We start from the raw sequence: 72,089 nt of genomic DNA, 5'->3' as shown, positions 1-72,089 counted from the left end.
GGATAGTTCTTCTCAGCCTTGGTTAGACCTCTGCTAGCATAAGCTATAACCCTGAGCTGTCCATCCTGCTTCTGATAAAGTACCGCTCCTAGACCTTTACGACTCGCATCAGTGTGTAGCTCGAATGGTACTGCGTAGTCAGCATAGGCCAGAATGGGTGGACTAGATAACTTCTCCTTCAGCTCTGTGAATGCTCTTTCCTGTTCTTCACCCCATTCCCATGACTCCACAACAGTTGACTTTCCACCTTTCTTCTTAGACTTGGAAGGTTTTGGCATCAGTTCCGACAGAGGTTTTGAAATGGCAGAGAAATCCTTGACAAATTTCCTGTAATATCCAGCGAAACCCAAGAATGAACGTACCTCCTCCGGGTTGGTTGGTGTTGGCCATGTCTCTATCTTCTGGACCTTCTCCGGATCTGCCTCTATACCATCCTTTGACACTATGTATCCTACATATCTCACCTTCTGTTGGAATAAGTGACACTTCTTGGGTGATAACTTTAACCCGCACTCTCGAAGACGATTGAACACTCTGTTCAGACGCTCCACATGTTCCTCATAGGTCTTGGAAAATACTATCAAATCATCCAAGTATATGCAACAGATGTTATAGTGTAAATCTCCCAAACACTCTTCCATTAATCGTTGGTAGGTTGCTGGCGCATTCGACAGTCCAAACGGCATTCTGTTATATTCAAAAAATCCTAAGGGGCTTACGGTAAAAGCTGTTCGCTGTTTATGTTCCTCCCTTATCTCAACTTGGTGATATCCTGACTTCATATCGAGGACACTAAAGTATGTGGATCCATTCAATGTGTCTAAAATCTCCTCTATCCGTGGAAGCGCATATGCATCCTTGATAGTCCGTGCGTTCAGCTGGCGGTAGTCAACACACATTCTCAGCTTACCATCTTTCTTACGGACGAGAACCACATTTGAAGACCAAGGACTGTGGGACGGCCGTATAACATCACAAGCTAAGAGCTGCTGAATATGCTCCTTAACTTCGTCCAGCATGCCAGGTGGGATGCGACGGTGACGTTGCTTAAACGGTCGACTATCCTCTAAGTCAATGTAATGGTTGACAGCATCGGAATGGCCAAGATCGAGATCTCCTCTAGAATATATATACAAGTGTTGGAGAACTAAAGCTGTTGCTCTATCAATCTCATCATCTGCCAGGTAAATCTTGTCAATTGATACTTGATCAAGTACATCTGCACTCTCTCCTTTAACATCCTTAGGAACAGTACAAGGTCCTATCACGGATACGGGTTGCATCTCACATATAACAGCTTTAGGCTGTAGTACAGCAGTCCTTGTTGTAACATTTGAAATATGTACATCAACAGTATGTTCATGTCCTGCTGTATAAGTTACCAAGGTTGGTGAAATCTCGAAGTCATCTGGGACAGCAGAATGTTCAGTTGGCTTTAATACGGCACAGACTCTCGGGTAGGATAGTCCTTTACCAACATATCCACATACCACTATACTACTGTTGGGTGTTAACATAACCGGATCACTTTCCTTGCTCCGAATCAGTCCCAAGGTACCCAAACTCTTCAACTGTCTCTCCTACAGGACCATACTCCTGAATGATAGATACCATGGTGTATGCAAGTTAGCTGTCTGTAGAAACCTTGCACCATGTTCCTGCTTACAGAAATCCAAAAATTTCGACAAAACATTTGTTCCAAGTAGAATGGGTGTACGAGTATTATACACACTATCTGGTACAACCAGTAATGGACATGGTACTTCAGATGATCCGTTACCTGTAATCAAAACATCAATGTAACCCAGATAGGGTAAATACTTACGATCTGCACATTCGATGTTTAAGTAACCATCCAAGGGATACAACTCCAGGTGACTAAGTGATTTCTTGTAAAATGTCTCACCTACAGTCGACACTGTGGAACCTGTGTCTAGTAAAGCCTTGCAAGGATAACCATTCACAAACACCTCAGTCTCGTTCCCTTCTCCAATCAAATCATCTGGAATCTTCCTGACTGTCTTCATAGTACTATCAGGCATTTGAGCATAAACTCCCATGGTCTGCCTGCCATCACAGGAGTTCATCCATTTAAATCTCGCCTGCTATGATCCATGATTACTTTGCAGTCGTAGCGTATATGGCCTTGATGTCCACAACGCCAACATACAGGTCAACGGTTCCCTTGACCATTACTCTTACCATGATCTTGTCTGTAATCCCACTGTCTATCTCTATGATCATCGCCAGTATGTCTGTACCCACGCTGTTGTTGGTTTTTCTTCTCCCATGCCTGTTGTCTCTTCTTTAAATCCTGATCTTGTTTCTCCGCGTCAGCCTTAAAGGATGTGAAATCAGTACTCAGCTGGTTGATAACTGCATGCATCTGCTGTATCTGGTTTGGCTCAGGAGATGCGGCTGCCATCTTGACGTAGCTTGCTTCGGTTTGTCTGGCAATTCTTTGTCCCGGTTGTGATCCTTCTCTATCTGTCTAACAGCTTTGAGTAGTCTGTCATAGTCATCTATTGAATCATACTTATGACCAGTGATGTCTTTCAACTCTTGTCGAAGTCCTGTGTAAAACACATTCCTCAGCATCCTATCAATCTCTGTACCATCAAGTGGGGTGTGCTCACTTACCTTCATCAAAAGATCTTCTATGCGACAAGCCCATGCAGATACATCTTCCTCTTCTTTCTGTCTAGCACCATAGAAGTTCGCCTTCAGTGTTTCAGTCACCTCCACCGGACCATACACACTTCTAAGTTTTGTCAGGAGTTCTGTTACAGATGCCTTGGATCCCAAACGCATGGCGATGCGAGCTGCTGTTCCTTTAAGATAATTCCTTATGGCCTGCTTAATGGTATCCTCTGGGTTTGATTTCTCCTCATGTAAACACTCAACCTCGTACCTCCATAAGTCAAAGCTTGCTTCCCCTTTTCCTCCCTCTCCAGAAAAAGGTGAAATCCTTGGATTGTGAGTAACACGGACAGTTTCCTTAAGTCCCTGAGATGATGTCTCCTTAACCACAGCTGCTTTCGTAAACTGTTCCATCCAATCCTTCAAGTCAGTTGCAGTATCAGCTTTGGGTTTAACACCTAGTTCCTTAAAAGATGATACTAAGCGATTCACCTCATCCTCTGTAAAGTCTTCCATTTTACTTACCAGTGATGTGTTACTCAATATAAATGATACAAACAACACCAAAGGAAACATGTAACATTTAAACATAAAACATGCAACACAAAACACAAATCTATTCAATCTAAACTTCTATACTGGATCCTACTTAACCCTACTAAGTCACTATAATAACCCAGTTACAAAGCGATGAACAAGTTCCCAAAATAATCTAGCAACAAAACATAGTACTCCAGGGGAAAAAATATGCTAAGTGTACGAAGTAGAAAAAAAAAATTAATGCCAACAAAAAATTACAAGTAATTTAAGTACTGAAAAAAAAATTAAGTATGATAACTCGATAACCTAACCACCTTCAAGTTATTCACTAGAAAATAGATGCTTGTCACAATAATTCACAGGATGTATAAATATTACCAGTAAACCTGAGAAAATAAACAAAAGTACAAATGCAAACTAAGCTTGAAATCAACCTAGAATATGAAAACACAAAATAATATCAAGTAGATTTTGTTTTGTTTACAAAATATTTGAAACCGGAATTTTAAAACAGGATACGGAAATCAATTACCGGAAAATGACGTAGCAATGCATCATGGGTAATGTATGGCCTCTCAATCAAAGAAGAGGAAAACCAACATATACTTACTTTTAGAATACCTTGATACACTGTACTCAGTTCCAGCTATATTATTCCACAAATCGATACATATGAAATTATCAATTTAAAGTATATTGCAAGAAATATGCACAATCTATTCAAGTTTTAATCATTTAAAGTTCAAAACTTATGCGATAATTATACTTTCATATAGTTTCTAATGTCTTTTACTTATCTTCTCTCGGGATACGCTGCACGTACTTCACTGCCGTCGTAGTAGTTGTGCACGAAGTAGAGTATGGTATTACGCCATCAATAAATCCAATATAAACAAATGACAACCATACAACGTTTCATCTGAGAAAGTCTAAAGTTACCTCTAATCAGGTGCGACGACTGGAAGGTCGGGGATCTGAACATATAGCACAGGATACGTTGAAAAACACAAACATTTTCACACAATAACACATGTTGTCAATGGACCGGAAGTTGGTTCAGGCTGATAATAATCACATGGAGAAGTCGATCTTCGGTACGGACAATCCGGATATTTTTTCTGTCATATTGAGACCCATGCCGACGTCAAGGTATATGTTGACGTCGATCTGTCTATACCATTCTCCAGATATTCAGCTGCTCGTCACGTTGGGCGCCATTGTAGCAGACTCATTTTTAAGGATGACAAAAACGTGTCTTAGGGTTCTTTTCTTTTATTCAACTTTCCAATCCATAATGACAGTCGTGCTGTCATTCAGAATACACCCTACAAATATACACAAATAACACTTACAACATAATACACTAAAATATTACAAATAAACGTAGCATTATCCTTGTCAAATCTTACAAAGACTTATATTTTTTACCTTTACATCAAAGAATCAGTTTTACGCCAAATATTATCTTTACATAATCTCTCAATTACTCCACAAGTAACATAATTCATTATAATTTAACTTAACAAATTACATGTTATAAATTACTAGTTTAGCAATTACATTTTAAACAAATGCTATAAATGATGATATTCATTCACAGTTACTTCTACAAATAATAGTATACTTTGAACAGAATGATAAAACTATATATTACATGAAATATACACACTATACAAATACACACATACCCCATCTATGGAATGGAGGCACCAGTATTTTAACCGGACGTTGGCTAGAACACTTATAAACTGATCATAATCTCTCCGACGATACACTATGCCAATATATTCTGAAGAAAGAAATACCACTAATTACAATCAATACTTCCAATACAATAAAATACACGATATTACTTCTACTTTTATCAAATAGCATTAATTTGATTACTTATACATATATAAAAGAATACAAAATATCACTGTCTAATAATTATCTTAAAATCTGTACATACCTTGTTTCCTTATTGTGACCGATAGAAATTAGTTCTGTTCCCTTCAAAATCTTTCTTTCCTCTGAATTTAGGCGGCAAACACCCTGAATATACCCATAACTATGACCCCACTAAGACCAATCAAATTACAAAATACGGACACACCAACAAAATTAACTATATAAATAGACAAACAGGTTTCAAACACGTTCACATGACCAAAAACTTGACAGAACCGGCACAGCACAAGACATTCACATTTACACACATGAGCTCATACTCACCTGGTCTGGGTCTTCTCTCAGGGCATATTACAGGTAAAATACTCTATACTGGTCTTCTATACATGCATACATAGACATGTACATATATAACAAAACAACACAGCATCAATGTTTTATATATTTTATTTAAAACTACATTAAATCACTCTACTACATTTATAATGGTATTATTGCACCCGTGACAGTGCCTACTGGAGTCATAAAATGGAATCAGGACTATGATATAGATAAAGAAAAATGGACAAAAATATTTAAATTACCTTTTGTTGTCACAAAAAAATAAAAACTACAATGGTTCCAGGTTAGAATTATACATACTATTCTGGTAACAAATACTTTTCTTTTTAAAGTCAAATTGAGTCAAAGTCATCTTTGTACATTTTGTAATATGGAGCCTGAAACAATAGTGCACTGTTTATTGGAATGGACAGAAGTGCAAGATCTACTTGAAAGATTTGAATCCCTACTCGACACGCTCCTTATTCCTTTTGCATATAATAAAGAATCATTCCTTTTTAGAATTATTTCACAAATTTCAAGTCATGTGGATAATGGAATTTTAATTCTCTTGAAGCATTATATTTATAAGACCAGATGCCTGAGCAACTCTTTGAACCTGAACGCACTTATAAATGTCATCAAAGACAATTTCCTCATTCAAAAATATTTAAATAATAGTAAAAGTGTAATAATTCAAAGAGAATTTGAACTCAACTGGAGAAAATGGGCACCTCTATTAGAGCTTAGTGGTTAAATTTTTAATGCATTAATTAGACCTTTTTGTTTTACCAAGTCCCTGGCATAGCCTCATTAGCTCCCCCCCCCCCCCTCTCTCTGTCTCTCTCTGTCTCTCTCTGTCTCTCTCTCTCTGTCTCTCTCTCTCTGTCTCTCTCTCTCTGTCTCTCTCTCTCTCTCTCTCAAGGAGTGTAAGCTGTGAGAGTGACTAGCCAACTTATATTATATAATCACATGCGTTCATTAAGCGAGAATGTTGATGTTTGTTTTTCAAGAAAAATGATGTGATGATTGAAGATGAAGTTCAATTTAGTGAGGTTATTATCACTGATAAATTAAATGTATAAATCGAATATGATGTACAATGTATGATGATCAAATTAGGATGATGAGGGTGGGATGTAAGAATACGTTTATGTATTCTGAATGACAATAAATATGTAAGTGAAGTATAGAATGATGAAAGGTTGCTAAGGATTGTTGTTCATGATGGTGATGATGATGATGAGGATGATGATGATGGATGATGATGATGATGATAATGTTTGTCATCGAGTGTGGATCGCAATAATGATGGTACATTTGTGGATGATAAAGATGATGAATGATAAAGATAATGATGATGTAGATTTACATGTATCTGGATGATGATGTATTTAGGATGATGAGGATGATGATGAGGATGAGGATGATAGGATTATGATAATGTAGAAGATGCATTTCTGGATGATGATGATGATGATGGTGATGATGATGATGATGATGATGATGATGATGATGCGTATGGAGATTGATGATGACATACTTATAATTATGATGCTGAAGATGATGATTATCATACATGGATGATGATGAAATCAGGTGATATTTTTTTATTTTATACATAATGTTGATGGTATGTATGTGTGTGTGAGAGAGATCGTATGTCTTTTTTGTGTATATGCAAAAAATGGTGAAAAATAAAAAAAATTACAAAAAAAAAAGAAAACTATCATGTGTTGATATATAATTGATGTATATATATTCTACAAATGTACCACCATATACTATATATGCAAAGGATGAATAAAAATATTTCAAAACTAAGAAAATAATAATAATAATACAATAACAATGTTGTATTTGAAATAACATTGAAACACTAAGAGGCTCAATAAAGATTTTGACCATATAGATACTGTTGACAAAACAACATAAGGACAATTTATGTTTAATCATACACTGACCGGAAATTATTTAGTGACAAGTGGATAAGGTAATGTGCGAATCTTAAAAGTATCTGACTAGAGTGTTTGCAATAAAAACACACAATGTACAGGTATTCAAATCACACTTAAACATTCACTTATCCCATATAGATTAGTTCACTAATAACTAATAAGATGTGTATTAGTCAAATGATAAGGGAACAAAGGGGAAAAAGACTCGCATATCAAGCTCATACACTATCATTGGTGGCATGATCTGGTCGGATCTTTATTTGCTTTATTTATTGGCATTAATTAATCTGTTTATAGTAGCTATAATTTCAGCGCGTTGTAATAGGAGAAGCAGCCACACTTGGTCATTTGAATAATACTTATTTAACACTAGTAAGACAGTGTTAATATTCTCAATGTTAAGACAGCTTCACGGGATCAAATTGTATATGCGTTATCTAATATGTTTATAGTAACTTTAAATTCAGCGCGGTGTAATACAGGGAACAACCAACCAACTGGAAAAATATATTTTTGAAACAGCCCCTGTGTATAGAAAGTTGAGCCAAGGATAAAATGTCTGGCAGCCACTGATAGGCCAGTATGTTAAGAAGTGAGAAAATAGATATGTAGCCTGATAGGTAACTATCAATAAGAAATGTTGATATAAATTTCGTAAGTTCGATTGGTTTTTTTCCCAAAAAATCACGTAATAATAGTAAACAGGTAAACATTTAAGATTTTTGAGAATTTTTACTGCGAAATTCACCTATTTTCAAGATGGCTACCCTGGAGAAAATTTGAGCGGAAGGACCCAACTTTTTTTTTTTGATTAGGTGTTAAATCAGACCCTATACTTTTGTTATAAACCATAATCGTCATATTCAATTCAAGAATTTGAATGGAATAATCCAAAACGTTAACACTAAAGTCTATGGGAAAACAATTGGTTGGTTGGTCTCTAATAAGAGAAGCGGCCATACTGGGTCATTTGGATAATACTCACTTAATACTAAATATGAGAGCAATATTAGATGTTATAGACAGTGTTAATATTCTTAATATTAAGACAGCATCACGGGATCATATCAATAATGTTAACTTACTACTTGCTGAGACAACAACGGATCATATAATTTTGTTATGCTAATATTTATTGTAAGATGCACGATTACCTGCCTGACGTTATTACTGTGATAAAGCACTATGTAAGAACTTTAAATCATTAATATTATATACAGATCGGGGATTTGTTAGCCAAACGACATGTGATCAACTCACGTTTAATCATACCCTGACCATGTCTTACCCTCACGGTGTGTGAACAATGTATGTTTAGTCAAAACCCCATCCGTATTAAAAGAGCCACGCGGCTGGTGAACAAATTAGCTTTATGCATAAACTGATCAGAAATTTGTTGGTTTATCAATATTTTATTAAAACAGATTGTTTACAAGTGCGATAATGCAACCAATATCCTAGTTCATTCTTCTTTCGCTTGTGTTGTATCATTTCCCTCGACACTTTTCTCATAGACATTATATTTCTAATATATAAATGTAGCCGATGAATGTTTTCTTAAAACAAGCATAGAAAAAAGATGATGAATTCCTTTTACTATATGGTAAGTGATTTTACTATGAGCAATGTAAAGCAACTCAAACACTATTCTGACTGAATCAGAAATATCAAAAAGATGAGAATTGTTACTGTTTTGTTTCATTCTGAATCATATACTGACCGAGATTCACTCAGACACCTGACAAACATGTGTTTATCATTGCGATGGCGATACTGCAGTACATGTAATTTTTCATTTCTATATTTATTTTTGTATCAGTCCAACGCTTTGAACAAAGCAGCTTGGGGTGGTCACACAGAGATTGTTGCGTTACTCCTGGACAGAGGAGCTGATATCAATAAGGTTGGTATATCAAACATTTTTAGAGACGGTGATATTTTGATGTTTTATGATATCGATCACACTTTCATTACCATATAGAATTGTTTCATGTCTTATCAGTCTACGATACTGATAGGAGCCAAACGACACGTGACAATCTATGTTGAGACATGAACTCATCGATAATGACATAACCACATGAACGGTTAATCATATACTATATGGACCAACTTTGACATTATTCGTTATGATCAAAATTTATTGAAAAATTGTCCGAAATAGCGTTGCTGCATACTTTAATAAGTTTAATTATATACTGATGGCTGATTTTTTTAGCGTGAGAACTCAAATATTATTCCAAAGAAATTTAAAGATCAGTAAATTTTCCCAAGTTCATCCTGATAGTTTTGTTGCAGTGTTATTTTGGCGATGATATAGTTAGGTTTCTGGTATGAGCCAGTGTTCATGGAATGTTTTAAACATTTCACTTTTTAGCAAATAATTCAATTAAAGGTTATCTAAAATGATGCATGGGAACTGATACTGAATGACTGTTAATGAGCTTTGTTTAATCATACTAACAATGCATCGCCACATTTCAAATTCATTGTCAATAAAAGTGAAGTAGAATTATTAAGGGAATATATAGATTGTTTACCGATGCCGTTCAGTCGTTTTAATAAATCACTGTTTCAGTCCTATCCTTTGATTCGAGCAGCATCAGAAGGTCGTAAGGACGTCGTTAGACTACTTTTGGATAGCGGGGCTGATTGGAATCAGGTGAGTTTTTCGATATTTTTCGGATCTGTCCGTATGGTTCATATTTCTATGGGGTCAGACTGATTCAATTGCCTATCCCTTTACTTGTATCTATTGAGGCATTACAGATGATATTTCTGATAATATTATGCGTAGGTCAGTCAAAGTATTAATATAATAAAATGCTAATTGTTACTGTTTATTTGTCAAAATAATCGGGACAAAAAGGAAGCAAGAAGATAGAAGCAGGGTGTTCTCTTTCGATATTAAATGTATTGTATCGATTTAATATACTCAGTCTTGCATAAACATATTGACTATATTCAGTTTAGGATTTCTATATCCTATAGGTCAATAAATTGAATTCTGATCCGTTTGAGTTTTGATTCCTATGGTGTTTTATATATGATTTATTGATGAACAATGTGATGATGTCTTCCTTCACGAGAATCATTCATCTTCTCTATAATCATAGTAATCACAGGCATATGTATCTGGTATTGAACAACACGAGTCAAAAATCCTTTATTCACAAGTCTTGGAGTTTTTATTTAGTAATTTGCCGAACTGTCTACACTTATTGCAAGTCACACTGTCGTCCTAAATATCTCCGGGGGACTTTGTTCGCAACATTACAGGGAACATCATTGTTTAATATGATACATGTACAGTGTACATATGTACATCTTTATATAACGATTGCAATTGAAATTGAGGGACATATTAGATGTTAAAATCAACATAACTTTTCTTCTTGTAATTAAGTATTGTTATGAAGTTTGTTTATTCTGATAATAATTTTAGTCAGATCTGATGAAAGCAAAAGCAAAAAAATAAAAAATAACATGCTGTCTTTTGTGTGCTTCTAACAATTACCGCCGTAACTATTCAATAACTTAGCGATAGTTTCACCGCACTACGTATAAAATATAACATTTGAATAATAGTTTATCGATAGAAGTGAAATGAATAAGAATAGATTGCCCTTGCTATAACGTTTTGTCTATCTTTTATGTGAATATTTCATGCTGACAGTGTTTTCAAAACGCCTTGCAATTCACCACTGACGTTTGCGACATTTCCGTGCATAGTATAGGAAATAATGGTAGATCTATATATAGGTGGGCATTGTAGCATTATCCGTCCTACAAATTGCATTTAACGAAAATATAACTATAAACATATACAGTCAAATATGGGAGACTTAAACGAAACATATGAAAAGATAAGCAGGAAGGTCGGCGACTATATGGTGAACAAAACCCCATCCCGAGTATGAACATCCATGAGCGTATTTGTTTAAAAGCTGAAAGTAGCGATACTGTTAAGTGCACCGAAATTGTCTACCTCTACTATTCCCCTATATACAATGTATTACGTTCTTTGAAGTATAAAATACTCAATTTTTCACCATTTTTGTTAGATTTAACGCTTGAAATATAAAGTTCTCCAGACTGACTTCTTAAGATATTTGCAGATCAACTTGGAAAATGATTTTCTTTCTAAAACTGATACAAATATGTTGGCTCAGTGTGCTTACTTTTTTATCCTGAACTAATATTTGTTATTTTTCATATTTTTGGGAAAATATTTCTAAGTGCTCAAATAACACTAAAATGTAAATGTAAAATGCTAGATCTATGTTATTTGCCACTTTGTTGTGTACTTTTTACATTATATTGAACATTGCAGAGTTTTACAGCAAAATTGAATTAGAATCATTCGAAATTGCCAAACAGTGAAAACAGTTAAGTCCAAAAATGAGAAATTTGAACCTTGCTCAAAATACAAGAAATATGAATTTTCAAAATGATCCCCAAATGGACAAATTCTTTAAATTGTTCTGAAAAGAAATCTTCTTACATTAGAAATCTGAAATTTTGACAATTCTTTCAAATACAATTTTGTTTAAAAATTTCCTTCTTTTTTTTCTTTTTTTTTTCAATACAAAAACGTTTTACGTAAGACCGAAAGGAGACTTCAACGTGAATGAAACCTCAGAAGAGCGGATCCTTAAAATTGTTTATGAATAAGATATTTTCTAAAGCTAAGTGATGCATATTCAGGTCATACTTTAACATAGAAATGTGGAAATAAGTGGAATTATAGAATTTTGTATTTTTAATTGTTCAATGGCTTTCCGATGATCCCGAAAGAAAGGTTATTTATCGTTTTGTGTGTAAACATGCCGTATATATAAGGGTAGTTTTATACGAAATATAAACGTTTTACAGACGTGTTTTAAATATTGTTAGTGTGATCGTGGACTTTACTTGTCGCCTCTGGCTTAACACATTTCTCATATTCTTACTATGGTTTATTTTTACTATAATATTGACCATTGACAGCTGGATGTTTGGAGGGATGCAGTAGAAAGTGGCCAAGCAGATGAGTCTGATACCTTTAAATACGAGCATCTAGATCTGGATCAGGTGAGTTTCTCAGTAATTTTTAAGCTCAGTCTATTTACATGATCAACGGTTTACACTAATTCATATTAACCTCAGATAGTATGTTTATCAATTAATTGTATTTCATTTCATTGTGTTAACACTTTTTTGTTTCCAGCGGTCAATACAAATAATCCTCACAACAAAAGCGTACTGTAAACATGGATATTTTCGCGGGGGTTAATTTCGCGATTTCGATGTGTAAACTATACGCTTTGGGGTGGTTTTCGCTATCGATCCACCTTCGTTTGTAGTTCGAGATTATGCAAGTTGATATCAAAATGATACGCGTGGGGGAATTTTAGCGATCAAAAGGACCCCACGTTAACAGTATTCATGGATCTTTCTTAATTTTGATATTCAACTTTTTTCAAACTTTGTCAAATTTAATATACAAGAGAATAGCAAGTAAGTCAAACGAGGGAAGAACGGCATTTAAAGTTATATGATAATAGTATGAATTGCCAACTGTAATAACTGCGTTCAGCTCAGAAATAGCTTTACATAATTGTGTCGGTGTTTGCGTTCTGCATTATCAGAAAAAATCTACACAAGCTACTAGCTAGTAGAGAAAAAAGTGGGATACTTTAGTTTGATGCGTGGGTAGGTATAGACAAATATTAATCAATAAAACCTCCTTGATAAGAGAAGAAGTAAATGTTGTGTGAAGCTCTTTCGAGTTTGCAATATCATTTTACGGCACTTACTGTATCAGTAAGGAGTTATAGAAAGTATGTTTAATAGCTACGTTAAACAACTACCACAGAAAACAATAGACATTTTGTGAGTCTTTTGGGTCAAATTGAATTATGAAAAAAATGAGGAGGGTTCATACTGTTAGTTCAGAAAAAGTCATGTTTGTTATCGTTTACTGGTGTGTAAACTGCATTTTTCTACAAATATTTTTAAATTATGCATGTTAGTGCGTTATGTTGAAACACCTGTAACTGATGCAGGTTACACACCAGTAAACGATATAAGACAAGAATATTCCTTTAATTTATATTTTAATCGGTGTTTTTCTTCCAATCTGGCGGGAAAGGTTTCAACTACAGGAATAAGCAAAATATGGTTCCACAGTAACTCCAGGTTTTTTATTATTATTATTTATTTATTTTTTTTTTTTTGCTTGTTTTTTTTTTCGATTTTAAGATGTTTAAAATATTTGTTTTCATATCGTTTTATTTTAATCAATTCGACTATATTCCATTCATATTTTCTTGGAAAAAAGTAAAAACAGAAACGAAATTATTCATTGCGCATTCACACTAATTGCGCATGTTTACACACTTGTTTATAAGGTAATATATAGAACACACACCGGGAATGTAAATATAGGTTTGTATTAAGATTATGAAATATCTTGATTCAGAAACATGGTTATCTGGATTGTATTCTATTACGATAGAGAATTTCTGCAACATGCCCATCATGATCATCGCAATATCATTTTATCATTTCCTAATTCCAGGTACATCTTCTGTATCTTAAAATGAAACAATCTAAAAGTAGAGCTTACAATCAAGCTTATTACTTATCAACAAATACGAAATACCTATTTTTGTAAATGGTACCATTGATGGAGTATTATTAAAATATCAAAATTGCATTAACGAAAACAGTATTACAGATTGTAAACGAATATGCATTAAAAAGATGTTTCGTAAACCGGTTATTCTATGACATTACACGACTAATGTTGTAATTGATAAATACCTCCAGAATGGAAAATTTTGCTATTTACCAAATCGGTTATGTTATAGATTGCCAAGATCAAAATGGAACTACCAATATCATCGAAGTCAAACGTGCAAGACCAATTGCCTAAACAGACACAAAAATTTAGAGAAGGTAACATTTATTCTTAATCTTAATAATCTATCTTTGCCACAGATCGGTAAAACTAGCAACAATATATATATATGAAGGCATTACTTTTTTTTAATCTTCAATATTGTATGTTCAAATGGCCTATTTAACTGGCTGAAAACATTATTTTCTAAGAAAACCATGTTATAAGACAATGAGTTTGATGTCTTGAAATGACGTATTGAAGGTTTCGTCTTAAGAGTTCCACAGACATCAAACGACAGGTCAGAGGTTCATGGTATATCTTAGCATAAGAAATTTTTAATAACCTGTATAAGTCTGTGAATTGAAAATACACATATGCTTGTGAGAGGTTTGTGCTCTAAGTGTAGACATTGCTGTTGTGTTGACGAAGAAGTTTTTTCCACGGATGGTGTTGAGGCATTATATATGCTTATAACTATAACTCATTCCTATATCTAGAGAAAGAGGACTGAGGTATGGCAGTTTTATCTATATAACAAGTTTGTTACACAAATTAACTTTTGAAATATTGGTATTTTGTTAGAACAACTGGAGCATCAGCATCAGCAGCAGTTTACGGCGGGAATAGCTGAGAATGATGAAACCCCCTGCAACATTACGATCACTGTAGTTGGTCACAAGGGAGTTGGAAAATCCTGTTTTGTCAGACAAATTAAAAAAGAATATATTCCGGAAGGTGGGCCGAACCCGACGGACACCGCTGATTTGTATGTAAACTATCTTGCTTACAATCCGGACACGGGCTTCCGAAAGAAACTTAATGAAAATGGGGAAGAGAAGACTGGCCGGCAACGGCTTAAAAGGATCATAGATCGCTACCAAAAACGAGGAAAGACCGATAAGAAATCATCTGCAAGTACGACTGGCCTAGAGGATGAGGGTGTTAAAGATAAACCAGAAACAAGAGAGAGCAATGAAGTCACTTGCACGGCAAAACCAGGTTGTTATCTCTTCTATGTCATTCTATTATGACCTGCATTGACATTTTGGAATGTATTTTACATGCTATCTGGTGTAGCAAGCATTATGCTTCGATCTCCTCTTCAATAAGGTTAAAAAGGAAATTGAGCTTGACGTGGTAATGTGATAAATGTATGAAAATAACTCTTATTAATCATCATTACTGTAATTGAATTTTATCAAAAGCAATTTTATATACCAATGTGAACAATGCTTTTTTGTTTTGTATTTGGTCTTTAGTCAACCGTCTTTTGATTTCAAAATACATATATATCTATCTGTACATTAAGAATATAATTCATGTTAGCTATTACGAATTCCCATGAAATAATATTGCCTTTTAAAAATACATGCTCTATAATCCAGGGGCCGCGGTGGCCGAGTGGTTAAGGTGTCCCGACACTTTAACACTAGCCCTCCACCTCTGGGTTGCGAGTTCGAAACTTACGTGGGGCAGTTGCCAGGTACTGACCGTAGGCCAGTGGTTTTTCTCCGGGTACTCCGGCTTTCCTCCACCTCCAAAACCCGGCACGTCCTTAAATGACCCTGGCTGTTAATAGGACGTTAAACAAAAACAAACAAAGTTCTATAATCCAAAAGAAATTATTTCATATCATTTTTCAGCGGATTACAAGAAAGGAAAATCTCATGCGACTCCTTCCCGTTCGAAGGACCTGAAACGCAAGCAATTATCTTCTGAGCAAAGAAACGTTATAGAAGAGATAATGCAAACTGAAACAGAAGAAAAAGATAAGCAGACGGAAGGCTTCATCACAATATATGACTTCGGAGGAGAAAAAGTGTTCTATAACACCAACCACTGTTTCATGTCAAGTAACATGGTCTTTGTCCTAGTGTTCGACGTGGCGATGTGTCTCGATCCTACCAGTTCCAAGGATGGCTACGGTAACTTACAATATATACGAGGGATGATTGATATGTTGTGAGCCTTGAAGAGGTACTCCATGATGTTCTTTTTAAGTCTTACTATTCTCTGACTATATAGGGCCATGTACCCAAGGACTGGTCTTATTTGGTTAGCTTATATCGACGAATAAGCACTCTAAAGGAAACAAGACAAGCTGCTTTTGGACAATATCGGTGAAAGAGCAGTGATACAATATTTGCATAAAAAAAGTTTATTACCCAAGGATATTCATAATGATATGGTAGCAAGCAACAATAGAGGGAAATGCCCTTTCAGGTGCTAAAGTAAAAAGGTGGGTGGCGGAATTTAACCGACAGAGTCTTGGGGATGTTCATGATATTGTTTTGACAGACAGCCGATTCATAGAGAGATATAAAGCCAGTTGAGTTGGCATTTCACAGAAAAGAGTACATTCCATTCTGACCGATGAACTTGCAATTAGAAACCTATCGACAGGAGCATATTATTTCGTGCTAATCTTAACCTTTTTGAGGAAGATCCTGCTAACTTCCTTCAGAAATATGTCAATATGGATGAAACATAGGTCCACCATTTTACCCCAGAGGCCAAACCGCGATCGAAACAGTAGAAACACCCTTACTCTCCTCCGCCAAAGAAGGCAAAGACTTTTCCTTCAGCTGGGAAGGCTATGGCCTCAGTTTTCTGGAATGCAGATGGTATTCTGCAGGTAGATTATCTCCAAAAGGGACTAACCATCAATGGCACATACTATGCCTTACTTCTGAGGCAGTTACGGTAAAATATTTAACTTAAAAATGTGTTATTCCATCAGGACAATGCTCCTGTTCACATGTCTGTCATTGCCATGGCTGTCATTCACGATTGTGGCTTATTCACCTGATCTCGCCCCGTCAGACTTTCATCTATTTCAAAAACTGAAAAAAGCTATTTCTGGCGCCCTTTTTTCAGTCCGACGAAATTGGCATTGATGTCCTTAAACACCACTAAGAAAAATGTATAGATACTGAAGGGGATTATGATGCAAAATGATACAGTATGTCCGGCAAAATCCTTCAATATGAGGCTCACAACATATCAATCAGTCCTAGTATATATTAAACGCGGCGTTTCAGTATTCTCTTTTGTGTCTTTGAGAACAAACTGACACAGTGCCTTTGGGCCCAGTTTTATTCATTCATTTATATGTATTTCTTTATTTGCACAGAAAGGATCGAAACCTGGCTGAGATATATTGCTACATATGCTATCGACCAAGCAGCCCGTGGTAAAGGGACGCCTCCCATAATCCTGGTGGGATCCCACTTAGATATTGTTTCCCAAGATGTAAGTATTTTGAAGTTTAGATAACATATGAATGGTTAGATTGCGTTAAGTATTTATACTTCCCGCTACGATGTTTAAAGAACATCTTAATTAACTATTGTAAGACAATACAGTTTGCTTTTAATTTATTTAGTTTTCAGCAAGGAATTAAAGGGATTGGACGGGAATATTAGTGTCTTTTCGTTTGTCCATTTGGACTTACATTTTTTCTGTTGTTTATTGAACATTAACTGATGTAGTGCTCTTTTGCTACTTGTGATTATGGCATTATGACTGATAAACCTTTGCCTCTTAGTTGAGAGAGACGTACATTTTCATTTCACCTAAATTGTACCATTGTACAAGTGGAATCATTCCAGCTATCTGTATGTCCGGAATAATAGTGCATTTTTTAGAGTGAAATAAAAAGAATTATTAAACTGATTTTCACTGCAGCCATGAGCATAGTAAATATAGGACGGTTTTGCAGTGAAAATATAAGTTTTTCGTTTTTAACCAATCAGAGCGAACCTTTGTATTCACCTTATTATAGCCGATTTTTCCAGTCGAAGAGAAAATAGATAAATGGGTTATTTTGCTATATTTCTGAAATATTCAGATTAATTTTCGATAAAATACTCACTTGACGTTAACTTTTCATGCACAGATTATCCGATTCCAGCAGGCAACGCTTAAATTGTGCTGATCAGTTCTTTCAAAATGGCCCCGTCAAGTTGACGTGGAAGCAAGGTCACAGAGGCGACGTCATGCATGTTACTGAATCGCGCACTTTTTGACATTATTAATTTTTCGATTTCTTTAATTTTGTTTTTAAGCATAAAATGCAATAGAAAGAAAAATTCAATGATTTCCCGTTGAATATAACATATGTTTCACGAGTATGACAAAATATTGATATTTTCACGAGTGCGAAGCATATGTGTTATATTCAACGGGAAACTATTCAATACCCTCTTATAATTATCCGTAAACAGGCAATCGTGGGCGTCATCTGTTTATTATGTAACAATAGTATGACTAGTATGACATGTTTGTTATATACCGATGGCGTAATACATGATGTTTTACTTACCACTTCAGCGTATTTCTTGTGAAAAATAATTTAAAGAATTACTTATTCCTATTTTGTGCGGTCATATTTTCACAACAAAGAGACTAATCATATACTTAGGTAAATCCAACATATTCTTCTTCAGAGAGAAGAAAATCAGTAGCATATAACCGACATAGATTCGATTATAGATATCGTACACCTGTGATTTTTTTATATGATTGAGTTGTTTGTTCTTTAACTGTTGCAATTGCATTTTCTTCAGAAACAAAAACAGGAAGAAGCATTTGGTGCAGTGCTGAACAAACTGTACGGGAACCCTCAACTGGGAGAAATAATGGAAAAGCACGTGCAGGAAATGTATCCAATAGCCCACCTGAACGATTCTGGAAAGAATCAAGACCTATACGAAGTGGTGTGGAAAAAAGTTATTGAAATTGCTCCGCTTCAATCCCAGTGGAAGAAATCTGTACCTGCAAGATGGCTCGCCTTGGAACACCAATTGGTGAAACGAAAGAATGCAGGAAGTGTCATTCTTACGTATGAAGAATTGTTAGAAATCAACAACAAGTCAGCAATTCCATTGGCCGAACAAGATCTCATGGATTTTCTTAAGTAAGTCTTACAAGAACATGTCTTGTATATTTATAAAATATTAACAAACATGCCGAAGGAAGACAATTTTATGACTCGTGCCCTGACTGGGCCTCGAAATCACGATCTACCTGATCGCTAAATCAGAAATACCTGCAACCTATACCACTGCGTCATATCCACGTACTGGAAAAGAAAAGAACGCTTCAATGGCCCAGTGATGGTCAGCCTGATTCTCTGTCACGATCATAGTGACAAATCGTCTATTAGATGATATTAATATCTGGATCGCCATTTGTATACATACATGAATGCGAATTCGCAGTACAACTACGACATAAAAATTCAAATACCTACCTTTGGGCTGACCCCAGGGGCTTAAGGGGCGGGGCAAAAAGGGATTCACTTGGTAATATTGATTTTAAGGAATTTTTCTCTGAAACTTAACAATGTATGACCCTGATATGTCCCCCCCCCCCCCTCCCAGGCACCTTAGGGGCGGGGCAAAAGGGAGCAATTTTACTATATTGCTATGAACAATTTCTGGTATTTTTGAAACTGTTGAGATCCCCACCCCCTAACCATATATAGTGTTGTTGGCCATCAAAAGCTAAACACATTCATGATGTAAAAAAAAAAAGACCATAGGGTCATTCTCAACCTCTGAAGATTTAGTTCCTTTGTTATATCTTTGAAACTGTTTAGATCCCTACCCTATAACCGTATATAGCATTGCTTGGCATCAAGAGATAAACACATATTAAAAATAGGCCTGAGAGACTTATTTCATGTTCCTTTATTTTATCGTTTGTTCAAATCAACCAGATGAGCGATACAAGCTCTCTGGACCTTTTGTGAACATTCGCGAGTCTGAATTTCCTAAGGTTAATTGAAATCAATATAAGACGGGCTAGTGACATTGTGCTATTTCTCTTACATTGCAGGAATTTGAGATTTGCTGGGTCTTTTCTCTGCTTTGATTTTCAAAGCACGAGACCTTTTGTCGTCTTAAGACCACAATGGATAATAGATGCTTTCAAAGCGATTATCACAGCTCCACAGTTCACAGACGGCCTACCGACGAAGCTTAAACCTCAGTGGACAAAATATGAGAGTACTGGTATTCTAACACTGGACTTTATCCGGCAACTTTGGGAACGAAACGACGACAAAAGTTTTCTTGCAAACATGAAAAGGCTCTACAACATCATGGAAACACTTGGCTTGCTAGCAAATCCATTGTCAGATAGTTTAAAAGACATGGTTGATTACTTCATAGTGCCAAGTATGCTCAGAAGGGAGAATCCCGAGATCATTCGACCAATAATAAATGACCCTGAAACTGTCACCACTGTCACTCTTTGCATCAAGTTCGACAATCCATTCATCCAACAAGCCGTGTGGGACAAGATGATTGCTGTCTGTATCCATAGGTTCGAGCGACTTATTGAGCGCGGGTATGACGGTTCAAGGTTTATCCAACGCGGATTTGTCTGTCTATCTGTAGACTTTCTGTGGAACTTTATCATCAACTGCAGCGAAAATGTCATGAAGATTACAATGTTCAAGAAGGATACGGATAAATCAGTACCAACAAGAGCCGGTATTAACCTACTCAGAATTCTAGAATTTCATCTCAATAGGATTCTGAAATTGAATCACCAGAGTCATCTCAAGTACCAGTTCTACCTCCACAACGACTACCGCTTCACACCCGATGACAAGATGGTGAAGGTAGACGATCTTCGAAAGACCCATCGCCTACAATGCCACAGCTTTAATAAGAGCCAGTGGCTAGAAAGAGAGGTCATACGGGTCTGGTTTGAACAACCAGGCCAGAAGGTTTGTAACATAGACATCGTTTACATAATAAATATACTATATGTTATACTTAATTCACAGTTTATCGAAAATAGAGATATTGTTCAGAGATGTTATAAGATATGTACATCAAAAGCACTATGATTATTAGAACGCCTTTTAATTTCAACCTTGCTACAATAATTGTCAGTGAATTGTATGGTGAGGATAATATGCATTATGTGTTGTGTTTCAGAGGAAGCGGACCCAGAGAAGTCATGTCGGTAAGTCTATGTCTATGACCGTAAATACTGTTAGTCGACATTAAATGTTAATTTTGCATGTCGTTGTCACAAATTTAATGTTTTCAAAGAATTAAACTTCCATCATCTTCAACATCATGATATGAAAACAACATGACAATGCAGAGGGAAGATTAAAATATATTTAGAATTTGTTGATCGCATCTACAACGATTAGTTACAATAAAACTCATATAGTGCTATGTTTTACTTTTGTTGTTCTTTTTTTATATATACACATTAAAGGTTGATGACATTTTTACAGACTTGATGAAGGATCTACCGGAGAGAAAATTGTCCGTTAAAGAGATGGGGCGAGTCTCCAGGTACATCGGCATTTCATATCAGGCCTTTTTTATCGAGCTGGGCTGTCCTGTTGTAGTACTGGAACAGAAGATGGTAGAGAACCGTGGATTCTCTTTTAGATCTCTCATTACGAAGATCTTTATTCACCTCCAGAAAACAGATGTGACATTCACAAGAGTCGCAGCTGCGATGTCAGAACTTGGATTAGATCCAGAAGCACTGAATAGCATCCTTGACGACAACAGGGATACGTTGTTTAATGGTACGATACACGCCATGCAATTTTTCTTTTATTTTATCGGTAACTTTCGTGCATTTGTTTCTCATAAGAACACAATTTTGTCAAATATGATTTGTGAGACCTCTACTATTTTCAGACGACACCTTGTCAGAAGCATTGTTACAGAAATGCCTAACTGTATATGACGCCCCAGTCATAGCTGAACATGTGAACGCCAAAGACTACTTCAACCTGTTCCTTGAGCTTGGATTTCCGCCAGAAAGAGTTGACGAGTTTGACGTCACCTTCAGACAAGATACAATTCTCAACAAGATCACTGCCATGGTTGAGGAGCTCATTCATAAAACCAACCGACGTCCAACTCTGAACACGGTTCTTTTGGCGATGGGGGAATGCGACATGGACACCCTTTCCCTTGTCAAAGCCCTTACTGAAACAAAGGTAATGTCATACTTAATATTGCCATGAGAAAATGAACGCTACATATGTGTTAATGCTGTTGTTGTCTTATATGTGTTGCCTTTCCAGACCAGACTTTCCAAAATTATAAGACAAGAAACTTTTATAAATCTTCAAAGGTGAGTTCAGCTTCTCTCCGCAGTTCAGTAAACGTTTATCACACCCTTGTGATAACAACTATATCATTGCCAATGATGTGCATACGAAGTACGCCATTGAATGTTAACTGAAAATACCCAGATTATTGGCTCATTGACGTGTTATTTACATCAAATTTGCCGATTACGTAACTCAATGTTTTAGTCACATATGTAGACTACGCAAATAGGGTAAAGAATGTATTATAATAGGGGAGTATATACAGACTACACGCAACCTGGGTATAAATTGTGTTATTGATTTATATACAGATTACTTACTGTATTGTAACAGGAATGCTATATTAGTGATTTAAATGCAAATTACATTGTAATTAGGTTATATAATTCCACAAGGCAATTTAGCGAAAAATAAGTGTAGGAGGTCACACCAATTATTTTTTAATGTAGGTCAAAATGTAGGTCAGCTTCGGTGCATAACAAACCGTCTCACCAAAGTTAACCCTTGCCGAATTATGAAGTTTCAGTGACCAATATGACACTAATTAACAGCTTTTCAAGGATAAACGCATGAAATGCTTGGTTTTATCTAAATCTTTATTCCATTTATGATCCCCTCGGGACAAAGTCTGGGATCAGATATTGCGCTCTGTACATACGCATGTTTCCTTTTGTCACCGATCTAGCGACTTCATTATCAAGTTAGTTACCATCAAGCTTCATATCTTTGTCAAAATATCAGAATTCCCTTAATGAGTTCGGGATTAAACATGCCCAGATCTAGGTCATTATTACCATTTATAAACAAAAAGGTCTTCATCATTACTTTTGCGACATTCATTTTTGACTTTAATTTATAATACGGCATATATTCAGTGGGTATGAGAAAACCTCGATAATGCAAAGGTTACAGTTATGGTGAATACATAAACAACCGTTGTTTTTAATTATTACCTTCGTTAAGTTTACAAAAAATATGCGAAAGGTGGCATTGGTTTGAGATCTGACCTTTATTTGTATGACGAGTGTCCTCAATGAAGCAGATGATGCTTACTCTTTCTGGAACATGTGGACTCATTCTCCTTTTATTTTATTATGAGTCTAGTACAAAAGCTATATTTTAACTCACTGTTATCTCCTTACGCCCTAGTTGTGCCAATTTGTTTTTGAGTCTGAGGCAGGACATAAAAGTGCCGCCAGGAGGCCGTCTTTAAACTTTATCAGTTGATGATTGTTACCACTAGAAGAATTGTTCCCACACTTTACAGGTATGCTCTTCTTGGTCCCTAGTTGTTCTCATTTGATGTTTAGTCTGATCAAGAAAACAAAATGGGCCACCAGGCTACCATTTTTCTATTGTGCCAGGTGAAGTTTGTTGTCGCTATTTCTTGACAATTACTGGAACGATTTTTCTCAAATGTCATCTGTACTTTCCTTAGTAGTGCTCATTTGCTTTTCAGTCCGATCCAGAAATCAAAACAGTTGAAATTTAGTTATTTAATTCACTGAAGGTTTTAAGATCTCTTTAGCTTCATATGTAGGTTCTCCATATCATCGAATCTACATAGATTCAATAAAGGTCATTCGATGGTGGACACCATGATCCCTTAGAAATATCTTTCGTATAGCATTATATTTTGCCATGGTTTAATCGAAATTCATATTGAGGTATGGTTTCGTTTTATATCGATTTTGGTTGTTTTGTGCATAACGTCATAGCTAAGTACTCTGAAATTTTGTGATATAAAAGCATGGTTAGATAGATTTTTGTCTTTGGAATGTTAAGGTACTTGGTAGCTGGTTCTTAGTGTCTGTTGTCTGTATGCAGTCAAATGATGCAACTGAGTTTGCGGAACTTGATCAGATTTATCCATATTCATATTGATTTCATAAAAACAATGCACGACAGAATGGCTATTTTGAGGTAAAAAAAAGTTTAACGTGTGAAATTTTATATATCCCGGTGTTTTACCACGTGGCAAATAAATACTGACTTATATTGAAACTGAACTGCTTCTTGGATATATATTTCAGATCGACGACATCCCAAAGGAAGTATCGATCTCATTGACGTCAGAAACCAAATCCTCATTGCCTGAACCGGCACGTGATATCAGAGGTAATATTAATACAACGCCTAGTTTGGTGTAACATTTGCTGATGGTTGATGGACCATCAATAACATTCGTGACGGCATGACCGTTTTTGATACATGCGGGGCATTACAACGCAAAGAGAGGAAATATATTTTACCGATATTATAATTCCAATATAATTTATAACAAACTATTAAAATATCAACTATGATATTTTTTCTTTTCTGTGATAACTGCAGCCCACACAATACAATCGTATATATATATATATTATTGATATATCATGTACATCGTACAAACAGCATGCAGACATTGTACAAACAATCATACAACTAAAGTAGGTTGATACGTAAATATGTATCTAGTGTCGATAAAGCATCGATTAAATGCGTACAGCTTGCAGATTGATACCTCACTCATTAACATGATGTACACAGGGGAGTGTGAATCAGTTTACTTTGTTATCATGAGAACTTCAATAGCGACTCATACTGGACGTCCCTGTTGTACTTCGAACTGTTTTGATAGGTTATAAACAACATAAGTCTATCCATAACGAAATTTTATAAACAACAGAAGTCTATTCATAAGGAAACTTTATAAACAACAAACATCTATAGACAACGAAATGGTATATACAACATAGGTCTATACACAACGAAATTTTATCAACAGCAGAAGTCTATACACAACGAAATTTTATGAACAACAAAAGTCTATAAACAACGAAACTTTATGAACAACAAAAGTATATACACAACGAAACGTTATGAACAACAAAAGTCTATACATAACGAAAATTGTAAAAACAACACAAGCCTATACACAACGAAATTTTGTAAACAACATTAGTCTATACACAACGAAATTTTATAAACAACAGAAGTTTATACACAACGAAACTTTAGAAACAATTAAAGTCTATAAACAATGAAATTTTATGAACAACAAAAGTCTATACACAACGAAACTTTATAAACAACAAAAGTCTATACACAACGAAACTTTATGAACAACAAAAGTCTATACACAACGAAACTTTATGAACAACAAAAGTCTATACACAACGAAACTTTATGAACAGCAAAAGTCTATACACAACGAAACTTTATGAACAACAAAAGTCTATACACAACAAGATTGTATAAACAACAAAAGCCTATACACAACGAAACTTTATAAACAACAATGTCTATAAACAACAAGATGTTATAGATAACGAAAGTCTTATGTTATAGAATACTTGACTGTTTTGTCTTTTTTTATTTTAAAAAACTGCAATCATATGAAGATAAAGATAGTTATTGAGTGCTTAAATTTTATTCTATTTTTTTTTTATATTTTCGTTATGCATACATCTTATTTCTTTCTATATAAATTAACTGGAATACTAATATTCTGGAGCGAGATATAACTCTGTATACAGGTTTACAATTTATCAGTTCAAGATCGTCAAGAACTTAAATGACATTCTGTTTCAAGTATCTTATTTACATTGCTTTGGTATCTTGCTATGTTGTTGAAAAAAATCAATGAACTATTTGGAACACAACAAGATATGCACCAAGATATATTCTCTCTGTTTAAGATACATCTGTTCCCAAAATGGAACATAGGCAATCAGGTGATGTGACCAATCTGCGGTTTAAAGCACTGGATGATGAATATGTTTTGACAAGCGGAGGGGTAAGCTGTCATCGATAGGCATGCATTATGACAGGTCATTTACTTTTTTAACTTAGATAAATGTGATATTTATACGGACCTGCTTCGTTGATATTTGATTTCAAATCTGTATCAGAATCCCTATGAAGTGATTGTTCAGGTAGTTGTTCATGCTTTGATCAACGTCCCAGCTGTCGTTCTTTATCCCATGTACTTTTTATTTACGTATCTGTTTTAGAACATATATGATCCTCACTCTATTTGATCAATTTTCAAATTAAATTAAGTGCTAATTACTTAGTTACTGTGGTAGAGAAATCTATCGTTACTTCATGGGACAATGTATTGCCCTTTATTCGCTCAGTTTTGTTTTCTTTTACTTTCATAATTATGAAGATGGTCAAAGTTCATTACAATTCTTTGATTACACGTATCTTTATATAGCCAGAACAGCAATAATCTAATTAACACATCAATACCGTGTATGCAATCAAATTGAAATAGAAGAATTATATTATGGTTTCTTAATTAGGATTACAGAGGAACTCACAACAATGTTTCGAAATATTCCGGATAATGAAAAGCTATTGGTGATTATGAGGGGAAATATTTCATTTCCTATGCAAAATGAAGTCAATTCTGTTCGTCGACGTGTCATTTGGATTCGCAGTCACGAAGTCAATATCCTGCGACATAGCATTAGGGATATGTATACAAATCTTATCTGTTCGTAATTCGAAATTTCGATTAGCCAACGCAAATGTTCTATTGATCAATAAATTTGATAATTCTAATCGTGTTTGACACATGACCCGTTGAAAACATTGTATTGGGTTCACATGTATTTAGGCTCACCTCATGTAGGATGCAAAATAAGATGCCAGTATTTTAATAAGCTTTTTAATATAGATGAAATTTCCACTTTCTCAAATTGCGAAATGGCATTTTCAAAAAATTATTAGCCATTAATATTCAAATGATTGTTTTTTTTTGTCTGTGGCTGCTTCGCCCTGTCATTAGTCTTAAAGAGTTTTTTGTTTTATGTTTTATTTAAACCCAAATTAAGCCAATTTGATACATGAACGATGTTTTTACCATAAAATAATGATAAAAGATTTATGATATTGGCAGGCTTCATATCAAATAGTTCCTGCTTAATTTCTGAAAAAAAAACAAATACTAATTCTAACGGACCATAATTGACGTTTGGAAGAAATTGAAACTTAATGTATCAGTGGCACGGTTATCTAGTTTCTAAAGCATTTGGATGACGTTTGGTAAAATGTGTCCCTCACCATAGGTTATTAGAAAATCTCGTTTTGTTCCTTTAATAATGCTTCAATCAGCAATTTCTTACATTTATTTTGTGCATTACGATGTGAAATAACACTTTCCGACAACTAACATTTCAATTAGCTATTGATTGAATAATGTTATTTTAATATTTTTTAGGTCGAAGTGGCACACAAACTACGGACTGACCCCAATGCACTAGATTTGGTTGTTGTTGAGTCGCCTTCCGAAGACGAAAAGTCTATTCAGAAAGTGCTTGCATTTGCTGCGCAATATCTCCTTAATGCAGCCCCTGGATTCCCTTGGGGAGACGTTCTTACGCTCAGGCATGTTCATACTAGCGACAGTCCTGTGGATCCATCACTACCGAGCAGAACTCGACCGGATCAGCAGCATTCAACTTTGGATTCTGGAGACACTGTTCAAATTACAAACGCAGTCTCCCAAGAACAGAATAATCAACTTCAAATTTTCAGGAAGGAGTCTCCTTATGGTATTTATGATACATCCATAGATATTTAGATAGTATTTACCTCATTGGTTAAGCTAATGTTGTCGCCAAGGCGTCAGTGTCGACATCCTACTCCATAGCTTCAAAGTTTTGGAGATAAGTATTTGAAAGGTACACATCCCATGCCGTTCTTATTTGATGTATATAATCATTAACGGTCTAGATATGATGACATGGCAATTGAGTGCTGGAAATTTGTTGATGCTTTTCTGAATTTTCACATATTCTGGATTTGCTTGTTCATCAAATTTAAATATGTTAAGATTATTTATAAAAAATATCTTATGTTTATGTATCAGACGTAGAGAATTTATATCCTAATAAGCAACTGAAATTGAAATATAAGCATTTTGCGGAGGGTGGGACTTGCTTGGGGCCGAAAGGGTGGGGCCAAATAGGGGAAATTTAGTTTAATCCTTTCTAGTCCTGAAGAACTGGTTGGGAGCATTATTTGGTAAAGAAAATCTAATATTGTATAAATGGAATTTGAACCATTAAAATATCAAGGTGAGCGATGCAGGTCTTCTGCGCCTCTTGTTTGTTCATATGTCCTTGTTAAAACAGTTCCTGTAGTGGTTTCTACAGTCGTGACTTAGTGGTTAGATACGTCGTCGTCACGGTCAACTACGTCAGAACAAATTCACAAGAGGTACACCTGTCATTGAGTATAAAAGGGTTTATAGTGTGTCGGTTGTCAGTTAGGCAGGTGAAATGAATGGATAAACTACGTATGTTTCTACAGTTGACAGATAATGATTTATATACCAAACGTTACAATATTTACTCTCTTGTGGAGTTTAATGTAGAAAGCCACAAGTGAGTCCAAAAATAGTGTTCGGTATTTCGGAGGTCTATATAAATTTTACAAACGATATTTGGAAACTAAATATCCTTCCAAATAACTCTAAATAAGTCATTCTAAGTTAGCTCTAGAACGGATTCAAAAGAAATTGAATATATGATAATGTAGTACTATGACCGTATAAAACAATTTTATATTATCATAGGCTGGAATTTAGATTCTCGTATTGCTTACTGTTAGTAATAGAAGATTTTTTATATTCACAGATTGTGACTTACATGTACTGCATTATCATGTTCTTCAAAATGATATCGATGAACTGAAAAATATACTGCTGAACAAGGAAACAGTTGACGTAAACGCGACAGATGAAGCTGGCTGGACAGCATTAAATCTCGCCATTCTCTTAGGAAAGTGCCAACTGGTAAAGATGTTGCTCGACAATGGAGCTAATACAACATCTGATAAAGCACAACGTCTTCCTGAGTTTGTCTGTGGAGACAGGGATAGCAATTTCCTTATGGAATTGTCTCCCCTTATTCTTTCTGTGCGCCTCAACTTGAAAGACATCGTAGAATTGCTAACTCAAGAGAACCCAAGTGATCCAGACATGACCATCTGCATCAAAATGGCATATGGAATGAAAGTGGAATCAGCGTTACTTGCAGCAGTTTGTAAAGAGGCAGAACGAAAATATGCAGGTATCGGTGCTCGTTTTAAGCCAACATACACAGCACACTTAAATGAATCTATTCAACGGGTTTGCCTTGGATTTTCGGATAAAGTTTGTAATGTTGAAAAGAAAGAGGATATACATGGCGTACAAATTGTCATTATGAACATGGATATATCACAGGAAAGTAGTTGGGTGAAAAATGAAGGAATACTGACAAAGGATGAAGAAGTCATCTGCACATCACTTATTGACAAATGGGCCGACGATCTTTGGGAACAGCATCCAAATTTGAACGCCATCACAGCCGGAAGCATAGTCAGTGTGAAATACCCAGAGCGTAAACCTGAAGGACATATCATTCTTCATTGCTCACACAAAGGATACATTCCGCTTGGAAGCAAACCATTTCCAGTTAAACTTGAATGTGACGATCGGTCAATGCCTGTTGCAGTACTTGAAGGGAAATTCAGATTCGGTCCTGAATCACAAACGGGAGCATCAAATACATTATCAGACAGTACTAAAATCACTGCAGAAAGATATCCAATGTCCACAGCAACCAGGCATCTTCTTGCATTGAAAATAGGAATGCACTTATGCAAACGTTGTGCTCTTAATGAAGATACTTATAAAGGAACACTGGGGACTTTCGTGGATATGGGAAATAGAAAGACGGGGTTTATCACCTGTGCTCATTTGTTCTATGCAAAGGAGATATCCAGCAACGATCAGTCAATACATTTCACTTCGTCACCGAACAAGTGCGGCGATGACGTCATCGCTCCATTCGATCACTTTCAAGAACGTGTCATGAGGGGCGTATCAGATATGGAAACCGACAATCAGCCTGTCATTGCAGCTGGAGACAGTATCAAGATTGGGTATGTTATTCACTGTTCACAGATTATGATTGAGTTTTGCATATAACACAACTAATCCTAGAAATCCAGCCATTGAATGGCATGAAGTCTTTTTTTTTTAATTCAGTGTAATTTATGAGATTCTCAATAATATTGCCCACTACATTATTATCAAGTATTTCTTCATTTACAAAAGGAATGCCTACTGGGTGTGTGGAAAAGTTGTTCGAGCTGAGTTTGACTTCGAACTAGAAACTGGTATAGATGCAGCACTAATAGAGATTGACCCAATCAGAGAGCCACATGACGGATCCTTCGATTCCGTGCAAAATGCTGATCCCACAAAAGCAGGTAAGAAATAGGTTTCTGTATGTAATGGGGAGTCAAGTAATCAGCAGCAGTATTATACAGTGATTTGATCAGTACCAGAGACGTAAAAAATGTCTGACAAAATAAATGATTTATCGCTGAACCATATTAAGAAATATAAAATCCATCTGTCTGTACACGATAAGATCCGGATCTGATCATGATGACGATCATACAACATTCGCATGGTCTTCATTAATTGGTATATTGCAACAGCAAAAACAACCTTGCGTATCGAATTGACACTGACATGTAATTGTAGTTGATATTCTTAAAATAACGTAAATCAAATTGATAGAAACCTAAGCGTTTTCGAGGAAATAATCGAGTCTATTCGGTGCAACTGTTCAACGCCGCATCACTGTATATCAATGCCGAAAAAAAATCATTTCTAACAACTAAAACTGATGTAATTGTTAACAATCATGCGATATCTACACACGTGTGTGAAATATTTAATAAAGTTGTGTTAAAACCATATTATGAGGGTGTCGTTTAAGATGATACGAAGAGCTATAAAATTTCCTTTTTAAAATTCGTCTGTTCTTGGATCTTAACCTTTGCCCCTTATTTGTATAATCAGCGGGAAATTCAAACTCATTTTTGCTTTAGTCATAAATATATATATATATACGTAATTGTCAAGTAGTAATAACGACAGTACAGACAAATAAATTGTCGAGTTTTCGAGTTTTTCAAGACACAGGTAAGTTACAAAAGTCCACATATAGACATAAAACATGGAATATGAATAACAATAAATATCGTTATGTTGTGAAAACGATCTCCTCGGCTGATAATTAATTCGCCGAAGGCCTCTAATGATCAATTAGAAAACATCCTGTGTGGTGTACAGATGGTAAAAGTAAGTAAATAAATAAATAAATAAATAAATAATATAACTAAAAGGTTTAACAAAATAACATCGCGAGTTGAGTCGATGTGATATATATATATATATATATATATATATATATAAGTAAAATAAAAAAAAAAAAACCTCTCCGTTAGCGCTTTCGTCGCGTCATGGCGACTCTTCAGAAGAGTCGCCATGACGCGACGAAAGCGCTAACGGAGAGTTGGTTTTTTATTTTACTTTTATAATTCGTCCGTAAGGATAAAAACAATTTATTATCTGTTATATATATATATGGTGAAGATACATATATATATATATATATATATGAATGTAAATAAAGGCATTGAACTATTACCGGGTGCTAGTATAAAGTCGATATGAATACATTTTGGGTGACAGATGAATATTCAAGTCGACATTCTATTTAGCTGTCACATAAATTGTATTCATATCGATTGTATGCTTGTATTTGACAACAATTTAATGCTTAAATATACATATATAAAAATAGAAGATCTACAGGAGGAAAAGTAAACAACATTTAAGTTTAACCAGTCGATTTCGGTTGTCAGATAAGGTCATAAGATCATATTAACCGTATAATGGATTTATTTTCTTTTTCATCTTTTCATTTGAGTTAGGAAGAGATACAAGTAAATGATTTATGATTTGATGATGTGGATCCTACCAATAGCAGTTAGTTTCCTTTTATCCAATGTTTTGATTAAACTTTTTGATTTTACTGTTTTCTTATCAAAATTCAGTTTAGGGATGTTTTCAAGGTTCATATCAAATCCAATACCAAGTAGTGTAAATGTAGGTTTTCCCTCAATTTAGATTGAATTCCAGAATCTGTTGTCATTGCTATATTTCATACTTCCAATCCAAATTATTTCAGTTTTACCTACATTAATTTTTAAGCCAGAATTTTTTTTTCTTAAACAATTTAATTCTTTTAGAGTCCCACAAAGTGATTTTTCTTAACCGTCTAATGCAAGAAATGTGTCATTTGCGTATTGGGATGTGAGCATTTCATATTGTCTGCTTTAAGTCCTTTTATATTACTAATTTTCCCTTAAACGATTGCTAGGACTTCAGCACATATAATGAAGATATAGGGGCTATAGGGTCACCTTGACGACAAGACCTTTTTATTTCAAAAGATGAAGATATACACTTGTATCCCCTCTTATTAACTGTTTAGGTAACATTGTTGTGTAATATATCAACCATCTTAAAATGTTATTGTCAAAGTCAAAAACCCCAACTTTTTCTGATATAATTTCAAGACACAGAGTCAAAAGCTTTTTCAAAACCTTCCATCAAAATTATACCGGGGATATCATTTTCCTCAGTGAATTTCATAATGTCATAGAGTAAACGTGAATTCTCCCCAATGTACCTCCCCGATAAAACCCTGTCTGATCATGACTTATAAGTTTATCTAATACACCTTATATTCTGTATGAGATTTAAGCGATTTTATATGTTATATTCAATAGGGAAATTGGGCGCCAGTTTTTCAAAAAATGTCTTGGTTTATCACCTTTTTGTATACATGTAATTACACCGTGTCGCTTAGTTACTGATTATTCTTCTTTCAAAAAGCCAAAATTTTAAGAACGAACTATAAATTTACCGACTTTATTCCAGAAAAAACTTGAAAACTTCTACAATGAAACCATCAGGTCCTAGACTTTTATTGTTCTTCATATTTTTTAAAAAGGTAACTTGCCTCTTTGAGAGTTATCTCACCTTCTAGAGACTTTGACTCTGACTCTAGTTATATAGTAACAAGTTCCAAGATCAATTTCATTTTTTTTCTCTCAGGTTTAAAGATTTTTTTCCTTCTTCCCATAAGTAGATCTTATTATACTCCCTCGTAATTTTTGCAGACAAATGGCTTATAAGTCTTTCTTTCCTCCTCTTTTTTTGTGATATTGATAGTTTCACTTTTTTTTCTAAATCATGTAAAAGCATTACCAAATTTTTTTCTGTCAAATTGTGTTGAAGCATTTATGTTCATTAAAAGGGTTTCAAGAAATATTTGGTCATCAATGTTAAACTGTAAGAACACCTCATCAACATTATCAGTTTGATTCTTATTATATACAGGTAAACTATATTCCTTTTTGTATAGGTAATAACATCATTACATCATTAATTAATCTAACATAGTCTTTATAATAAAGAAGTAAATGAATGAATTTCCAGAAACCATCTTCCTCTTCATATGAATCTTATTTTCTTATTCATTGTTTAAAAATGCTGACGAAGGAACAGGAAGGGTGGATGACATTTTATAAACATATCTTAATCACGACGCTAGATACCCAATCTTCAATCTTCGTTGACTTCTTTTCATGCACTGGCATTTTCAATAATTACAGAAATGAGCCAGCCGCCATCATTCACTTCCGGGAAACAGGCAGACGAGAAATACCTCACTTCATGTAAGTATTATTGAATTAATTCATTTTTCAAATTGTTTGTATAATAAAATTGAATAAAAAGGGTTATTAATGGTATTTGTAGTGTGTCCAGGGCAGCCAATTAGATGTATGAAACTTGGAGCAAACACTGGACTGACTGTTGGTGATCTGACGTGGAGAGGCGGCCAGATTAGAATAGATAGTGCGGCTCTCGGGATACCAGCTTCTACAAGAAAACACATAATGAAAGGTCAACTCGTTATAAGTGCATTCAAAGACGTTGAATTCTTTGAATGTGGTGATTCTGGATCGGCAGTGTTTGTCATGAAAGAAAGTAATGGCCCTAATCCTACATCCTATCCGGACGCCTGTCTTGGGATAGCGATCGGGGTTCTCGACAAGAAAACAATAGTTACACCTATTGGTAGCATTCTCGAGAAACTGAAATCCGACAATGCACAGGCACTCGTGCTTAAAACGTTTACATAAACATGCAGATGCTTCTGCATTCACAGTGTATTACATGTATGAAAATGCTGCTCGGATCAGCGAAACGAGCTATTTTTCAACATTGTCACTAAAGATACAATTTAATTACATGATATGAAAAAATGTAAATCAAAAGTAAAATATCACTGAATACCTTCCAATGGAAGACCGTTCTCATCTTGACAGCTCTAATTAGACAAGTAGAAGGCTTGTGAGGCATGCTAATGTTGAACATATATGTACAATAGTGAATCACAAACCGATTCCAAACTGCTGTTAATGTAGACTTTCCAACCAATCTTCGTATGGCTTTATTTTAGCTTTTGAAATTAAAGGTTGATACAGTTTTGAGGATTTTGAGGAAAAGGCCGCTCCCTTGAAAGTGTGGGTATAAGGGTGTGTGTGAGTGAGGGGATGTGTGTATCGGGGTGAGTGAGGGTGAATGTGTGTTTGGGTGAGGGTGAGAGTGTGTGTCTTTTTTAGGTTAGTTTTTTAATGACTGCATCTTACTGGGGATATCAAACCATTCAGTCGATGATTACATTTTGGGCTTACATTCATATTTACATTATTACATTATTACATTCATCTTAATTTGATAAATGGCTTAAATGTTAAATCCTTTTGGAAAGATGATAATGAAACACCATTATTATGTTGTATATAAATATAAATGCATTTTGTTTCTTTGTCAGTTGGATTGTTTTATCCAATTATAAACACAGTCATATACAATATTGCAGTTTAAGGGTGGCCAACTGTGGTTTATACATATACACGTATTACAAGATGACCGCCTGAAAACGTTCGTTAAATTTAATTTGCGTACGGTGTCGTAATCATTTAATGGGTTTTTTTTGTATATTGTGACCATCATTTGTTTTTGTCTGTGTACATTTAGGATTTTATTTACTAAATATTATCATTTTTGTCTGTGTACTTAAACGATTTTTTTTACTGAATATTATCATTTTTGTCTGTGTACTTAAAGGATTTATTTTACTGAATATTATCATTTTTGTCTGTGTACATATAGGATTTTATTTACTGAATATCATCAATTTCGTTGTGTACATAATAAGGGTTTTGTTTACTGAATATCATCAATTTCGTTGTGTACATAATAAGGGTTTTGTTTACTGAATATTATCAATTTCGTTGTTTACATAAATGATTTTATATACTGCGTGTGGTTATGTGCGTTGTAAAAATACTGCTGTATTTTTTACGATATAGATATCTTCAGTAAGAAATTAGTGTTAGAATATATCAGACTGAAGAATACAAACAAACAAACAAAAACGATGTCGACTGGATGGAAGGAACATTTCTTCAGTAATCGAACTGTCAACCTCTGGACCAGTCTTCCACGGCACGTCATCAATGCAGAAACTGTTTTCCAGTTTGAAATCATGCCGAATATTTGGGAAATATTCAATTTACATACATATATAGGTACAATAACAAAGCTTATGTACATTGCACCGAAGTGATATATATTTGATATTTTGTAATTGTATTGATATGGAAATTATTTTGTTTTATATATTGTATATACATCTAAAATATTTTATTAAAAGTGTGGTGTAGTCGTACATATATTTCAATAATCTGACCAATATTTTCAACCAATGTTTTTTTTTTTCTATACTCAGACGACACTATATACGATGAACGTAATGTAACGTCGATAGGTTCCATGGTGAATATGGTCGTTGAATTGATATTTTAAACATTTGTCCATCCTGGCAAAAAAAGGCATCTGGCTGTTTGGAGCTCTTAGTAAGATTATGAAATACGACAATTTCCAGATATAAATTTATTTTTTATATTTTTATTTTTTTTAAACTTTGTATTTAAATATGTGCATATGTGTACATTTCTTTTACCTTTGTTTTGATATACCACGAAGGAGATTATTGTATGTTGATTCATTTCTTATTTTATGATGAACGGCATATTTCCCACCCAAACACGGACTTAGATTAATCTGATATTTGTTTGCTGGATTTATAACCCCGTGAACAGCCCCTGTCATTTTGCGGCAGAGTCTCCTTGTAGTAGTTGGTGACCTCCTCGCTAATCAAATTACGGGAGGCCCGTCGCATGCCATCAAGGCCAATGAGGGTAAAGACATGGTGTCGGGGCCAGAGGAAACTCGGGCTACCTGATATGTTATGTTACAAATTGTGCATTAGATGATATTATATAAATATCTGATATACAATGTACATATAAAATGAATGCATTGTAAGGATATATTTCGTTCTTATCACTACAAAAATCAGGTACACAGTTTGCTTTAGATGAAGAGGTCAAATCAAAATGGCATCATAAAATTGCATAATTCATCGATCACATTTCCTATGATTGACGGGGGTCGCGCCCCGGTATGCTAACTTTTTTTCAATTTCAAAGGCAAAGTACCACATATAAATAGTGTAGTGCTAGTGCACTTCATTTCACAATGATGATCTGAGATGTTAAATATGAAGGAAGATTTTTATTGTTACAAATAAATAATACCAGGGGCGTAGCTTCCTATATGCGGGTACGCAAGTGCGTTACACATTATTTTCAAAAAAAGAATCTAAAAAAAATCCTGAAGCTTTGATTGCCATTGTTTTGTTGTTGTTTTTTGTTGTTGTTTTTTGTTGTTGTTTTTTTAAATACCGAATATTGAGAAAGTAAACACGTAGACATAATTTGAAAATGAAGAAAGTGGCAGGTCCAAGCCAAAAGCTAGTCAAAGATATTTTCTTTGTATTTCTGACACCGCGGTCAAGGTACTCTTTGTTTCGATCCTGTTGTGGACATAGCCCCCGCGCCAGCGGTAAGTATACGTAGCTTCAAGCCTAATCCGAAAATACCAGAATGCCCAGACCAGAGACTTGTACATCAGGTATATACGTCTCTGCCCAGACATAGTGCGATAGGGCAAAGATTAACTGCAAATATATAATAATAATGACACCATTAAGTTGTCCCTGATGACAAACACATGGATAATAAGTTAACAATGCAGCTGCGCGAAAATGTTCTTCAGATATTGTCAAATTTTGCTGCAATTTGGTATTTAGATACATCATAGGACACCGGTCACTCTCGTAACCTCACTTTCACATTTAACAAAATGTTCGTCATTTACTAGGCTCGGATTTGTCGAAATTTAAATATTTTTTCGATTTTGTTGAAAACTGGTGTTAAGTGGTTTTGGGGGATGGCGAAAAGAAAACAGCGGTACGACCCCTAGCGGTAAGGGGGCATATCCCCCTCCCAGCGATGAGCAGTGAAAATATAAGATTTTGCAGTAAAATGGCGGATGACAGCTGTCAACTGTCATTATGGCCGACTTTGTGCCGCTCACCTTTGCTATTTACATTATATTTTCTTAAGTTCATCTGAAGAAATATTCATAATTAATTCATAATAAAATATCATAGGCCACTTAAAAAGATAAGTGTGCCATTTTCCGCCATATTCTGTATTTTGTGTTGTTATTTTATACGCAAACAGAGCTTCGCAGCATTAAGACAATTATAGACTGGTTACACTGTACTTCAATGTTTATTCAGTTTATTTACATTGCAAGGCAGAGCAAAAATAAAATTTTGTGAACAAACATGTTTTTGCCAAACTTGTAATATTGTTTAGTTTTTAGTATTTGCCAAACTTGTAATATTGTTTAGTTTTAGTAGCACTTAATATAGTAGTATTAATTGATTGTAATGACGTCACATGTTATATATGTATGTAAGTAAGTAGGCTCCGCCCATTCCCTTGTTAGGGAAACAGTACATCCGGGTCATGCGTGATAGGTCAAATGTCATTGGTCAATAGGACCGAGTTTAGCCCCTGTTCAGCATCCCTGAACCCCATATCATTCCTGGAAAAAAAATTCACAACGCCATTTTGATTCAGAAACTAAATTTAAAGTCTTCTATAAAATTCAGAAGCAAATACATATTCATCTTCATAAATCGAAAGCGAAAGTGCCAACTGCACGTGCAGCCAAGGTTGCAAAGATTTTGGAATAGCTTTGATTTCAAAACCCATCCCCTTCCCGCCCTTGACACTCTTGTTTTGTTGACTATGACTTTTGATTACCAGCGGCCGACTTTGTGCCGCTCACCTTTGCTATTTACATTATATTTTCTTAAGTTCATCTGAAGAAATATTCATAATTAATTCATAATAAAATATCATAGGCCACTTAAAAAGATAAGTGTGCCATTTTCCGCCATATTCTGTATTTTGTGTTGTTATTTTATACGCAAACAGAGCTTCGCAGCATTAAGACAATTATAGACTGGTTACATGTACTTCAATGTTTATTCAGTTTACATTGCAAGGAAGAGCAAAAATATAAGTTTTCTGTTTTTGACCAATCAGAGCGGACCTTTATATTCACCTGTTTGAAACTTACCGATTTTTCCAATCGAAGCGGAGATAGAAAAATTGGTTATTTTGCTGTACTTCTGAAATGTTCATACTAGTTTTTGACTAAATACTCACTTGACGTTAGCTATTCATGCACAGATTCTCCTATAACAGCAGAAAACGCTTAAATTGCGTTGATCAGTCCTTTCAAAATGGTGCCGTCAAGTTGACGTGGAGTAACGTCACAAAGAGATGACGTCATTACTGATTCCCGCACTTTTTGACACTATTTAAGGATTAACATCAATATTTTTTCTGTTATACAGTCATAACAGAAAAAACTGGAGTGTACTCTAAATAAACCGCGAAGCGGTTTATGAAGAGAGTACACTCCAGTTTTTTATGTTATGACTGTATAACAGAAAAAATAATTAATGTTAATTCTTATAATTTAATTTCGTCTTATACACACCAAGATATTTCACTTTCTTTGGCGAACTCTTTTCTGTGATAAATTATTACGCAACGTCATCAGCCAATCAAAAATGACGTTACATTTCGCAACGTCAAAAATTTTGTTATGAAGGTATAACAAAATTATTTCAGCCAATGAAAATGCGTGTTTCATACAAAATTAAATTATTAATTTTTCGATGTCTTTGATTTTGTTTTTAAGTTCATGAAATGCAATAAAAAGAAAATTGAATGGTTTCCTGTTAAATATAACATACATTTCACTCGTATGACAGAATATTTCGATATTTTTCACTCGTGCTTCGCACTCGTGAAAATACCAATATTCTGTCATACTCGTGAAATATACTCGGTATATATGGTATATTAAACGGGAAACCATTCAATATCCTCTATATATATTACAATGTAGGTATATCACGTATCCATCTTCCATTAAAACACAGTATTTTCAATAAATTCGATACATATAAACTCAGGAAATAACGACTTTTAATAATTATTTTCGACGTACATGTACCTTTGGACGCGGAGGTTATTCACACGAGTTACCTCCCTTATCCCACTCATTGATATTGGGTTGTAGGCATAGGGTGAGTTCACCATGCATCGGACACATACCATGGTTCGGACAGTTTTGCTTGATCATTAAACATACACTGAAACGCTTTACCGTGTTGATTTTTCAATATACGAGTACTATACTTATCAAACGCTGCGCTGATACCGACAAAGCAGGTCACGTGACTTTGTAGCCCGCCAATCTACGAACCACTGAATGCCGGTAATCCAAGGTCAGGTTAGTGCGTTTTGGATTTAATTGTGTTTTACAGTGTAGGGATTATCTCCCTTCCACTTAGTAATGTGAATAAGCCGTTTTGTAACCCATTTTTTCTACATGCTGATATACTTTAAAACATTATTGTATTCAAAAAACCATTTGAAATCTTAGTTGTATCAGACTTTTTTGACGTTTTTCTGCCAAACCCAATTCACCATGCATCGGACACAAATTCACCATGCATCGGACAGTGTCCGAAGCATGGTATGATAGTTAAATTTTACACTTGTAGCATGGGGGCTTATGGGGAAAAAGCTTGTGTCTATGATAAATTATGTATTGTAAAATAAAATATCTTATTTTCAGGAAAAATGAAGAATGTGATAATTAGAGGGGTTTATGCTGTTGGAATGCATCATTGGGGACCAAGACATCTGGAAATCGACCAGGTCTTATATCTTAAACATGAACCTGAAAACCCTTACGATGAGAATGCGGTTGCTATATGTTATGACAAAGAGAGGCGCAAGAATGCAGCTTATCTGCAAAGGAATGATGCCAAATTCATATCAGATATTTTGAAACAAGAAATACCCTGTGGATTAGTGTATTTAAAAGCAAAAGACAAGCCTTCCAAATTCAAGAAGTATAGTGGTCCAATGCAGAGGTGTAACATTGGGTTTAAGGCAGAGGACAAAGACGTTGAACATGTTAAATCAATTTGTAAATGTCAGCCGATTGAAATCTTGATTAATTAAATTTGTATTAAATAGTATAATTTAATTTAAGTATAAATACTGTGTTTTGTTTTAATTTGATAGAATGGGACCCAAAAAGAACCATTGGACGGCGGAAGCCATGAGTGCCGCCGTTCACGAGGTGAAGTTTGGCGGGAGTAGTGTAAGGCGGGCTGCGGCCAAATATAATGTCCCCAAATCTAGTCTTGGGGACAGGGTAAGTGGGCGCATTGATGAAGGTGCCGTAAATGGCAAAGCGCCTATGCTTCCAAAGGAAGATGAACACTTTTTAATTAATACAGCAACAAAGCGATCCCAAATGGGGATTGGCTTTAGCAAGCTAAATTTCAAGAGAGCGGCAGCGGCTCTTGCCCAGAAAAGGGGCTTGTCATTTAAGGCTACAGTGCCATCGGAAAAATGGTGGACACTGTTCAAACGTCGCCACGGGGAGGTGTCCCTTCGACAGCCTGAGGGTACGGCAGGTGTCCGACACCGGATGATGCGGCCAGAACGGGTTAAGTCATATTTTACCGTTCTACAGAACGAACTTTCTAGTAACAACTTGTCTGGCAGTCCCCAGTTTATCTGGAATATGGATGAGACTGCAATCAACTTATCTTCGGACCCGGTTAAAGTTGTTTCAAGGTACAATGGCGTTATTTGAATCACTGTTATTTCAATTTTACAATAATTAATAATTGATTCTGTTCCATCAAAATAAAAGACTGCTAAAAACCACGTAGCATACAAATAAATGAAACGTAGGAAAAGAACACTACGAGACATAAAACAATTTACTTTCTCACACACTGATGGACATATGATTATAAAACCAACATGAACATGGAGGCCTATATATTTCCGTAACGGTTGCAATTAATATTTACCAACAACTACATTTAATGTCATACAGGTCTTACTGTACAAGGTGGCAACTACGCAATGTATGGTTCTTAAAATGTTCATTGTATAGTCCAAAATGTCATTGCTAAAATAGCATGTCTGTAATGTTTGCCGTCCAGTGTAAGAGTGACCAGTGAAATACACAGGTACACGTAAGAACATGCAATCACGTGGCAATACAATAATTATACATAACAAATCAAGAAAACTAATATACACGACACGTGAACCGGTTAGACTAGTACAGAGAAAAATATAACCAGAGGGATCTTGGCGCCCACCATTGAATGTTCTTCATAGGTTCCATGTCAGATTGATCTTTTCTCTACTTTTCTCTTCTTCTAAGTCTTACTAATCTGTGTAAACTCAGAAGAAACCTCTAGTACTTTTCAAACAAGGGAAACCTATATATAAAATTTAAGATTTAGGCACCAAGGGGAACCTATATATATGGAATTTGAGAAAGATTCCTTCAGTGCTTTCTGAGAAATAGTGATAACAAACTTCAATTGTCAAAATCCAAGATGGCTGCTTGTCGGCCATGTTGTTTTCCGATTGGTCTCAAAATGCAATATGCATAACTAGGCACCTGGGGGAACCTACATATGAAATTTCAGGAAGATCCCTTCATTAGTTTCTTAGTAATAGTGATAACCAGTTTCAATTTTCGAAATCCAAGATGGCTGCCTGTCGGCCATGTTGTTTTCTGATTGGTCTCAAAATGCAATATGCATAACTAGGCACCAAGGGGAACCTACATATGAAATTGGAGAAAGATCCCATCAGAACTTTCTCAGAAATAGCGATAACAAACTTCTATGGTCAAAATCCAAGATGGCTGCCTGTCGGCCATGTTATTTTCCGATCAGTCCCAAAATGCGATATGCATTACTAAGCACCAAGGGGAACCTACATATGAAATTTGAGAAAGATCCCTTCAGTACTTTCTCAGAAATGGCAATAACAAACTTTAATGGTCAAAATCCAAGATGGCTGCCTGTCAGCCATGTTGTTTTCCGATTGGTCTCAAAATGCTATATGCATAACTAAGCACCAAGGGGAACATACATAACAAATATGAAAAAGATCCCTTTAGTACTTTCACAGAGCGATAACAAACTTCAATTGTCAAAATCTAAGATGGCTGCCTGTCGGCCATGTTGTTTTCCGATTGGTTTCAAAATGCAATATGCATAACTAGGCACCAAGGGGAACCTACATATGAAATTTGAGAAAGATCCCTTCAGTACTTTCTGAGGATTAGCGATAACAAGAATTGTTTACGGACGGACGGACGGACGGACCACGGACCACGGACGCAGGGCGATTTGAATAGCCCACCATCTGATGATGGTGGGCTAAAAATAGGGCATGTACAGAGTCAGAGAGTGTAAATGTAATGAAGTATGAATAAAAGTAAACAACACCAACACACATATATAAACGGCAGACGAAAACAATTCAGTAAAATTTCATATTTATTTTATGTGCATGTGTGTTTACAATCTGAACATTACTTTTACTCACTTCAGGAAAGGTTCGAAAAACATACAAACAAAGTGTGGGAACCGCGAAAATATTACCATGATTGCCTGCGGGAATGCCGCAGGGAGGATGCTGGCTCCCCACTTCATTGTGAAGGGGAAAACGAAACAGGCATTAAAGTCCTGGGACACGGATATGGCCCCGAAGGGATCGTTCATCAGCGTGTCCGATTCTGGTTGGATAAAACAGGTACAAATTAAAGGAAATGTTCTAATTTTCGGTATAACTTTGCACGAGAAAATGTTGCCTCCCTGCAAAAGGTATTGCACTATAGTCTCAATTCAAATGATGCAAACATAGCATTGATAATCGTTTATAAAAGGTAACTAACTAAAAGTATCTCTGAATTTCCCTTAACGCAATTTCTTCAGCTACGTATTTGAAGTACCGTATTCGACCTAATAATCCCCCTCCCCCTCCGATGTTCATTTCACTTGTTACGTAATGTTTTGTTTTAGTATACGTCGATGAGGAAAAGTTCACCATAAAAAACGTAAAATAAGTATAATTTCAATTCACAAAGACAGACAAATATGTTGCATGGAGTCTTGGAAGTTAACGTGATTTATGAATATGGTCAATTTTTCTGACATAGTCTAAATTTTGTCCTGATACGCGCCCCTCCATTTTCTTAAGATTTTTTAAGCGCTCGGGCGGTTATTGGGTCAAATACGGTACTCTAACTATTCAATTTATTCGCATTTATAGGGACTCTCATCGTTGTGGTTTTTGGAGGTCTTCTTGAAGAACATCGGACCACATCGTCCTCAGATTTTAATTTTTGATGGCCACGATTCGCACCACCACATCGAGCTTATTGAATCGGCTCGTGAAAACAATATAGTTTTGATGGAGATGCCGTCACACTGTTCTCACTGGCTCCAACCCTTAGACAGGTAGAATCAATATCAAATAAGTGGTTCAATTTTTATCCAACCAATTGTTTGTGAACTATACATTTATCGTTTGTTAATTAATTATCTAATATCTAAATTATAAATCACGGCGGTGAAAGGTGACTGTCCAGTTAAGCAGCATGACGTCACAGTCAAATAATTCAATTGTTTTTTTAGTGTCTATACATGCATATCCAATATTGTTACATATTCAGATTTTTTAACGTTACTTACAAAATGAATCTCTTTTTTGGTATTTCTTTTTGTATTTTCAAACTATTCAGAACTGTATTTGGGCCTTTCAAAAAATCTTGGAAAGAGACCACCACCTCATTCCTGGCTCAGACAGCATGCCCTGTCACCCATGCCAACTTTTTTCGGCTTGTAACGAAAGCCTGGAATCAGCTTAAACCAGAATACTTGGTGAACGGTTTTCGGGCAACCGGGATTTACCCCTGTGATGGAACCGTTATCCCTAAAGAGGCATTTCTTCCATCATCAGTGTATGCAGGTGTGTCATTTTATGTTTTCTTTGGCTATTTTACCATCAGCTATCCTTTGTGCACAATACTGCACATATATGACCCGATGCGACCTTAGAACAAGTCCCTGTGTTACTTTTCCGTACGTTTCTTCAAAACGGTATCTAAGTCCCTTTGTTAATTCTTGTCTGTTACATGCGGGGTTTTTAGGTCATCTGACCCGAAGGGTCAGGATGACCTATAGTCATCATGTTTCGTCCGTCGTCGTGCGCCGTCCGCCGTGCGCGCCGTCCGCCGTGCGCCGTGCGTAAACTTTTCACATTTCAAACTTCTTCTCCAGTTCCACCAGTGCTATTAAACTGAAACTTGCCTGAAATGATCCTGAGATGGCCCTGACTAAGTGTTGTTATTTTTCGGGTCGGTCCGAAATCCAAGATGGCCGCCATAGCCGCTATTTTGAAAACACATTTTAAACTTCTTCTCATCTTCCACCAGTGCTATTGGGCTGAAATTTGCCTGAAATAAAATCATTGACTTGGCAGCCATGGCGGCCATTTGTAACATGATTGTGCAATCATGGTTATCCTGAACAATGCCTATTTTAAACTTCTTCTCAAATTCCCCCAATGGGATTCAGCTCTAACTTACCAGAAATGATCCTGAGATGGCCCTAACCAAGTGTTGTTATTTATTGGGTCTGTCAGAAATCCAAGATGGCCACCATGGCAAACGGTGCCACTATATACTTGCTACAGAGAATACATACTACAATTATATAAGGTTTTTAATTTAGAGTCAGATGACCGTTAAGGCCCCTGGGCCTCTTGTTTTCTTTTCCTTCTTCCTTTCTTATTCTCTTTATTGTGTTTACCCGATAGATGAAATGGAGAACCAGACACCCAAGCCATGCACACCCGAGCCATGCACTCCCAAGCCATGTACACCTGAGCCATGCACTCATACAGAGCCATTCAGTGACGTACGCGTGTCCGACAACACCGTGTCGTTAACGTTACAGGAACTGCCACAGCTGCATTATGATGAAAGGACAGAGGGTACCCTTGTCGATTTGGGGATCTCCATAACAGACAGTGGGGTAGTGGTGTCATCAGTGCCATTAGACGGCAGTCTCGACAGGGACATGGCAGATATTGCGGACAATATCGGGGCGTCACCACCGGATCCCTTGCTAAACGCGTCCTCATCCGACACGTGTCCCCCGGAGCTGGCATTAGCTGCCATTGAATGCAGTATAAGTCAGGCAAAAAAAGCCCAGTATGAAAAAGCTCTCTCTGCTGGTATTGATGTGGCTGGTGACCGTACGTTCCAGGCTTGGAAGACGTATAAAGTTAAAATGTGTCCACAGGTATTCGTCACGGTTACAGTTAAATAAAGATATAATATAATGTAATGACATTTATATTATGAGATACGTGTGATGGAATTGATAAGTACCTGTATTAGTATGTGTATGTAATCAATGTATTGTGTAATAATTGACTAATTCAACTATATCTTTCCTTTTCGTTTAGATCACACAGTCTTCAGATTCGTGGCTCCTGGAGGTGCCATCTGTACCGCTACATAAGAAACCAACAACCACAACAAAAGGCGGTTACTTTGTAATATCATGCGACAAGGCATTTGAAGAGAAAAAAATCGCGGAAAACAACAAGTTGATAAAACTAGAGGAAAAAAAAGCGCGCGCTGCCAAACGGCTTGCGGCAAAGAAATCGACAACAGCAAAATAAATTATGAAATTGGAACCGGATTAAATATGTCTAATCTATTTTTTATGAAACCTAAATATTGATGACACCCTGTCTTTTTACATTATAATACAAACGGTAAAATTAATTTGAAACTTCCAATTTTTTTTTTTTAAATCGGATATGCATCCAAAATTTAATCATGTGATTATGACAACTTAACTTTAAGGTAAGATAACTTCATTCAAGTATTCTTTGTGTTTGTAGAATGAGCAATGGTTGCCGATTTTCGTTCTGCTGTGTTTCAGTATATACAAATTTACGTCCCTAGTTTGAGCTTACAGAAGTTCATAAATGTTTTAGTGTGTTATAATACCATTGTTGAGGTGTTAAATTGAATGTATTCAAAGAAATAATCGTGTGTCCGGTGTATGGTATCGGACTGTCCGATGTATGGTATGAGACCGTCCGATCCATGGTATACCTAGCGTATATTAGAAATAAGACGTCTTTCGTACACACTCTTGTCTCATTCGGCTTCTATGTAGTAGAAAAGTCATTCGGAACACATTCACCTTTATTGTGTTGTATTGGAATGGGGTATAACGTACCAGCGAAGGAACGAACGTGCAACTTCCGAGAGAGGTGTCCGATGCATGGTGAACTCACCCTACAGGTAGGTCAAGATAGAGCAAAGTGATTATCCAATGGCATTCTACGTTACACTGTGTAAGTCTAAAGGAAGTTACGACACGATTTTAAAGGAAGTGTGACCCGGATAATCTACCCGAACTGTGAAAGGAAGAAAATTCTCGATACGCCGAGGTAAGTAACACACTCTACACGTGTGGAAAAAGAAACACACTAGGCCTAGGCCTATATAACCACACACACAGGTCCCGGGTTACTCCTATCTAGTCCCGGGTAAACGTCGGGTGACAAGTAGGATTTAGACGTTTGTCGGTTGTTGGAGCGCTCGTGGAAAGCGTCTTGCCGTCTGTAGCACAGGGCCCGGTAGCCTAAACTAACGGTGTTAGATATATAGAGGTTGGCACGACGAGAATTTTTTGATCAGTCGGCACAATCATACAATAGCGTCTGATAATAGATCGGCAGACCACAGGGGCATATCTAGTCTTATATATATTTAAAAGATAGGTATTTCTGGCTATTTTTTTTAAATGTAAGACTACAGTAGACATAACAGCATACATTAGGTGAAATCAGAGACCTATATACTAAATTATATAGCACAAGCAATGTATATATACAATGTACGTATTCAGCTTTTAATTGATTCAATAATGAAAAAAAGCAGATGAGAACTTTTGGAGAAAACTTGCTAAAATATAAACTAACGTTATATTTGATCAGAGACCTATAATTTAGTATATAGGTCTCTGATTTGATGCAAAATTTTAATAACTTAATTTATATCAAAAAAGATATGTTTCAAAAACTTGATCAGTATATATAACGTACCTGAAGAATTTATTCAGCTTTTTACTAATCCAAAATTGAAAAAGATTGGACTAGTGTTTTTTGGGAAAAGTTGTTGACAATGAGGTAGTATATTTCGATAATATTTGTTATTTACTACATGTATGAACAGCAAGCGGCCATTACATAAAGTCAGTGATTATTTATGTAAAATTTGAGCAATTTGCTCAAAATCACTTGGTAGGAAAACTTAATCTAAATAATCTGTGCACATGGAATTCATTCAGCTTTTTACAGATTCAAAAATTGAAATGATTGGAAGAGAATTTTTTTGAGAAAAGTAGTTCACAATAAGGTAGTGTAGTTAACATCTCACCACATCATTACAAATGATTACTAACAGATAGAGACAGTTTCTAATCCCTGTATGGTCATTCGTGTGAAACATAATATACATATATGTAAACGCAAAAATAAAAAAATAAAAATTTTGAATGTTGGAAAGTACCAAAAGATTCTTAAATTGCAAAGCAATATATGTACTTATTCATTATTATGTTACTGGACAAAGAATGCATAGTTTGTGGATTTTCAATTGTTATAAATGAAATTGTCCTACAAGAGATAATTCAAGTAACAGACAAATCAGAGGCTAATTAATAGTGTTGTATAATCAGCTAAAAATCAAAATTGATGATTGGTTCGAATTGACAGGGCAAACTGATTCGATAATCAGTTTTCATAATCGGTTTTACAGTACTTACAGGTAATTGTTTATTGTGTTATTAGTAAAAGATTGTTCACAACCCAATACAATATGTATATATGTATTTTTGATGTGAAAAATATATAGACTTTGCAAAACTAGACTAGTTATAGTTTTAAATTGCATTTATTAAATTAAATGTCTCATTGTTATGAGGACAAGCTGCACTTAAATGTGGTCGTTTTATCACATCACCCTTCAGTCAGCACACAGTCAGCTTCGGTTTCATTTTAGACTGAGATCAGCTTAAAAGCTTGTTCATAATAGTTTGTCTAAACACCATGTAATATTGTCTGTGATATGTATGACCACTAACAGTGAGTAAAAGAAAACAATCTCCTGCCGATTAATCAATTATAAATCTTACCATTGATGATTGGAATTGGAAGGCATTACCGATTACCAGTAGTTAATCGATTCCTACCGATCATCACTATACACCACTTCTAATTAATGTTTTTGATACTGTTAACTTGTTTATAGTGTATGTAATGTGATATACTTGCATTCCTGACTTTTTAGGTCATCTGATAATGAACCAAAGGTCGGGATGACCTATTTAGGTCATCTGATAATGAACCAAAGGTCTGGATGACCTATTTAGGTCATCTGATATTGAACCAAAGGTCGGGATGACCTAAGACCTATTTAGGTCATCTGATAATGAACCAATGCAAGGTCGGGATGACCTATTTAGGTCATCTGATATTGAACCAAAGCTTCAGGTCAGGATGACCTATACCCATAGTGTTTTATCTATTGTCGTCAGGCTTCTGTAAACATCTACACATTTTGGACTTCTTATCAAAAACCTCTGAACCAATTTCAATGAAATTTTATAGAAATCACACATGGCCAAAAGGCAACCAGATTAACGAATTATATGGTCCCCCACCTCCCAGTGGCCTGAGGGGTGGGGCCACAAAGGTCAAATTTAATGAATTAATCAAAAGTCTTCTCAAGATCCAGATATAAATGTTCTTTGTAAATAAATTAAACATTTAAGGTGCTTTCCTGAAATTGTAAAATTCATTACACTGGGGTCTCACGTTTCCCCCTGGGGAGTTGGTAGAGTTTATTTATAGAAATAGAATTAATAGTACTAGAAATAATATTAGAAAGTATCTCTTTGTGTCATCCATCATACATAATTTTACTAAAATTTATGTTTAAAGCAAAATTACAAACTTCAATGAAAATTGGAAGACTGTTAAGAAATGAAAGTTAGATGACTGTTCAGACCCTTTGGTCTCCTGTTAGGGTAAGATTGTGGTGTAAACAAAATAAGACTATAAAGTCTAACAAAATGTGTAATTGCTCTTCGCCATTTAAGTCTCCCAACATTATTTTTCAGTCTCCAAACATGTGTCTGCATTTGTTGCTGCTGTATATATATACCACTGCGTTACTGCACTTCTAATTTGTAAATGGCTGGAATGCTGTACATAGAATCCTTATACTTAACCACGTACAATATGTACAGTGTGTATGATCTAGTGTTGTCTTGATTATAAATTATAACTGATATCTAATCAGATATGCAACCAATTCTCAATGATCGATTGTGAGATGTCAACATCGATGATTGTTTTTAAAACCGAAAGTGCAAGTTCTACTTTCAATTTCACTGAAGAGAAAATGAAAGTTCTTTGTAATTTAACTCTTAATTACAACTTCTTACCAATCATGCTATTTTACTATAATTAAATGCAAAAACAAATATAAATATGATAACTGTTTATGACTAAAGATTTTAACTTTGAAACGGTGTGATAGAAAATTAAAGATAAGAAATTACTAGGAGTGAAGCTTGTATAAAATCAAAATGGCCACAAACTCTGCTTCGGAGATAATTCAGATTATTCAATCCCGGAGTAACGAAAAAGTAATACCTTTTAAAGGATTGTGTAACGGTAGGCTAACCGATAAATAATATCGAAAATGGATTGGTTGGCATTAACCAATTTTATCAAATCATCGATGTTGAAATTTTCACAGATTCCCCTTTCCCTTAACTAGTATCATCCAAGTGTCTCATATACCTGTGATATATGATTTATATTTTCAGGCTATGCGGTGATCATCGATTGAGCTCTAAAAAGGTTTTATTAACGTGTACTATACCTATGGCTGAGGATACAGGCTACGTGAGTAGCTTAGATAGCTTTAAGATATTAATGCAGCTATTAAATTTATATGTAGATTATATTATTTATTAATTAGTCACATGATGACATGTAAACAATTGCACATTAATTTTAATTTTGAAAGATTGTAGAGATTGGCAATCGGATAAAGGATTAATTTCTGTTTGGGTTAATGCTTTAAGCTCACCTGGACCGAAGGTCTGGTGAGCTTATGCCATGGTGTGGCGTCCGTCCGTCATTCCGTGGCAGTGATGAGTAAATGTTTTTATACTGTGATGTGTGGCAGTGCTGGATAAATGTTTTATACTGTCTTTTCTTACATTTCTTGACTCTCTAGATCTACTATTATATAACAATTAAGGACTTGCATATATATTTCAAAGCCTCGTATTTAGTAGCATGGTTGTTATATAAGTGAAAGTTAGGACTCAGTATTGAGTCATCCAAATACCTTTTAGTATTGGGACTCATCAACGTTTTGGACAATAGCTGACAATTGATAGAATGTTAAACTTTATCAAACCAAACCAAAATTTTGGAATGATATTCTGGTCTTGATTAAGAAGTTCTACTAAAATTACTTTCATCTGGCATACAGAATGGTTTACGCTGCTTTTGGATACTGGGGTGGATTCCAATCAGGTTAGTTCACAAATGTGTTTTATCTTTTATTGATCTGTATAAGATAAGTTATCACATATGATAATGTTTTATCTTGCATGACTATTAATTGTTAGCTCACATGGTCAGAAGGCCGCGAAGGCCGAGTGGTTAAGGTGTCCCGACACTTTATCACTAGCCCTCCACCTCTGGGTTGCAAGTTTGAAACCTGGCACGTCCTTAAATGACCCTGGCTGTTAATAGGACATTAAACAAAAACAGACCAGAAGGACTAAGGTGAAGTTATGACTTCTTCTTTAGAGTTAAGCAATGGATGTCGCTCATATTTGTAGTTTATTGGTTATGTTTTTGAAACCAATAATTTGAGATCCCCTAAACATAGCCATGTACAGCATTGCTGGGCATCAAGAGATTTAAACACATTCCTGTTATAAAAATAGGACCTACAGTCTTTCCCCACAAATAGGAACTTATATTAGTTTCTGTGTTATATCCTTGAAACCGTTTAGATCCACACCTTATAATCACAGCATTGCTGCTCAGGAAGAAATCAACACAATCCTGACATAAAGATAGGCCCAGTGCTCTTTCCCCACCCCAAGAGACTTAGTTTCTTGGTTATATATTTGACTTTGTTGAGATCCCCTACCCTAGAGACTTACCAGTAGTTTCTTGGTTATAATTTTGAACCTTTTGAGAACCCCACCCCATAACCATATATAGCATTGCTGGGCGTGAATTAAGAGACAAACCCAATCCTGATGTGAAATACGCCCTGGGGTCTTTCCCCAACCCTAGGGACGCAGATTCTTTAAAACACAATCATGCTATAAAAACAATACCTGGGCTCCATGATGCACACCTCCAGAGACTGTACGTCGTTGCTGGGTTATATCTTTGAAGCAATTTAGAACCCCACCCGATAACCATATATGGCATTGTTTGGCGTCAATAAATGAAGCTATTAACAAATTAAACATGAACATTATTTTGATGTTTAGACAAATCCAACCTGGAAGGCAATACAGGCCCACTGGGCCTCTTGTTGATACTACTGTTTAAATATTTGCTGTTCACCAAATGTAACCAATCCATTACTAAGGTACATGTATCACTATTACATCACTGTATGAGGATTTTTGGCCCTGATAACACCTGATGAGCTTCAATGCTATAATCACGATTGTGTTATGATCGGTACATGTGGTCACGTCATGATTGTGGTATGATCAGTATAAGATACCACGTCATGATTGTGTTATGATCAGTACAGTGGTATAACATACCACGTCATGATTGTGTTATGATCAGTACAGTGGTATAACATACCACGTCATGATTGTGTTATGATCAGTACAGTTGTATAACATACTACGTCATGATTGTGTTATGATCAGTACAGTTGTATAACATACTACGTCATGATTGTGTTATGATCTGTACAGTGGTATAACATACCACGTCATGATTGTGTTATGATCGGTATAACATACCACGTCATGATTGTGTTATGATCGGTATAGTGGTATAACATACCACGTCATGATTGTGTTATGATCGGTACAGTGGTATAACATACTACGTCATGATTGTGTTATGATCAGTACAGTGGTATAACATACTACGTCATGATTGTGTTATGATCAGTATAGTGGTATAACATACCATGTCATGATTGTGTTATGATCGGTACAGTGGTATAACATACCACGTCATGATTGTGTTATGATCAGTACAGTGGTATAACATACTACGTCATGATTGTGTTATGATCAGTACAGTGGTATAACATACCATGTCATGATTGTGTTATGATCGGTACAGTGGTATAACAGACTACGTCATGATTGTGTTATGATCGGTACATGTGGTATAACATACCACGTCATGATTGTGTTATGATCAGTACAGTTGTATAACAAACGATGTCATGATTGTGTTATGATCGGTACAGTTGTATAACATACGATGTCATGATTGTGTTATGATCAGTATAGTGGTATAACATACCACGTCATGATTGTGTTATGATCGGTACAGTTGTATAACATACGATGTCATGATTGTGTTATGATCAGTATAGTGGTATAACATACCACGTCATGATTGTGTTATGATCGGTATAAGATACCACGTCATGATTGTGTTATGATCGGTATAACAGACTACGTCATGATTGTGTTATGAGCAGTATAGTGGTATAACATACCACGTCATGATTGTGTTATGATTGGTATAAGATACCACGTCATGATTGTGTTATGATCGGTACAGTGGTATAACATACCACGTCATGATTGTGTTATGATCGGTATAAGATACCACGTCATGATTGTGTTATGATCGGTATAGTGGTATAACATACCACGTCATGATTGTGTCATGATCGGTACAGTGGTATAACATACCACGTCATGATTGTGTTATGATCAGTACAGTTGTATAACAGACTACGTCATGATTGTGTTATGATCGGTATAGTGGTATAACATACCACGTCATGATTGTGTTATGATCAGTATAACAGACTACGTCATGATTGTGTTATGATCGGTACAGTTGTATAACATACCATGTCATGATTGTGTTATGATCAGTACAGTTGTATAACATACCACGTCATGATTGTGTTATGATCGGTATAACATACCACGTCATGATTGTGTTATGATCTGTACAGTGGTATAACATACTACGTCATGATTGTGTTATGATCAGTACAGTTGTATAACAGACTACGTCATGATTGTGTTATGATCAGTATAGTGGTATAACATACCACGTCATGATTGTGTTATGATCAGTACAGTTGTATAACATACTACGTCATGATTGTGTTATGATCGGTACAGTGGTATAACATACTACGTCATGATTGTGTTATGATCTGTACAGTGGTATAACATACCACGTCATGATTGTGTTATGATCGGTACAGTGGTATAACATACTACGTCATGATTGTGTTATGATCAGTATAGTGGTATAACATACCACGTCATGATTGTGTTATGATCGGTACAGTGGTATAACATACTACGTCATGATTGTGTTATGATCGGTATAACAGACTACGTCATGATTGTGTTATGATCAGTATAGTGGTATAACATACCACGTCATGATTGTGTTATGATCGGTATAACATACCACGTCATGATTGTGTTATGATCAGTAGAGTGGTATAACATACTACGTCATGATTGTGTTATGATCAGTATAGTGGTATAACATACTACGTCATGATTGTGTTATGATCGGTATAAGATACCACGTCATGATTGTGTTATGATCGGTATAGTGGTATAACATACTACGTCATGATTGTGTTATGATCGGTACAGTGGTATAACATACTACGTCATGATTGTGGTATGATCGATACAGTGGTATAACATACCACGTCATGATTGTGTTATGATCGGTACAGTGGTATAACATACTACGTCATGATTGTGTTATGATCTGTACAGTGGTATAACATACCACGTCATGATTGTGTTATGATCGGTACAGTGGTATAACATACTACGTCATGATTGTGTTATGATCAGTATAGTGGTATAACATACCACGTCATGATTGTGTTATGATCGGTACAGTGGTATAACATACTACGTCATGATTGTGTTATGATCGGTATAACAGACTACGTCATGATTGTGTTATGATCAGTATAGTGGTATAACATACCACGTCATGATTGTGTTATGATCGGTATAACATACCACGTCATGATTGTGTTATGATCAGTATAGTGGTATAACATACTACGTCATGATTGTGTTATGATCGGTACAGTGGTATAACATACTACGTCATGATTGTGTTATGATCTGTACAGTGGTATAACATACCACGTCATGATTGTGTTATGATCGGTACAGTGGTATAACATACCACGTCATGATTGTGTTATGATCAGTATAGTGGTATAACATACTACGTCATGATTGTGTTATGATCGGTATAAGATACCACGTCATGATTGTGTTATGATCGGTACAGTGGTATAACATACTACGTCATGATTGTGTTATGATCAGTACAGTTGTATAACATACCACGTCATGATTGTGTTATGATCAGTACAGTTGTATAACATACCACGTCATGATTGTGTTATGATCGGTACAGTGGTATAACATACCACGTCATGATTGTGTTATGATCGGTACAGTGGTATAACATACCACGTCATGATTGTGTTATGATCAGTATAGTGGTATAACATACTACGTCATGATTGTGTTATGATCGGTATAAGATACCACGTCATGATTGTGTTATGATCGGTATAGTGGTATAACATACTACGTCATGATTGTGTTATGATCGGTACAGTGGTATAACATACCACGTCATGATTGTGTTATGATCGGTATAACAGACTACGTCATGATTGTGTTATGATCAGTACAGTGGTATAACATGCCACGTCATGATTGTGTTATGATCGGTACAGTGGTATAACATACTACGTCATGATTGTGGTATGATCGATACAGTGGTATAACATACCACGTCATGATTGTGTTATGATCGGTATAACAGACTACGTCATGATTGTGTTATGATCAGTACAGTGGTATAACATACTACGTCATGATTGTGTTATGATCGGTACAGTGGTATAACATACTACGTCATGATTGTGGTATGATCGATACAGTGGTATAACATACCACGCCATGATTGTGTTATGATCAGTGTAGTGGTATTATAGACCACATCATGATTAATTGTGTCATGTTCAATGTGATGATATGATATCAGAAACTGCTTAGCTTAATATGCTAAAATCAAGATTGTGTTAGCTCAGTGCAGTGGTATCACAGACCATGAGCTAGCCTTGATCATGTTATGATTGATATGGTGGTATATTAGAAATATGTAATAATACTGTTCATGTTTGAACTAGACACACAGCATTAACACATGTCCATTATTTAAATGAAGTTAATGTACTCATTCGCCAACACTCTCTATATTTTGATATTGAACCCTGTTTTAGGTTGATGTTTTTGACTACAGATGTCGTAAAGCTCCTGTTAGATAGAGGAACAGATCCGAATCAGGTGAGTGTTTAAATATGTTCATTTTTTTTGTCCTTTGCTCTTTAGTATATAGCTACCAGTATATTCAATATCTCAAAAAGCTTCCACAACTTAAACAAATGTTTGTTGTTTCCTAAATTTTGGCTGAAAACAGAATGTTTTAGAAGTGGTTAGTGCTCATGCATGTCATCCTTGATATAATATAAGTTATAGGTACAGTGAAAGTAAAAAAGCTACCCTCCTGGTTACATCAAATCTTTTGTAATTTACCTCATATACCCCTAATGCTAAGTCTATATTAAATTAATTACTTGGTTCTTGGGTGTAAAACAATGATTTAATTATCATTGTTATTTTTCTTTCACCTTAATGAATATGTGCTCTAATCATATGGTCAATGGATCATAATACTGGAGAAGGGAAGGGGTTTTTCCACATATTCTTCTCCTGAAGAATAAGTATTAATAGATACAGTATATTCTTTATATTCAACCAGGAAAGGGCCTGAGAACTAAGTAATTTGTTTAAGCACACATTGATCCTTAATGATTTTGTTTCATATCATCCGATGTGTATTATATAAATTCTTCTGGAATGTTTTAAGTCATATACTGGTAATTCGGCTTTGGGGATATCTTTGTTAGCTAATGCTGACTGTGGTTAATTACCATTGTTTCAGTCTGATGATTTTAAAACGAACGTCATCAGGTGGCCGTGAAGATATTATCAAACATTAAAGGGAAAAGGATCCATTGCAGGTGAGTACTACAATATACAAGTGATATCAATGATCTGGTTTTTGTTTAAGATTAATTTAAATCCTACAACTGTGAGTTCATCAGTTTTTGTTTGTTAACAGTTCAACTATAAAACACATTCAAGTGAACCAGTCAAACTCCTTTCCTCTCCTGACTTTGAATTTCTCAAAACAAAAAAAAACAAACAAAAAGTTATCAATAGTACAAAAAATTGGAACAAACAGAACGATAACAGATAACAACATTGTTAATGGCATTACTCTGTAATTTTTTATCTTAATTTTCTACTGAATTTCCTATAAAATGATTCTAAAATACTCATTTTCAAAATACCTTTTTTCAGGAAGCTGAAATTTGCCACATTGTTCTTTTGCTTGGTCATAATAGCTAAAGACCATTCGTCAATCTAACCACTTTGGATAATAGACACATTCAAAGTCATCATCTCTGACACAAAATTTACAGCAAGCATATCGACCAAGCTTGAACTAAGATTAGCAATCCAGCAAGTTTGTGGACGGAACGAAGACAAACGTCTCCTTGACAACAGGAAAACACTTCACTGCAGTTTGTATCACTCTGCTAGTAAACCTAAAATCTCAGATAATTCAAATGATGAAATTGATTGTTTCATTTATGTTTTAAAGAAGTGATATTGTATTACATGTATAACAAATTCTGGTGAATTACTAATTACAGTCTGGATTTCTCATTTTATCCTGTATAAAGTTGAGTTCAGAATAAAAACGTTATGATGTACAATGTATTACTGAAGTTTTAGTTCATTTTTGCTTGTATTCCAGATTAATGAATTTATCCTACTTTCACACAACATATGACAGCTTTGGTGACCAAATATGTAGTTCATTTCATCTAATTAGTTATCACATATTTTTACACAGTGAAATGTATATGTGTAATAGGGGTTGAAAAAGTTCCTAGAGTCAAGGTCAATATTAAATTTGAGTGGACAGCCTTAAAAGCTAAAGAAGAGTCAAAATTCATTCTGGACCACTTCTGAATTTAAAAAAAAAAGTTTCCTTATGAACACTTAAATTGATTTAATTAAATATCAATTTAACACTTTGGTTAAGTTCAGGTTTAGAGACAGACCCATGTCAAGACCATCATGGACTAGTCAGTTGTCAAGTTATTAGTTCACCTGGTCCAAAGGATCAAGGTGAGCTTATGCCATACCGTGGTGTCAGGCGTCCGTCCATCAACCACTCGTCAGAATTTAAATTTAACCAAATTTGGTAGGAAGCATCCCTATGTGGCAGGCATTCAAATTAATACAAATGATGGGGGCTGAGGGGTGGGCCAAAAGAGGTCCATTTGGCAATATTGATAGTAATGACTTCTCTGGAACTTCGTGTGTCCGTAAACAATTTACATTTTCGACTTTTCAAAAACCGCTGAACCAAATTCAATGAAATTTGGCAGGGAGCTTCTATGGCTAAAGGTCAACCAAAATACGGAATCATATGGTCCCCACCTCCCAGGGGCCTGAGGGGCGGGGCTAAAAAGAGTCAAATTGACTAAGACTTCAAAAATCTTCTTCTCTATTCTCAGATATGGTGGAATCAAACTCTTCATAGATGGAAGGGTCTTAAGGTGCTTTACCAAAATTGTGGATTTCATGACCCTGGAGTCTCATGTTTGCCCCTGAGTAGGGGTTGACTTTACTATAGTTTATATAGAGAAATCACATTTTTGACTTATGATTTGTTGGATTTCTGATGGAATTCATTCTAACTTTGCTAACATTATAAGCATGGGATGACAGTTTGATGGTATGAACATATTGGCCCCGACTGACCCCCAGGGGCTGATGGGTTGGGCTAAAAAGGGTCTAATTGACTGAAATTTCAAAAAGCTTCTTAAGACCCAAATAAGGTAGAATCAAATACTCTTCATAGATGGAAAGGTCTTAAGGTGCCTTACCAAATTGTGAATTTCATGACCCTGGGGTCTCACGTTTGCCCCTGGGCAGGGGGTTAAACTTTACTATAGTTTATATAGGGAAATCACATGTTTGACTATTATTTGTTTGATTTCTATGGAATTGATACTAGCTTTGTTAACATTATCAGCATGGGATGACAGATTAATGGTATGCACATGTTGGCCCTGACTGACCCCTTGGACTGATGGGTGGAGCCAAAAAGGGTCATTCAAATTAACTGAAATATTTCAAATCTCAGTTGACCATTAAGGCCCATGGGCCTCTTGGGTGAGTGTGGGTTTGTATATGTAGGGGTGTACATTTTGAAGTAAACTAGTATGCACTCTATACATTATTATGATAAATTATAAATGTATTCTACTGAAGCTCTCCTTTATCATTGATTACATTTTGGAATTATTTAAAAAAAAAAAAAAAAAAAAAAAAATTGCATTATGATAATATTGGTTATAGTTTATGAAATTAATAGAGTAAAACTTATCACTAATATCGAAAAAATATATATATTCAAATAAGTAAAACATGCCAGATTAATGAAAAATAAAATGAATCGTACATATATGATAGAGATTGAAGAAATTATAATGTATCGTTTATTACGGACTGATGGCATTATAATTTATTACAAGTATTTTTTGGTTAATTAATGTTATGTATTCAGGCAAAATAAAACGACAATATGTTACATATACCTGCCGGGTTCATTAAATTGTAATGTATTGCAAATGACATTCTAGATAAATTCCATGTTGATCATGTCGAACAGTTTCACACTCCATTGTACTAAAAATCTCTTTCAAAAGAAGATTTCTATGTTTCGAATAATGAAAAGCATTAATTTGTGATAATACATTAGATTAAGTATAAAAATAGGTTAAATGGAGGAAATGTAATGAACTTATAATATAGACACTAACTTTTAATGACATTAAAAGAACATATTAGGGAAAATATATAAATAGGGTTCTAGATTATATGGGAGGAATTCACAGCACATTATGTACTGCGGACTTCTTCTTTGAAATTTCATGACACGATCAAAATAAAAAGCTTTCATTATTTTTCATTATATGTCGGCTCACAAAAATATTAAAAAAGATCAAAGCAAATACCTACCGAAAAAAAAAGCAAAAAAACCCTTGACTCGTTGTGGATTCATGAACCCTAGGCCTATTTAAATTCATAAAAACATCACAATTCCAAAATACAAATTTCTGTATCATAAGAAGGGAAAAGTTTCTACATATCAAAATCAAGAACTAAACCTGTCTTTAAAATACGTATACAAAGGATGTCGTTTTCAAGAGTTGTCTCCCTTAGAACACTATATACTACTTATAGGACTGGATGTTGCTTTTGTCGATTTCATGATGCATTGTGTTGCTCTTGAGACAAATTCATATTGAATTTAACGCGTATTTTCCAATTCTAGAACTCATGCATATCCAATGGTTTGTTATCCGATGCATTCCTCATCTATTTAATTTTGCTATTTCGTTTGATTTTATTCGTTCAAACACACATATATGCAAAATATCAAATGCATTTAAGACATACGATTATTCTCCTGCGTCCCGAAATACTGAATTTAGGACTTTTAGTTGTAAATTATGTTGCAGAAATCACAAGGCGTCCTAACTGTGACAGTTTATAGTATGAGTAATTACAGACAGCATAATGATGTACCGATTTCACTCGATGTAGAATTTCAAAATAAAACCAATCAGTAATATCAACTTGTAGGTGGATGAACATTAAAAAAACCCAGCTTAATACTTATACCTGTACGTTAGACACACATGATATTAATCACTCTCAAGCATATCGGATTGGAAACAGAATAAACAATAATAAACTGTGTCATACGGCTGGTTCGTCCTTAATGAACTCGTTAGTGATGTTAAGAACATAAAGTTTTGATAGCGAAGAGACGATTGAAGAAATTCAAAATAGACCAGAGAAATTTCAAATTTCCAAATCTAGGTGAGGACATGCATGAGTCCAACAGTTCATTAAATTAATTAAGAAACATTGCAAACCAATTTTGAATGGGCTGTTTTAAATCGGCGAGGACAGGAATACACTATCAAGCAATAGATTGTGATACAAAGCAGGTAGGCACAATATGGTAATCGATACCATGACAGTCTCTGAGGTAGCTATTATTGTAAAACTCGAAAACAATCTGATCTAAAAACAAAATACGCCTATCCCGAAAATAAACCTGTAAAAACTTATGAGTAAAAGTGACAGGAAAATACACCTAGTTTGGGAAGAAGTCTTTCTTATAGATATAATAAAATATATAATGTTTGATAGTGGGAATGCCTTTTTCGAAAAGGTTTCTATTGCACGGTAATTGTGTGGAAGGTTCCTTTATCATCGGTCTGTAAATTGGTAATTGATACAGATCATAGGAATTCTTCATTTATCATATAATCTTGCACAAAATAACCTATGGGAGATCATATACTATATCAATTGCATCAAATGTTAGTCACATTCGCAATGACGACTTTCCTAAAAGCATAAGTCTACATTTGCCTTCTATTCAAGAAAACAACCGCGTCTTATTTGAGATTTTCGGGTATCCTTCTAGGACTCGTCAGTGACGATAGGGTCAAAACCAAAATGGCATCCAGGAAAATTAAAATGGAAATATACACTATCTAACTATAGAGACCGAGAATTAGAAAATATAAACCGCGAATTATTTCGAGTTTTTCGGGTATTTCTTCAAACATTTATTTAACATTGCCCAAACAAAGCTACCTGCTGACAGCCATGGTGAATTGGATAAATGACAACAGTGACGTCGCCATGACTGACGATAAAAGAGTGTTTCAGGGATACTTATAGTTGAAATGATAATAATAAGGCAAATGTTGTTAACATTACTGGCTTAGCGTTTATACATTCTACAGTAAATATGTATTAACACCTTATAAAGTAAACATGTAGTTACATACGGTAGAAAAAATATGTTTTTACAGATTGTACAATAAATAGGTAAATACACATTTTATTGTGAAATTTATGATATACAATCTACAAGACCTCAGTTATAATTTACAGAGGATAAGTAATATGATTTGAACTATTCTTGTGATGGTCGGGGATTTTCATGACTAGAATCGGTGTGACAGACGTTTACTATAGAACCGCTATGCGATATATTTACGATAGAACCGAATTGATAAACAGTTACTTTAAAAGACAGACATTTACTTACTGAAGTATCGCTATGGCAGACAATTACTACATAACCGCTATTATATACTATACAACTTCTATTGCAGAACCGATATTACAGACGTTTGTAGAACCGACTTAGCTTACACTTTCACGATGGAATCGTTACGGCAGATATTAACTATAGAACCACTATGACATACATTTTCCTGTAGAACCGCTAATTAATCGATTACAACCATTTTCTGATAATTACCTGTTCAATTTCAATGTACTTTTCTGATATTGATACATTGTAAGATTAACGTGGATGGAGGGTTGTGGAGGGATCGAGAACGGACGAAGTGTGTGATGTATCGCTTTGCGCATATGTTGAAAGAGTTTGACAACTATAGGGGTCGGATCCAGGTGGAACTAAGACCACAATTAGCTTCGCTATATGTTTCATTGTAACATTAAAATTCATAATAAATTCCCAAAATCTCATATGCAACTTTCCATCTCACCTGGCCAAGACCAACATCTGAGAAGCAAAATATAAAAGTTTCAACCCAGCATGTTGGGCATTTTTTTTGGAGATAGCTGTCAAAATGTGTCACCAACGTGGATTATATACATCCGGGTCAGGGGTAGAGGTCAAATCAGGACTCCTCACACAGGATCCTAGAGCACAAAATACATGATCAATATTATTATTTTACATCACAAAACCTAGATTGACATCTCTACTATAAATCCACATTAAATTCATCAACAAAAATCAAGTTCAAAGAGGCATTTGATTTATTTTCCTGAAATACATACATTTTTGAGGGGACTTCATTCGTGGGGCCTGAACCCGGAAGTACTTAATTGTGGTCTCAGTCCAGGTATGCGTCTCCAAGCAGATTACAAACTAAAATGTCGGCACTTCCTTATATACGATTATAGGGACATACGTAATCATAGGGGAATGTCTAAAAACGATTTCGTATATTTATTTAATCTCAATTGGAAGCTTTTTAACTTACCGTGTCAGCTTTAACACAATGTATTATATACACCATGTTTTGTAAATCCGAACACTTGAATTTACTGTCGTAGATGTACTATCGAAAATATACATTGTACAGTTGATATTTAATTTCATAATTATGTAGTAACACATTCTACACTAAATATGTATTAACACATTCTACACTAAATATGTAGTAACACATTCTACACTAAATATGTAGATACACATTATACACTAAATGAATAGATACAGATACTACACAAAATTTGAAGATACACATTCTTCCGTAAAATATGTAGTTACACATTCTACACTAAATATGTAGACATTTTACGAAAATTCTGTAGATACACATTCTTCGGTAAAATGTGTAAATACACATTGTTAAAATATGTAGATAAACATTTTACAGTAAAATATGTCGTTACACAGTCTACAAAAATATGTAGCTACATATTCTTCAGCAAAATATGTAGTAACACATTCTACAGTAAACTGGTATTAACACATTGTACAAATTGCACAAAAATGTTTTTACACACTGTACAGTAACTAGGTAAATATACAATCTACAGTGTTCCATATATCATTAAAGAGGATGAGTATTGTGGTGTGAATTATCGCTATCCGGTACATTAACTTTAACATTTACTGTAGAATTTCTATGACAAACGAATCTATATGACAGACATTTACTGTAGAATCTCTATGACAGATATTTACTGTAGAATCTCTATGACAAACATTTACTGTAGAATCTCTATGACAGATATTTACTGTAGAATCTCTATGACAAACATTTACTGTAGAATCTCTATGACAGATATTTACTATAGAATCTCTATGACATACATTTACTGTAGAATCTCTATGACAGATATTTACTGTATAATCTCTATAACAGACATTTACTGTAGAATCTCTATGACAAACATTTACTGTAAAATCTCTATGACAAACATTTACTGTAGAATCTCTATGACATACATTTACTGTAGAATCTCTATGACAGATATTTACTGTAGAATCTCTATGACAAACATTTACTGTAGAATCTCTATGACAAACATTTACTGTAGAATCTCTATGACAGATATTTACTATAGAATCTCTATGACAAACATTTACTGTAGAATCTCTATGACAGATATTTACTGTAGAATCTCTATGACAAACATTTACTGTAGAATCTCTATGACAGATATTTACTGTAGAATCTCTATGACAGATATTTACTGTATAATCTCTATAACAGACATTTACTGTAGAATCTCTATGACAAACATTTACTGTAGAATCTCTATAACATACATTTACTGTAGAATCTCTATAACATACATTTACTGTAGAATCTATATAACAGACATTTACTGTAGAATCTCTATGACAAACATTTACTGTAGAATCTCTATGACCAACATTTACTGTAGAATCTCTATGACAAACATTTACTGTAGAATCTCTATGACAAACATTTACTGTAGAATCTCTATGACAAACATTTACTGTAGAATCTCTATGACAAACATTTACTGTAGAATCTCTATGACCAACATTTACTGTAGAATCTCTATGACAAACATTTACTGTAGAATCTCTATGACAAACATTTACTGTAAAATCTCTATGACAAACACTTACTGTAGAATCTCTATGACAAACATTTACTGTAGAATCTCTATGACAAACATTTACTGTAGAATCTCTATGACAGATATTTACTATAGAATCTCTATGACAAACATTTACTGTAGAATCTCTATGACAAACATTTACTGTAGAATCTCTATGACAGATATTTACTATAGAATCTCTATGACATACATTTACTGTAGAATCTCTATGACAAACATTTACTGTAGAATCTCTATGACAAACATTTACTGTAGAATCTCTATGACAAATATTTACTGTAGAATCTCTATGACAGATATTTACTGTAGAATCTCTATGACAGATATTTACTATAGAATCTCTATGACATACATTTACTGTAGAATCTCTATGACAAACATTTACTGTAGAATCTCTATGACAAACATTTACTGTAGAATCTCTATGACAAATATTTACTGTAGAATCTCTATGACAGATATTTACTGTAGAATCTCTATGACAAATATTTACTGTAGAATCTCTATAACAGACATTTACGATATAATATCTATGACAAACACTTACTGTAGAATCTCTATGACAAACATTTACTGTAGAATCTCTATGACAGATATTTACTGTAGAATCTCTATGACAAACATTTACTGTAGAATCTCTATGACAGATATTAACTGTAGAATCTCTATGACAAACATTTACTGTAGAATCTCTATGACAAACATTTACTGTAGAATCTCTATGACAGATATTTACTATAGAATCTCTATGACAAACATTTACTGTAGAATCTCTATGACAAACATTTACTGTAAAATCTCTATGACAAACATTTACTGTAGAATCTCTATGACAAACATTTACTGTAGAATCTCTATGACAAACATTTACTATAGAATCTCTATGACAAACATTTACTGTAGAATCTCTATGACAAACACTTACTGTAGAATCTCTATGACAGACATTTACTGTAGAATCTCTATGACAGATATTTACTGTAGAATCTCTATGACAGATATTTACTATAGAATCTCTATGACAAACATTTACTGTAGAATCTCTATGACAGATATTTACTATAGAATCTCTATGACATACATTTACTGTAGAATCTCTATGACAGACATTTACTATAGAATCTCTATGACATACATTTACTGTAGAATCTCTATGACAAACATTTACTGTAGAATCTCTATGACAAACATTTACTGTAGAATCTCTATGACAAACATTTACTATAGAATCTCTATGACAGACATTTACTATAGAATCTCTATGACAAACATTTACTGTAGAATCTCTATGACAGATATTTACTATAGAATCTCTATGACATACATTTACTGTAGAATCTCTATGACAAACATTTACTGTAGAATCTCTATGACAAACATTTACTGTAGAATCTCTATGACAGACTTTACTTTAGAATCTCTATGACAGATATTTACTGTAGAATCTCTATGACAAACATTTACTGTAGAATCTCTATGACAGACTTTACTTTAGAATCTCTATGACAGATATTTACTGTAGAATCTCTATGACAAACACTTACTGTAGAATCTCTATGACAGACATTTACTGTAGAATCTCTATGACAGATATTTACTGTAGAATCTCTATGACAAACATTAACTGTAGAATCTCTATGACAAACATTTACTGTAGAATCTCTATAACAGACATTTACTGTAGAATCTCCATGACAAATATTTACTGTAGAATCTCTATAACAGACATTTACTGTAGAATCTCTATGACAAATATTTACTGTAGAATCTCTATGACAAACATTTACTGTAGAATCTCTATGACAAACATTTACTGTAGAATCTCTATGACAGACATTTACTGTAAAATCTCTATGACAAACATTTACTGTAGAATCTCTATGACAAACATTTACTGTTGAATCTCTATGACAAACATTTACTGTAGAATCTCTATGACAAATATTTACTGTAGAATCTCTATGACAAACATTTACTGTAGAATCTCTATGACAAACATTTACTGTAGAATCTCTATGACAGACATTTACTGTTGAATCTCTATGACAAATATTTACTGTAGAATCTCTATGACAAACATTTACTGTAGAATCTCTATGACAAATATTTACTGTAGAATCTCTATGACAAATATTTACTTTGGAATCTCTATGACAGAACTATGACTGTAGAACCGCTATTATATACTGATGATAACGTTACAACCAATATTTCAGACATTGGTAGAACCGACATACCTTACACATTTACAATGGAACCGTTATGGCAGACATCAACTAATAGAACCGCTAAGACAGGGTTTAACATTAGAATCATTCTGCCATTCTGTAAATTTTGAACTGCAATGTCTCTTCAAATATATGCTAAACGTTAAAATGTTTTAGTTCCGAGATATATCTTTAGAGTTATCACTACCTATAAACATTTACGTAAAAAATGTATTTTTCTTTGAAGAAATGGAATATCTGCGTTACTACTTGTTTACATTAAATGTATTTGTGTTATTTTGTTTTCGCATTGATTCAAACTTAAAATTATATCATCAGCTTACTTAAAAGTATCACGAATGAAGAAAATTATTTGCCATGAACTGTAATGGAACAATAGACCGACAGTCTTTTCTACGGTACGCCACATTGAGTTGTAGCCTCAAAATTATACTCTTGTTTAATTCATTGTAAAAACGTCGGTGGAAAGACCTGTTATTACGTTCCGAACATACTGCTGTCGCCATGTTGGCATAGTAACAGGGCTGTTTTGTCTTCCTTATCAGACGACAAGCGTTTCTAAAATGAATTTTACTACATATTGATAGCTTTTTATTTCAGTAAGGAAACACTCTCTTTTGATATAATGTGTTATTTCTTTCTTTTGTTTCGAGTGTGAGTTTATGCTACAGCTGCTGTGGATGTGGACACACTAGGATTACTGAATACTAAGGTAAGGTATGTACGTTGTTTCATACTTATATCATTGATGGTCTTTATAACAATTAGTAATTAATGTATGGTATTAAAGGCATCGGGGCGATCTTACTGTTTGATTTAAACCTGCACGTGTTTTACGCGTTCCTACTGTGGTTCGAGGCTTGTAAGGAGACACCTATTAAACTCTGTCGTCAGAAAGCTCATGTGCCGAATCCCATTAAAATCCTACTACAGCGCCAACTTCTGTGCAGTGGGACTAAGGTATTACTAACATTAGTTTTTGTTTAAAATTCAAATCTCTCTGGATTCTATTTAGAGATTTTACAATTCTCTTCTGAATCCAAACAAGTGTAATTGTTTCTGGATGTTAATAATCCCTTTAAAGCACAAGGCATGTCACTAAAATAATTATGTACTTTTCATTACTAGAACTCATTGTTTAGCGGGTTTCAGAAGGAAACAATTAGCTATCTGCTTCTGCTTTATTCAATGAAACTTCCTTTCTCCGAGTCGATATTCATTTTACACGCACTGGTTTATTTGGAAAATATTTGGTCAGCGTAAAAAGAAAAAGGTCTAAAATACATTTTTTCAATAAATATAATAAAATAATGTGTTTTTAGAATGTGCTGGTTTTTTTATTAACACATAATACTATGTTTCTCGTATCATGTTTTTTATTGTTTTGTTATCATATTCTTGCCTGTTTGGAGACAAAACCTTTGTTTTATAAACATTACCCACGTTTTCATGATAATAAAACATATTTCATTACGTTTAAGAATATCTTTACGATTAAATATGTGTTTACCCTTTTAGAGTTATATACACTAATGTTGCATTTGGATATTTTAATCACTCTCTACTAGACTTGTATTTGGTTTGTTTTTTAAACATCCTTTCTTTTAATATCGTTGCAGTTTAGTTACTGTTATTGAACATATGTGATGTAACTAACGGAGGAAAGTAATCCCGCTTGTGGTATTCTTTTAGTTTTATAATGACTTTCTGTGTTATCAACACTTTGAACAAAAGCAGTTACCAGAAACCAAATACATACACACCAGTATCCTTTGTAGGATTGCCTAAAGCGAGTCCAAAAACATTATTTCAAAAATATCTTGAGTTCCAATACTGAGAGATATAGTGGATACTCAAAATTTAAACATGTCCCACAGAAACAAACTCGAATATCCATGTCCAAGAAAAACCATTCACACTCACCAATTCTTTGTACTTTTGAGCCAACTGAGAACATCCATAAAACTTCCTGATCAAAAAATGGCGATGACGACAGCGGTCTCTGTTTACTCTTGATGATAATACATTGATAAATGTCATACAGGTACATACTTCCCAGTATAAGTCATGAATTCAAAATTGGAATATAGAGGAAATAGAGAAGATAATGCACGAGAGTTCCGGTCATTTATTAAGTAATACAGATATAATGATATGAAATGTTCCTGCCATATTATTCAACGAGTTTTCATATCACACTGACACGAGTGTAAGTTTCTATTTTTCACAAAACTGTTATCTATAACATAATAAGGGAATATTCAAAATATTCTTTCTATTGACAGGTGAATGAGAACAAGGAAGGTAAGTTTTTCGTTACCGAGACCAAAACATTTATACACGTGTGTTTTACCATATCAATGGCAGGGCTGTGCTACACAACATTTACCAGTTCCGTGATAAATCATAATAACTGTCATACATACTGAAAAATGTTAAATATTGATTATTATTTATCACATCTACCGGAGATCTAGTTTGATTCAATAATATAGATATTAGATGATATCTAAAACCATATTAGATTTAAAGAAATGTCCTAGAAGTGTTTATTTATTTATTCATTTTTTATTTATTTTTTTTTCCCCTGCCAAACTGTAATAAAATAGAGACAGACATATATTTGCGCCATTAAATTTCATAACATCAAGTTATTGTCTACATCATGATGTCACAATTGATTTATGAATGACACAGCCAATGAAACAAAATAACGACATATGCAAAAACAAAAACAAAAAATAAAAAACAAAAACAAAACACACAAGGTCGAATTCACTGGATAACAAGCCGAATATATTATAATGTTATAGAACTAGATATCAAGTTATATACAACTTCATATTTAAATTCATCTGTTAGTGTTTAAAATTAGCTCCTAATTGATAAAATCTTAACACTGAGCTGATTTTGATTGCTATGAATATTCAGGTTTATAATGTATCTAATTGTTTTCGGTTTTTCACTGTATACAGTTAAAGCACCCGTCTCCAGAAACTCAGAAAAAAAAATGAAATAAAATAAATAAATAAATAAACTAAAACCTTAGGCCGTACTTGCAACTATCACCTGTTTTTATATTATCAGGAAAAATACAATAAACACACGTTATAAAACTATTACCAAAACCTCTGTAATATTTCTTATAAACTCACTCAGATTTACTAGCTGCAGATATTTACGAAAATATGAATATACCAAATAAATAGATATTGATATCTTTGATATGTAGCAATAATGTTAAATACATTTTAAAGAAAATGGTGATCAAACTACATCTTAACGCGATATTTAATAAAAACCTTAAGACGGCAGAGGGGAGAATAAAGAGTTGTAGTTTAATAATTTTGCTTAATATTTTTATATGTTCTTTACTACCTGTAATTGTCATAAATATGATATTGCTTAATTCCTTTCAATTACAAAATACAGAAAAGTTTCGGGTAGTAAATTGAGGATGAAAGACTTACTCATGTTTTAAATCAGCTACGGCATACCTGTAATCGCATTCATATGGTCACGTTGACCTGCACGTTCTCTTCAAAGGAAATCTTCATCATGTAAGAACAAAAAATAACTAAAATAGTTAACAGATTGTAGCTGTAATATGTCTGTATCACCACTTATGTGTAAATATAGTTTTATGGCTGTCATCTCTGCCATAATCGTAAATGTTTAAAAATTGACTTGAGTTCGTCCAATGGCTTCACCACTCTAGTCTATGGAATATTCTGTACAAAGAAGTTCCTTAGCCCTAATTCTTCAAATTTGTTTTTTTGTTTTTGTTTTTGTTTGTATTTTTTTGTTGTTTTTTTTTTCCAGAAAACAAAAAGTAGTATACGTAGATATCAATGATATGGAAATAAAAAAGTGTTGTTGAGAAGGCTCCAATGTCACATTTGATTCAATTATTCACATGTCGTCTGAGTGTGTCTTCTCATTAACATCAATGATAATGAAATAGTGGCTGTGTATTTAGAATGTTTCAATGTCATAAATACTACAATTAATTGTATTTTGACTAAGTGCACCTTCCGTTTTCGATATTTTGTATTAATTATTTCATTTTGTTTTATTTATTTATCTATTTACATTTTAACCTTTTTATATCTCGCTAATTTTTTTCACAACTTTGGTCCTCGACTCCGCTGACGATTCATAGAAGGTTTATCCAGTTAGATGTTAACGTCTGTTATTAGGCAATTACAGGATCTATAATTAAGTACTTTATGCACACACACACACACACACACACACACACACACACACACACACATATATATATATTAGTAATAATAATAAAAAACACAAACCAGAAAATCACAAGCGCTTTCACATGCTTTGAGAGCAAGCTCTTCAGGTGTAATAATAGTAAATAGTAATAGGTGTAATATGAACATTACACCTGAAGAGCTTGCTCTCAAAGCATGTGAAAGCGCTTGTGATTTTCTGGTTTGTGTTTTTTATTATTATTACTATGTATATCCATCACAAGGACATTATTTATATATATATATCTGTGTTGGACTGTTATGGAAAGTGATGAAACATTATCAGTAAACAATAAAAAATATATTTCTTTTGAAGTCGGACAAAATTCCATCAACAAGCTAAATTGCATCAGTAAACAATTTGAGAGATATCGTCAAAATAACAGCTTCAAGGAGGAAAATATGACCGGCTATTTGAAATTGATATCTTTAAAACAACAATTCATTGTCTCCGTGCTTGTTGACGTTTCATTATCCTTTGCTTTAAAGACAGATATTGGTAACTGTTGCGCCACATTATAAGCAATGGGACAGTTGAATTATAAGAAAGAAAATGCATCAAATTGCTTCAATCATCACATAAAAAAGGACTGTTATATCTTTTATTACATGAGACGTATCTTTATAATTGTCTGTATATTATTTCAGTATATAATGTCATTTGGAAATATGTTCCAGATATCAGTTTAGCATACATAACAAAAATATAATTGAA

At 34.7% G+C, this 72,089-nt stretch overlaps 1 protein-coding gene and 1 long non-coding RNA gene across 3 annotated transcripts; both read left to right on the top strand.

Annotated features, from left to right (window-relative positions):
• Window positions 1-43,893: 43,893 nt before the first annotated feature.
• Window positions 43,894-46,548, top strand: LOC117326229. Its single transcript, XM_033882893.1, has 4 exons — window positions 43,894-44,106; window positions 44,391-44,617; window positions 45,467-45,954; window positions 46,121-46,548. Exons 1-4 carry the CDS (start codon window positions 44,060-44,062, stop codon window positions 46,337-46,339), a joined length of 981 nt encoding a protein of 326 aa, XP_033738784.1. The 5' UTR covers window positions 43,894-44,059; the 3' UTR covers window positions 46,340-46,548.
• Window positions 46,549-46,992: 444 nt separating this feature from the next.
• On the top strand, window positions 46,993-57,852 carry LOC117326230. Of its 2 annotated transcripts, XR_004532442.1 has the most exons (6): window positions 46,993-47,122; window positions 50,572-50,650; window positions 51,249-51,292; window positions 56,286-56,349; window positions 57,008-57,086; window positions 57,430-57,852. It is a non-coding gene; the product is annotated as an uncharacterized LOC117326230 (long non-coding RNA). The 2 variants fall into 2 exon arrangements; XR_004532443.1 differs by lacking the exon at window positions 51,249-51,292.
• The last annotated feature ends 14,237 nt before the right edge of the window (window positions 57,853-72,089 follow it).

The sequence above is a fragment of the Pecten maximus genome, chromosome 4 (assembly GCF_902652985.1).
Source record: "Pecten maximus chromosome 4, xPecMax1.1, whole genome shotgun sequence".
Classification (NCBI taxonomy): domain Eukaryota; kingdom Metazoa; phylum Mollusca; class Bivalvia; order Pectinida; family Pectinidae; genus Pecten; species Pecten maximus.
Note: the sequence above shows the minus strand (reverse complement) of the source record. Positions and strands in the feature narration are given on the sequence as shown.

Bases quoted from the DNA above. Each gene is read 5' to 3' on its own strand.
- LOC117326229 (XM_033882893.1), top strand. From the start codon at position 44,060: ATGGAGATGCCGTCACACTGTTCTCACTGGCTCCAACCCTTAGACAG. The intron at 44,107-44,390 runs GTAGAATCAATA...CAAACTATTCAG, and splicing joins TGGCTCCAACCCTTAGACAG to AACTGTATTTGGGCCTTTCA. The intron at 45,955-46,120 runs GTATTCGTCACG...CTTTTCGTTTAG, and splicing joins AAGTTAAAATGTGTCCACAG to ATCACACAGTCTTCAGATTC.